Below are 72,089 nucleotides of genomic sequence, written 5' to 3'. Positions count from 1 at the left end.
CGGTCCATCCATTTTCCGTACCACTTGTCCTACACAGGTACGCGGGAAGCCTGTACCCTATCCAAGGGAACTCAGGGCACAAGATGCGGGACAGCCCGGACGAGGTGCCAACCCACTGCAGGGCACAATCGCATTTAATTTAATCACGGACAATTTAGACAGCCTACAAATGTATGTCTTTGGACTGGGGGAGGAAACTGGAGTACCTGAAAGAAACCCCTGAAGCACAGGGAAAACATACAAATTCTGCACACACAGAGGAGAGCTGGAATTCGAATCCCCAACCCCGGAGGTGCAAGGTAAAAGTGATAACCACTAAACCACCACCACAGCGCTGTTGAATTCTCAAATCTTATTAGCCAGAAAATGATTAATTTTCCGTAACAGCAGCTCTGACAATGGCTGGCTATCAGTCAACTCCCATGTTTATATTATTGCACTCATTCTAAATATATATATATATATATATATATATATATATATATATATATATATATATATATATATATATATATATATATATATATATATATATATATATATACACACACACATATATACATATATATATATACACACATATAATATATATATACACACACATATATAATATATATATATACACATACATATATATATATATATATATATACACATATATATACACATATATACATATATATACACACATATATACATATATATACACATATATACACATATATACATATATATACACATATATACACATATATACATATATATACACATATATACACATATACATATATATACACACATACATATATATACACACACATACATACATATACACACATACATACATATATACATATACATATATATATATATATATATATATATATATATATATATATATATATATATATATATATATATATATATATTCAGGGACTTACTTCGATGGACTTGGACAGATAAAAAAATTTGTTGACAAAAAAGTTATTGTTGTCATGGTGAGGTTTTCTGTAAGATGTTTACTTAGGATTTTTGGAAGGATTCTGATGTGTCAGTGTTTTGTAAAGGTCAGTAAGTTTGTGGCAACCAGAAAGTCTTCAGCACAGAGGACTCATTAAATTCCACAGAGAGCGAGAGGAAAAAAAGAGAGCGGCTGGCGAGCGAGTGGATGGTTGCTGAAGATGAATAAATGAATTGATTTTACTGTGTAGCATATTAATGTACTACAGTATATATTTAAATGTGCTGTACAAATACAGGCTATAATAATCTGGCTATAACAAGTAAAAAAGTGGTAAGGGGTTTGCATATTTAAATACAGATGGCGGGTTCAGAAGCTGTTCCGGTGCCCGATGAAACAAGCATGAGTGAGTAAAACTGCATCGGCTTCATGCGTGTTTAATGAATGGCATTCACCTTCCAGGTGGTGATTCTGTGAAGATTTTGTGAATGAACAAGCATACTGTTAGAGGCTCTAATGGTATCTTCAGAAAAGTATTTGTCAGAGTAAATTCAAAACGAATAAAATTACAGGTATGATTTTGATCTGAAATATTATATACAGTGGAGGAAAGTATCGAACGCGTCAACATTTTTTCAGTAAATATATTTCCAAGGCTATTCACATGAAATTTTCACCAGACGTCAGGATTAACTCAAGAAATCCGGAAATATAAAGAATTCACAACATTAAAGCCGGTAAATAAAGTTATGTGTAATAAAGTGGAATGGCACGGGGAAAAAGTATCGAACACGTTAAGAAAAAGCAGTTCTCCGAGGCAAGGTAAGGCAGGGACCGGCTGAAATCCGTAAGTAATTATACCCCCTATCTGCAAATTAATATCAGCTGGGTTAGTAAATCGATGGTCTATAAAAAAGGCTTTTCGTTACAAAGGTGTCACACATGAAAGATATCATGATGGATCAAAGCAAAGAGCTCTCCCAAGACCTTCGCAACCTTATTGTTGCAAAACATATCGATGGAATCGGATACAGACGTATTTCAAAACTTCGGAATCCTCCAGTAAGCAACATTGGGGCCATTCCACTTTATTACACATGACTTTAATGTTTGGATTTGTTTATATGTGTGGATTTCTTGAGTAAATACCAAAGTCTGGTAAAAAAAAAAAAAATAAAATAAAATAAAATAAATTCATGGTTATAGCCTCATTGGAAATATATTTCCTAAATTTTTTTTTGACGTGTTCAATACTTATTTCCCCCACTGTAACTATTAAATGGATAGTATAAACAACTAAATTTAAGCATACATTTAGCATACTACTATGACTATACTGTTTTTATTGTCAGCCCACAAATCAGGTTTTAAGGAATTGAGTGATTTGAATGTCGAAGGTGTGGAGGGCACAGGGCTTGGCAGAGCAGAAGAGTGGGCTCAAGCCATATTGAGACAGACAGGGACAGATGAGGGTGGGGACAGAGAGCCTCACAGCTGGGAAACCAGTCAGGGCCAGGGTTTTCTGAGCAGAGTGACTCTGCATTGACTCTCAGCCTCCCCACTCAGAGCCCTCCTGACCTGAACCTAACCTCTGTGATGCTAATGCTTATTTATGGCCCATTATAGTGCAATGCTTCATCCTCTCTAGTACCAACTTGATTTATGCTAGATTCATCACACCTCATGGCCACTGTCACACCAGTCTGACAGGATGTTGCACCAGAGAGCGCTTTGAAAACAGTTTTAACTAAGACAGAACTGAGAACAAGACCATCATATCGGTAATGATGACTTAGATGGAATGTTTTTTTTTCTTTCTCAACAGTGGTTCTCTTGCTAAACATATATATAGCCAAGAAGCTCCATTGGGTGCAATGTGGTCTTTTTTAAAAAAGTGATGCTCTCACGCCTATCTAAAAACGTCTTTTAAAAAAGAGAAACCAAGGTAAATCAAACTGTGCTGTGATAAGAACAGGGTGTCGTTTAACGACGCAGGAGGCACGGAGTCATCCGAAATGGTACCTGTTAAGTACCGTCATTAAGTTGGAGTCAAAGAGTCTAGATGGCTGCATTGTATGCCGCTGGCCTTGTTTCCTGCTAGCTCTGTAGATGTGGATTGTCCTAGGGCCCTTCACGATGATAGGAGTGGGTGGCACTGACAGGACAGGCGACAATGGAGAGGTGACAGGGACATACCAATGCTGTGAGCCTGCTATTCCCTGCCATTAAGTCTAGTCATCCAGTCTGTCCAGCTACTGTGGCTGTCTCTCTTGCCTTGTTGACGGCTGGCGTGAGGTTTACTGTAGTGAAATGCGGAGATGCCAAACCCACCGTTCACACTTTCAATTAGTGATTATATTACGCAGGACGACACCTCACCTCTTTGCGAAAAGGAGAGACAGAGGCAGGATGGCACCGCAGGTCCTTTGAAGTGCCGCCCTCCCCTTCGTCTCAGTCACCAGCCTAGTTTGCATTTTACACCAGCGTGAGGGCAGCCTGACACACACTCGTGTTGTAATGAGGCTCTGTGTGGAGATGGCTGCCTCAGATCTTCAGCCCCTTCGGGAACTATAAAGGTTGTGCGATCAAAGACAGCCTCCTCTCCATAAACACACTTTGATACACTCACTTTATGAGCCATGATTTGCAGGATGAACCAGCCCTGCTTTAGCTATAATACATGTCATACCTGTTTAGGCCTCAGAGCTATTGATCAACACCAATGTAACAAAAGTCTTCTTTAGACAAAACATGTATATTACAATTGTTCAAACCCCCTTTATCGCAGAATAAGGTACAGCTAAAGACAAATGTTTTTCACTTTTAACAATATTGGGGGGGGGGGGGGGTCACAGTTTATCAGAATGTATATATTAAATGAATGATACCTGCACATTGTCTCCGAGTGAACACAAAGTGCATGTTGGAGGTATGATGGATCATCATTCCACACTTCCATACCCACTTTCCCTCCTGAGTTGCAGGACCAATTTGTGGCTTGCTTTTCTGAAATTGTGTTTCTTTTGAGACATCCATTAGCTTGTTCTTTCAGCTCGGAGACCTCCCAACCTCTGTATGCTTGGACATGCATTCATCATCCATTTTCACTTTTGTTAAGGCCATGCATCAAATGATCAATCATAGCCAAGTGTTTGCTTTAGCATTGGCCATCTTTCATTGTCACCATCAAAGGACTGTCTTGCCTTCTTTGTAGGGGTGAGAGAATGAGAGAGAGCGGTTAAACCAGAAGAGTGCAGAGACCCATCCTGGCCAAAATCGCGAGGTAGGTGGACCATTTGAGAAGCCGTTTTACCATCGGCGGTGTGACGTGTCTCTGGAGCTAAGGGTTTCTCACAGACCTGCCCTCTGGTTCACCTTAGTGGGCTGCTGAGACTGCCATCCTTCTCCATCTGTCACCGGCAGTGACGGTCTGTTTTACTGCTGCCCAAGTGGAACACTGCAGGTCCGAGTTCAGCCAGAATTCACAAGGAATGCACTTATACGGCACATACACGGCTGTTGACCTCTATTCTCACTCTCGGTGAGTATATAAAATTCAGAGAATAGGAAGTAATGTGAGCTTCTCAGCTCAACGGAGGAGACACAAGGTTCTCCTAAATTGGAAACTCTTTTTTTTTTGTATGAGGCTGATGTTTTGTAAAGCACAATAAGCACATCTGTGATACATTTCAATCCTTCAGTCTTTTAAAGCTGTAATTCAGAAGCGGTTTTAAGGAACCAGTCCATTAGCATACAATATCAACACGATTTAATGTTCTATAAGCAAGGGGTGAGATGGCCCATGAAGTGTAGAGTGATTGATCAGGAGACTCCGAGACAGTAAGCGGAGTCAAGTGGACTGACAGCTGATAGCAGGATTAGCAGGTGAAGGCTGAGAGGACCGAATGGAGCCGAGATGGCCAGTGACGTTGATAAAGAGACAAGTTCCAACCTGGAGCGACTGGGCTGCTTTGGCAAATATGTATGTTGGACATTCTGTAAAATGCTTTAAAAGTAAACAGGATTGGGGTTTGGTTTCCTTGCTCTGACGCCCTAAACCTAGTCATTAAAATGATGAATCATATGTTTGAACTCCGTAGGACCATCTGATCTTAGGTCATTGAGATGTTTACAAATAAGCATGATTGTCACTTAGTGTGATATAAATCTCTCAGATTGTGTGGCATGTCTTCCAGGCATGTTAGAATTGAGTTTTAAGAATCCTGGTTTGTGCCAGTTAGAGGTGATTGACTATTTACTTACATGAGGTTATATGGTACTTCATTATATCGTACTTTTCAAATAAAGACAAATCAAGTGACATTTGGCTATACCTCACTTCCAAAGCAGGGAAGTCTATTAAAAATAAAGTGTGAACCATGGATTAACTGAGTGCTGTTCAAAAACAACCGTCACAAACTAACCCCAAATTACAAGTGTAGATTTCCGCTCTGTTAAAAGTACTTGATGTTCCTGGAGTTCAGATTTACAGAGGAAGCTGGAACACAGCTAAGGTACCAATCTGGTGACCATGAAACACTCCCTTAAGCAGGTGATCGAGATGTGTCTTCTTAAACCTGAGTGGTGCGTGGTATAGGTGTTCATAAACTCTGTCTATGTGAGTCTTTTTTGAACTGTATAATCTTTGGCTCAAGACTGCCTCTGATATTATGTAAAGCTTGGTCAGCATATCTTCAAGTGATTTACCTGATCCTTCACACATCCCAACATGCATTCCCAAGAGACTTATGTGAGTTACCCCCAAAGGCAAAAACTAGATTTAAAACCAGGACCATATGGCTTCAGCTGAGAGCCCCTTGAAATTTTGTATTGAGTTCCATGAAAAGAAATAGCCACACCTATCTATTGCTTCAAAGAGGTATTTTTCTGCAGCATATAGCTTTTCAGGAACCCATGAACCTTTTTTATGCACAGTAATACTGGAGGAACTTTTACCTGTAAAGATTCCTGGGATGTCCAGTTGCAATCAAAATGATTCAACCCCAACTGCAAACCAGGTTTATTGTCAAAATGTACAGACTTTCAGCTGTTTGCGATGAACAAATCAAACAAAAGCGGTTGAAATAGCTCAACACAAAGAACGCTTCAAGCGGTTTCCCCAAATTCAACTGAAAATGCAACTTATAATGACTTCTCCAGTCTCAAATTTATTCAACCCCTTCATGGCAAGCATCTTTAGTACTTAGTAGAGCACCATTTTGCTGTTATGACCTGCTGCAAACGAGATGCAGAGCTTCTGGCAGCGTTCCTGAGGAATCTTATCCCATTCCTCATGAGCAATGGCCTCCAGTTCAGTAATATTCTTGGGTTTGCGTGCTGCAACCGCCTTCTTCAAATCCCACCAGAGATTTTCTACGGGGTTGAAGTCGGGTGACTGTGATGGCCCTGTAGAATCTTCCAGGACTTCCTCTGCAACCAAGCCTTGGTGGAATTTGAGGAATGCTTGGGATCATCGGGCTGTTGGAAGGTCCAATGACACCCAAGCTTCAGCTTCCTCACAGACGGCATGAAGTTTTCACCTAGGATTTCCTGATACTTCAACGAATCCATCTCGCCTTCCACATGCTGCAGGTTTCCAGTGCCAGAGGATACAAACTGACTAAATAAGATGTTCAAATATTGACTGATCCTGTTAACAAGCCATTACTTAGAAAGGCTTTATATTAGAGGTGAAGGGTTCTGTGTTGCTTTTGTTTTTACACTAGTTGTGGGAGTATACATGCTATGTGGCAGCAGCAAAAAAAAGTCTCAAACCATGAAACTGACTTTTGTTTAAAAACCAACATTAATTTGATCATAATTGTACAATAAAAATTAAAACATTGGAAAAAGGAAAGATATTTTTCTTAGCCTTTTTATAGAGAAAAAAAGACATGCATTTCTGATGTATAGACATTATCCATAATAAGTAATAAATTGTGAGACTTTAAAAAAAAAAATTTGAAAAAAATTGCACAATCTGTCCTGTATACCAGGATCCCATGTTGGGTCTGTTGTCAAAGCCTTGGACAGGAGAGTACAAGTTCCAGAATCATGAAACCAAATGGACCTTGGAACTTTTAGGTAACCACAGTCTGTTCCCATATTCCAGAGGCAGGGAGAATCATGCGCTTGGGCCCCTAACAAGCATCCAAGTGCCTCCTTCTAATCTTGTCGAGCAGGCTCTAAACAATGCCTCTCACCATGGAGCAGGCTTGTGAATGGCAGAAGCTGATGACAGGACACTCTGTAGTGGAAAACACCACTCACTGGGCTGCAACTACATCAGATCAGCTGGAACTGATGACAGTGTCACAGGGATGCAAAGTTTCCCAAATCCCGCCACCAGCACCCAACCATTTTTTTGGCCCAGGGTCTTGTCAAAAGGAAGGCTTCTTAAAAACCCACATATTTTATACTACGGTTGTCAGATGTAGTTCTGTGTAGCCTCAGGTCTAGTTCATGTCGGTGAACCGGTGTAATGCTTATTTTCAAGACCCCATCTCCCAGGAACACAGCTGTTTTCTAAAGTTTGCCATCCAAGGGCAGACATGCCTAGTCCTACCCGTTGTTTCACTCTAGCACCATGGGAGTTTTCGAGATGTATGTAAATGGCCTTGTGTGCCCTGATTGCCAGTGGGATCAGGATACTGCCATACTTGGATTACTAGCACCTATGCGTCTCCAAAATGGAGGAAATCTTTATCAGTGTCCTTGAACCACTATCTTCTAATGTCTTCCTACAGCCTGAGATACAAGTCGTCTGTAACACTCTTGTGATCTTTTACAGAACCATCTTGTTGCACCTGCAGCATTGGGCAAGTGAAAAAGTGAACAGCAGGCCCAGTGGAGGCCATTTTCCGCCCAGAGGCTTTTGACGTGACTGCCATTGCGGCCTCAGCAAGGCCGTGTGTTTGGGGGGTGATGGGCTGTTTGAGCGGTGAGATAAGGGGGCTTGCATTGTGGAGGTCCATTGACAGGATGCTCCATTACATGGTGTAATTACAACCAGAAGCTGCGTTGAGTGTGAAAGCGACTGATAAGATCAGGTCAATCTGGCGGGCAGAAGTTCAGCAGGAGCGCAGGCCAGGGTGAACAAAACACCTCTGACATGTTTACGTTGCCCCGGCCATTACATGGCTGCCCACACACAAAAACACACGTACCTACCCCCTTCCAGCCTCTCCACAGAGTCACCCTCTTCTGCTGCTAGCATGTAGTGTTCTCAAGCATATGTATGTGAGAGAACAGAACAAGTGGAATAGTGCAGTCCAACAGTGCACTCCACACCCACAACACACACACCTCTCTTTCGGAGTTGATAAGGTCGGCAAAGGGACAACCACAGGAAACCTCTCAAAGACACACACGAGCAATCTCTCTCCCTCTTTTCTCTCCCTCTCTTTCTCTCTTCTGCCCTCCATTTACCCTTACCCCCCTCCAGCCCTGGCCCAGCGGCACGCGCTGATTCCACAATCAGATTTGTCCATCTTATTTTGAGGTCCCGACCTCGCTGCCTTTGGGAATGTGAACTTTTCTTGTTTATTGGTGGCCATCAGGCAGAGGCTTGCGAAGAACAGCTGTGTGTACACGTGTGTGCGAGTAAAATGCCTCCATTTGGCTGGATGTGGATTGCTCCTGTTGAGCAACAAAAGCACAAGGTGCTTGCCATTTCACAAACAGGACGAGTAACCCATCCAAATTTTCGCACTTTGCCTAGTACACTTCTCAGACACACAGAACCAAGGCAACACCAAGACACAGTACGAGATGGGTAAGAAACATCACCGTCTGGACGTCTAGGGGAAAAAACCCAAGTGAGAGAGGAGACGAAACAGGGGAGGCCGTGCTCGTCTCCTACACCTGTGCCAGGGCCTGCTGAGTTATTTGTTTGCAGCTCGTCCTGGGAGAAGACTGGGAGGAGCAGTGTTTTACAGAAGCTGAGGAGGTGCTCTGTCTGCTGTCGCCGGCCTTGATTTATGACGCATCCTCTTGCTTTGAAGGCCAGCTCTGTTTGCTTAGCCCTCGCTAACTGCTTCATGTGGCCTGTCTCGGCACATGTTCAATTACAGCCTTTAGTTCACTTCCTCAGAAGGGCATCCTGGGCCACGTAATACGACTCTGGATCATTTCTGTTTAATTCCGCATTTTAAATACATTTAACAGTGTGTTCACTTCCGCCAGATTCAATTACACTGATGTGGGGCGTAATAAAGAGGTTTATGGGAATTACTGTGATCGCTGCAGACTGACCTCTACTTGTGCTCAAGTGGCTTGATAACAGGACGATACAGATAGTGTGTTGTGGACTAATGAGAGAAAGAAAGGGGGGATGTCACCATCTGCACCTTTCTACAGCAACACACATACACAGGCACCAACACTCTCACATCCACACACACACAATCTAATGCAGCAACAGGAAGTCTCTACAAAAGTTCAGCCATGGGTCAGCATAGACATCGCTCCTCCCCTTTTAGCCCCCTTCCCCCAGCACACCACACACACACACATCCACACACACTCCCACCCACCTGAGCGTTCTTTGAGGGGTCAGGGGGACTACCAAGGGGGTGTAGGGCAGAAAAAGGGGGACAACTACCATATAATTCAGACAATTAAGGAAACATTTCGTGAGCAGCAGTTGACGGTGCTGTGTGTGTTAAGTGTGAGACTGACCTTTTCCTGAACCCATTTATGAAGTGTTGTTTTGGTTCCTGGGGTTTGTATGCATGGCACATGTGTTGCTGTGTGCCCAATAATCACCCTTTTTTCTGAATCAGAATGCAGTCGGTTTTATTGGCCAGGTGGGATTGCCTCAAGCGGAATTTGGTTCGCCAGTTAATGACAATATACATTAAAATAAGCTGGTTTACTTTAGGAATGGGGGTACAAATTTATGGCTGCTATAAACTTTTGCCAAATATCTCTAGGTGTGCTATCCATTTCTCAAGCAATATGCTGTAAATGATAGTGGGTGAACAACTCAACCAGATGAAAGTAACTCCTCAGCTATAGTGTTATACACACACTAGGCCTTTTAGGAGTGGGGTTAGCGTGGCCGAGATGTCCTCGGTATGTGTTTTTCTCCTCAAACTGACCCTGCTCTAGAAAAAAAAATCTCTACTGTATGATTCCATAGGGGCCCAATGACCTCTCGCTCATAACAGAGTCAAAGCTCTGGCACAGTCCTAACAGATAGAGCGCTTAAACGTATGTGTGTATGTTCAGAGCCTTCATTAACTATTTCAAGAATGTGCTATGAAAACATGCACTTCTGAAAAAGCCAAGCTGGAATTTGAGTACTTAGTTTTATTGTGAAGGGTTGTTTTTTTTTTAGAAGCGCATCATTGTTGTAAGTCTGGACTGTCGATCCCATGAGTTTTACACAAAGTTTATTATTCTTGCTAAATAAATGAATATGTTTAATATACTATAATGCACACACCACTTGGGAATAGAGATTTGTTTATGAGTGTCTTTGTACCAAGGGGATAATAAGTGCTGTTGTAGCACCACCTAGTGGACACATATTTGGCTGCTATTCTTCTCCACACTCACACTATATGGCCAGAAATTGTGGACATCATAAACTGTTGCCACAAAGTTGGAAGCACACAGTTGTCGAGAATATATTTGTATGCTGTAGCATTACAATTTGCCTTCACTGGAACGAAGGAGTCCAAACCTGTTCCAGCACGAAGACATGGTTTTTGAAGGTTGGACCGGAAGAACTCGAGTGTCCTGTATAGAGCCCTGACCTCAACAGCATTGAACACCTTTGGGATGAACTGTAACACCAACCACACAACAGGCTTCTTCACCTAACATCAGTCCCTTACATCACTAACGTTCTTGTGGCTGAGTGAACACAAATTCCCACAGCCAGGCTCCAAAATCTAGAGAAACGTCTTCCCAAAAGAGTGGAGGCTATTATAACAGTAAAAGGGGGAATAAATCTGGAATGAGATGTTCAAGTGTCCACAAACCCTAACCCTTTTTGGTCATACTCTCATTTGGCTACTCTCAACTGCTCCATGGTGTAAGTGTGATGACCAGTGATGAACTGGTGTCCAGTGATCTCCAGATATTAACAGACACGTTAAAGCAGGGAAAACACTAATGTGAGGGCTGGGTTACTCCAGGAACACTAACCTATAAATCTCCTAACAAACAGGAGTCCAATGATTTGCGTCAGGTCTTTTTGGTCGTTATGAGCATTGATGTACCATATCCCCCACACGAGATATGAACAGATTTAACTAACCAAAATGAAATGACGGATCTGAAAAAGGTAGAGTCTGCTCTCTAGTGGTCAGAGGAATGAAATAGGAAGGCCTTTACAAGGTTATGGGGTAGTACTTGTAAATTTGAGCAACTCGACATAAAACTAGGCTATACTGTTAAATCAACTAAGCTGATTTGTACAAACAAGGCATAAAGGTGAGGTTTGTAAATAAAAACAAACAACGTGCAAGGAGGCCGATTGTAGACGGTTATTTTTAAACCACAGTGAGTAGAGAATGCAGCTTACGGTATTCACTCACTCTTTTTTTGACATCAATATACTGTGTGTTTATACATTCACTGGCCACTGTATGAACACTTGCATCTGCTCATTGGTGAATTTAATCCAATCATGTGGCAGCATTTCAATGCAGAAGATCATGTAGATACCGGGCAAGAGCTTCGGGTTCACTTCAAACGCCGGAATGGGAAAAAAACGTGATCGATGACTGACAGTGGATGGTCTATGGGCTGGTTTGAGTATTTTAAGAATCTCCTGGCGTTTTCACACGAACAGTCTCTGGAGTTTATACAGAATGGTGTGAGCAGCGATTCTGTGCATAGACATGCCTTACTGATGAGAGTTCAGAGGAGAATGGCTAGCCTGGTTTGAGCAGACAGGAAATGTACTGTACGTTAACTGAAATAATCACTCTACAGTCATGGTGAGTGGAGAAGCATCTCATAAGGCACCGTAAAGCTTCCTTTAAAGCAGCTGATTTTGGTTTGGTCTTCAGGAGCATCTACATTTAAGAATCTGCAATAAGACTAAGATATTCTAATTATGAGAAGAATAAGAAAAAAAATAAAAAGTTAGTTGTCCCTTAGTAGTTCCGGCCAATCTCTAGCTTTCACTAGATAGTCGAATCTGGAACATTCTCAAACATGACCAAGAACTGCCTGCTTTCCCAGAACAGGGCAGTTTGACTGACTGTGGAAACAGCCAGCTACGTGTTCTAACCACAAACCATTACGAACAAAACTCCCAAAAGAATTTTTAAAGACCTGATATCATGGAACTTTTTGACTTCAGTGAGCATGTTTTGGGAAAATCTTCTTATTTCATGGTGTTAAAGATATTTTCCCCTCAACAGAAAGCACTCACAAAACAGTGTGGAGAGCAAAAGAGATAGTAACTTTAAAGATTCTGAAGCCCTTTGCCAGAAAAGTGTACAAAACTGAGACTAGGCAGAGGCTGTGATGTTTAGTCCACTAGTCATTTTGTTTAATGTTAACATTTTAAAGTACATTATCTTAAAAAAATAATAATAATAATAATTTCACAGCTATTTGTGTTGCTTCCAACTTCTGAAGACCCAGAGTAACAGTGATCCTACATTACTTACCTCTTGCTCAGACACAGGGAACGCTTCAATGAGCTGCGCTGGTCAGGAGAATACAGAGGTGCGGTTATTAATCCTCATCAGGCAGCAGAAGCCACGTGCAGGCCGGGGGGAACCACAGAGGCCCTGCAGACAGATCTTCCTCTCAGTCTGCCTCTGAAGCTCAGAGCTAGTGCGGATCTGACGCCTGGATTCTGCTAAATCCCCCCATTAATACTAATCATATAAATGATCCTCTACACTGCACACAGAGCAGCATGACATCTGCTCCACCACTGCGGAAAGATTACACACTCTTGGCCTTTTCAGAATCAGGGCAATGAAGTGTTTTGGAGTCAGTGTTCAACTGCAAACTCACAAAGTTTATTCAGACACACCGGGACATAATTTAGGAGTGGAGCATTCAGTAACCACAGGCACACCTTAAACTAAACCTAACCCCCAACAGATGTAGTGGATTACATGACTTTGGTATGAAGTTACAGCATGTGGTTCTTTTCCCAGTCAAGAATACATTCTGCTTTGAGATGACATACAAAACTTTTTTTAAAAAATGTGCAAAACTGGTTTTATACAAGCTTGGTAAAAATCAGCAATATTCATAATTCATAATTAAGTTGCATTTTTTCCCCCACGGTCATTAAAATTCTTTTTTTCTTTAATGATAAAGGACACTTTTGGTTTGATCGCATTCAAGTGTACTGGTATCACAATGATTTACCTAATCAGCAATAGGAAAACGACAAGGATATAAGGCAGCATAAACATACAGATGACGTAAATATCAAAACCCACCTCCAAAGGAATACACTTTTAGCTAGGAACACTTTAGAAAACGTAGTAAATACAATTTAAAATTCTAAAACCCAAACTGAATATCAAATTCAGAATAGGCCACACCATACATCAACATCTACATTAAGCACAAACCCACACACACACACTACATTTTCTCACACAATATTCTTGCAAATGTACAAGCTCGTGTCGTCGGTTTAACTCTGGAGTTGAAAAATAAATAGGTGTTGGTGCTGCGTTAAAAACCTACTCGATTTTCGGCATGAACGATAAAAGAACCCACAGCCACTAAGAGGAGAGGAGAATATTAACACTCGCTAGGCTTCTGTAGGTAAAAGTTCTCCAGGGTCAGTAGTTACTGGTCAGTGCTGGTATACGTCATGGCGTTTAGTGCAGGCCTCCGTCGCCCTTTAATCTTCAGGGATCCATAACGAAACTGCGACACAAACACGACCATGAGTTACAAACAAACAGTGGTCTTTACTTTACTAAAGAAATAAGTATCGTCCCATTTTACCTCTGCTTATAATCTCCACGCCCAGACGTAACTGACTCCACCCAAAACTTGTTTTTTAAGACCATCAAATATTTTCTACATTGAACAATAAATTTCCTAAAATTCCTGCTTTTATAAATCCAAATGAGAAACACCCCCGTCTCCTTCCTTCGCCAATGAAACAATGGCTTCTTAAACAACAACAGCAGCAACAACTATTACTACTAGTATTACTACTACCACCACTAGTTCTATTACTACTACTACTACTACTACTACAACTACCACCACCACCACTAGTTCTATTACTACTACTACTACTACTACTACTACCACCACCACCACCACTAGTTCTATTTCTACTACTACTACTACTATTATTATTATTATTATTATTATTATTATTATTACTATTATTATTACTATTATTATTATTATTATTATTATTATTATAGTCTGGAGCCTATCCCAGGGAACTTGGGGCACAAGGCAGGTGACCTCCTAGATGAGGTTCCAACTCATTGCAGGGAGCAATCGAGCACAAACACAGTACAGACAATTTGGAAATGCCAATTAGCCTACAACGCATGTCGTTGGACAGGGGGAGGAAACCAGAGTCCCCAGAGGAAGCCCTCGAAGCACAGGTACAACATGCAAGCTCTGTGCACAAAGGGCAAAGGCGGGATTTGAATCTCCAACCCCGGCAGTGTGAGGCAAACATGCTAACCACTGCCGTCCGCCCCACACAAATAAATTTATAAATATTAAATAATCAAAAATATACAAAAGTCAGCCAAATGAACTACAAAACAGGCATGGTGGTTCATTTCCAATCCAGATTGAAGAAAAAAAAAAAAAAAAAAAAAAGTGTGAAAATCATGCTTTATGAAATTTAAGGTGACTTCATTGAAAAAGAAAACCTACAACCTGTTTTACTTCTGATGCTAAACTAGCTCACCTGATCCACCTGGATAACATAAAAACAGAGTTGCATATATTTTATTTGTTCTACTAGGGCTCTAATTTCATCTCTTTTTGCTACACAAATCTAATCCAACTGGTATTTTTAGCATACGTACATCTTTACGGTGTTTGGAGCGTGTGCTTTTGGTGCTTTGAGAGCGCCTGAGGCCGCGCTGAGTTACGGCTTCGTCTTCGGAGAACACGGTATCGCTGTCGTTGCCACCTCGCTCCTCCTCGGCGTCCTCGTAATAACCTGAGGGGGAGAAATACATATGCAGTAGAAACTTTTAGTACACAGTACAGAAATATAGAGAATAAAGTCAACAGCAGTCGTACCTAGGAGCACAGTGTGAGTGAGAGTGAGAGTGAAAGAGAGAGCCCTTTGTTCTAGTCTCAGACTGTTCCTGGTACAGCTTTCTCCCTGAGTGCAACCAAGACTCTGGAGCACCAGCCTGTGCCAGTGTCCCACATGTCACTCCAGCGAATTCACTTCGGTGCAGCCCGGGACACGCCGCTCATCTCTCACCATACTGCAAATCCAACAACAAAGCCAGCAAGCAGGCAGTGCGCATATGGATGTGTTTGTGTGCCCCCATGTTTGACCACATGGGGGCAGAAGCGATACAGCGACTGCCCCAGTCTCGCTTTTGTGCTTCCTTTGTTCGACTGCAGACCCCAACAAATGTTTTCCATTAGGGAACCAGGACAACTTCCTCTGACTAGGGTAGACACACTATTCACTCCGCATAGCTATTTTTTGCTTTTTTGGAGTCGAGCAACACACAACCTAGTCATGAGGTCTGTAATTACGGTGTCTATAAGAATACTTCAGAGGCAGCCAAGTGATTATGAGAAACCATCTGCTGACGACGCACGGTGAGAGATACTGTGTCAGGATGGAAGTAAATACTTCCCTCACTCTTCCAACTGCATTATGTCCTGCTCAGTAGCGCTCCATTTTCAGGGCTTTAATCCGATAAGAGGTGGCAGTGTTCAGCCCTGAATGGTCACAACACCTCAGGCCTCATATGACTGAGGAATGTGACTGACTGCAGGAAAGGGAGGAGGGAAGAGGACGAGCGCCTGAAGCAAAGAACAAAGAGAGCCACTTGCCACTTTGACGGTGTTCCCTCAGCTGACCCCATTCCTTTACAAAAACAGGGCTCTTAATGAGTGCTGACTGAATGACACAGCCGCTTTTGTCTTCTCAGTCATCTTTCTGAATGAAGAGAAGGAAAAAAAAAAAAAAAAAATCCTACAATTAGCGGCTCGCTTCATCAGCGGACAACCTTGGCCGTCTCTTTCTGGCGGTGGCATTTTGAAGTGACTCCCTTTATTGTGGCTCCATCGCAGATGAGATGAAAATGACCTGGATGCTGGTGGAATTTCAAATGTGACTAGCTCATTAGCATACTGAGATAGAGTGCATTAGGCATTCTGCTCAGACGACGGCTCACGGCGTCGTCCAGACCCCCCACCCCCACTCCCCCGACTGCCACAAATTCACACAAAATGACAAGCTTTCTTGCTCTGACTGGGTCGCCTTTGCTTTATTATCCACTACTGCTCGAGACAAAGACAAAAATCCATTCTATTTCCTGCAAAGAGCTGGGAGCGGATAACAATGAGCTCGGTGGATGTGGTCAAAATAGCCTCTGCGAGAGCGCCGTGGGCTTTTACCTTCTGCGGCGAGTGCTCTCAGTCACGCTAGACAAGGCTAGGAATTAGTTAAGCAACACAGAGTTCATACTTACCACCTACAGAGGTGGCACTAATTAATCCTCAAGGCAGCAGAGAGTGGACCACCAGGCGTGGGGGGGGAAACAATACCCGGCGCATTTTGAACCACAAGACTAACACAGGGCTGTGTTTGGAGAGAGGCGGGCAGGTTAATCATTAAGCCGGCATTTACAGTAAGCTGAGATAACCGTACCGGCTCCGTCGTGCTGGCTGGAGGCTAGTGCTCTCCTGGCGGGATTGGAGCTGGAGTATGACGAGTACTGCTCGCCGACCGCATCATCATGCGGGATCTGGGTGAGGTCGACCATGCTGAAACTTCTCAGCTTGTCTGTGATGGCACCCTGGCCCTGAGGATAGCAAACAGAAAATGTTAAACGCCAGCCGCTGACCTTTGCGGAGCATGACGTGATTGCGTTATGATCACCAAATAAACATGCATGCGGGTGGATGGACATTTCAGACGTTATGACTCGAAGTCTAAATGCGCTACAGAGAGAGATGGAGGCCCTAGTGTAACGCCAGTGCGATTATGCGAGACCACGTGAAAGATAGGCTTTACTGAGCGGATGTATTGCACGCTATGATGGAGAGATCGTTAGTTGTTAACACTGCATGTGTGAATCAGTATGAAAATTTGAAAGAAAAAGAAATGAAACAAAGGATTTGTTTAAATGACACATCCTTTCCCATGCTGTAGACTAGATGCCATTACCTCCACTGGAGAGAGCAGGAAGGCAGAGTTCCTATAGGACAGTATGTCAGTAAAAGGTGAAGAGAGAGAGAGAGAGAGAGAGAGAAATCGAAACCAGGGTTAGGATCGACAAACAAGGTGAGGAATAAGAATGAAGAAGACAAAGACAAAAACATCACAAGATGATATGGGAATTATCCCTTATGGAAACACATCCTGCACATCCTACCGGCGCTTCCTCCTCTGCAAACAGGTAAACCAGATGTGTGCTCATTTTAATCAAGACTCAAGCTGACTATAGACGGACATGTTCTGAAAAGGATAATAATACCGGAGATGTTCTCTCCTGAGGAATGGACGACAGTGCGCTTTATTTGGGGCTGATGTTAATATGTAGCTTTTTGATTTATATCGCGATCAGGAAGCCGAAATATTAAGGATATAAACATCGTAATTCACTGTCGCAAAATTCCATACTAACGGGCAACCCTACAGTACATGCATAACTAATACAAAACCAAAAAGGCAGAACAGTGGCCTATAAATATGTACGCCCATAGAAACAGCAGATACATTTACACACACACACACACACACACACACACCCAGTGACAGGAGCTGTAGCGCACGAGCGCTCACACACCCACACGGTCATGCAGTTCGTCACTTGCCTTGACAGCTGCAGAGACAGCTGCGGTGGCTGCTATACTTAGGCCCTGCTTGCCGAAGTGAAGCATTGTTTCATAGCTGCGCTCTTTAGCTTGAACAATGTAGTCATCGATTTCCTTGAAGCAAAAACAAAGTGAAGGTTAGAGGTTCATACAGGCAGATTCACAACAAGATAGCAGATAAAAATCGGGACATCAATCTTAGGCGTGCTGAAGTGGAACCTTCAAAACCTGTGACTGTCCTCAAATCTGATTGCAAAATACCGCTGCAACTTTTACTGTTTAGCTGACAATTCAGCGTACCGCTACACCTCACATCAGAAAATATTCTAAATACAGAAACTTGAACATTCTGACTAATATGATTTGTTAAAAACATTTAACGAATAAAAATAACCCACCAAGGCCTTATACTAAACACTAAGAACATACACTCACAGGACACATTAATTCATTGATTCTCCAATCAGCCAATCACATTGCAGCAACACAATGCATACGATTCATGCAGACTCAGGACGAGAGTTCCATCGGAGTTAATGTTCACATCAAACGCCAGAAAAATGTGACCTGACTGACTTTCTTGCTTGGCCGTGGCATGGTTTTGTTGATGAGCTGGTTTGAGTATTTCAGAAACTACCGAATTTTAACCTACACCAGCCTCTAGAGTTTATGGTAAATGGTCTGCACTTATATAGTGCTTTTACACCGTGTCTCATTCACCCATTCTCACACACACTCGCACACCAATGGTAGCAGAGTTGTCATGCAAGGCGCTAGCTTGCCATCGGGAGCAACCTGGGGTTCGGTGTCTTGCCCAAGGACACTTCGGCATGTGGAGACACGTGGGCCGGGAATCGAACCGCCAACCCTATGATCAGTGGACAACCCGCTCTACTACCAGCGAAGGGAACGCCTTGTTGATGAAAGACATATGAGGAGAATGGCCAGACTGGTTTCGAGCTCACGGGAAGGTTATGTTAACTCAAGTAACCACTCGTTACAGCTGCGGTGAGCAGAAAAGCATCTCAGAATGAACGTCGAACATTGAAGTAGATGGGATACAATAATGAGAGACCACAAAAGGTTCCACTTCAGTCAAGAACAGGAATCTGAAGGTATAGATCACCAAAACTGGGCAGTTGTGGCTGGTGAGAGTAGTTATATTGAAGGTACTTCAATTATATATATATAAAACTCACATTTTGTGTAATTAGGCAAGTATGAGGCAAAACTACATTAGTAAATACTGTCATCAAATTACAGTCATCGCATTCACACCAACAGGAAGCAAACTATGAAACATAATTATATTCCTGCTGTGGAGAGTGCAGTGTGTGAAACATCAGTCCTCGCAACTGAGGAAAAGATCAAAATATAAAGCAGGAGGCACAATTATACCAAGTTCCAATACTGTTATATAAATCTAATTCAATATCTAACGATAACTCTAATATAATGGATATAAAGCCATCAGTGGAAGCAATTAAGATTTAAGAATTAAAAGGCATAATTACCCGTTCTTTTGACGTCAGTAGAGGATGTAGGATCTTTCTATAGATTACACTGGCTCCTCTAGTGTACGGAGACACGAGCCAGATCACACAGGCAATCTTTATTTCATAATAGAGGGGAAACCTTCATACACAGGAGATACAGAGACACAAATTGCATCCTATTAATCAGACGAAATAATTACACACATTAAAGCGTGTATTCCAACAGACTGATTTCAGTAGTCCCAAATTAAAAAGCCAACTTAATTTCATTAAAGCCAGATTGTCTTCCTGCATGCCTTGAGCTGGGACGACACCGGCAAGTCGCGAAATCAAAAGACTTGTTTGTTTGGTTTGACACCAATCACGTGCAATCAGGCAAATGAAGCGTTTGAGTTGTGCGAGGTGAACAGGTGTGATTAGTGTGCCGTCAGTCTTACCAGGCTACGCTGAGGTCTGCGATGGTTTCCGCAACTGTGTAAAGTGCAAACACGATCCAGTACATCATCCAGCGGACCTGCGTTGAAGAGGAACACACAGAAAAAGGACTTGGGTCTATGAAGAAATTCAGAATGTACATATCCATGTGCAAAAATACATACACATAAGCACAAGACCAGTCGTAAACGTGGTTTTTCAGGCATTGTGTTGCAACTCGCTGCGTTCAAGTTGCATTACGTAAGGCCCTGTTTACACTAGTGCGCTTTCATTTTAAAAGCGTAACCGTTACGGTTACGCCTGTCGTCGACACTACTCCGGCATTTTCGACCCTCGAAAAACTGAGACGTTTAGAAACGGAGGCGTGGCTTCGCCAACAATCGCCCCCTGATTGGGTCTTCTGGAGCATTGCGTATCTTTCCCCGATTCGTCAAACCCCTACCATATGACCATTACGCTACCTTGATCGTTCACACAACACGGAGACTGAACCGCAAGCTTCGCTGGCTTTGTCTTCGTTCTCAGCAGCCATTGTGCAGTTCGATTCTGTATTTTATAATGCAGCAGCGTACGTGCGCAAGAGGCGAGCTACGATTAGAGCGAGCGCCAACAAATCTCATTTCGAGCGGCGTAAGACCTACATGGAACGCCGGTTTGTTGTGCCTGACTAGCAACCGACTTCCTGTTTACACTTGTATGCGCATGCCCAGTGTGTATGAACGGTCATGCGACATGCGTATTCAGTCTTGTAGGGTGGACGGAGATCGTTTCTGAGACACAGCGGAAACGCCAGTGTGGACGAGGATCGTTTGTGTTTTAAAATGCCGTTCATAACGAAAACGCACTAGCGTAAACATGGCCTAAGATTGGTCTTCTTTCCCCACAACGGCTGAATGTTTCCCGCCCATGTTCACGAAGCTCCACCCCCAGGATCTATGGTGGCCGGTCGAACGTCTATCAATTGACTGGCAGTAGGCACGTCCAAACCGGTAATCAGTTTTCCAAACGGGTTTTCTCAACGACTTAATACACTTTAGCTACGACTTAATCCATTGTTTGTTTGTCTGAGATCATGTTCTACATATCTTCCAGGTTATTTGTATAAGTAAGGAATAAAAAAAAATTAAAAAGATTAAATAATTGCACCTTAAAATGTTAATGCAATGGGACTTGTCCATTCACTGTCCAGATGATTGATTTATTTAGAGTTCTTTTAATGCCACGTCAGTAATTGGTGGCTATTTTCATGGCAAGATCATGGTAGGTAAAGCAGGGCGTTCTGGTAATTCGTACAACATTTCAGCAGTGTCCACATCAGCATCGATAACGAGGTCCTTCACGTTAATATTCAAGAAAAACCGTTTTGGAACACTTTTAATACGTATTTTCTGAGGAAAAACATTGTCCGGTATTGTTAAGAGCAGGACAGTCCGTTAGTACATGTTTAACGGGAATCACACGTCGGAGGTTCTTCACCGTTCAGCAGGAAACAATGTGCACGTCTTGAGCGTCCGATACGGCATCTTGTGTACGGGGTCTGATCGTGTCTGGATTCAAAGGGAGGATTAAGGAAGTCGCTGTACAGATGAACACCATCGTGTACAATTGTGTACGTGAAGTCACTAAAGATATGAACTCTGCCTCGACACAGAATTCATTCACAACTTGTCACGTCTCCGAATTGCAGCCATCATAGTAGAAGAGTGCAACTTTCTGAATATTAAGAGCCTGGCGTGCTTACAAGCTCCTTTACATTCAGTGTGGGCAAACGCCTAATCACACAGAGTGGCTACCTAACGCAAATCCAATCACACGTCTCTTCCTGGCACGAGATGGAACACAGTCAAGTGTAACAGAAAAATCATTACGGCTGTGACTTTCATTTCCATCCCCGTTCTTCGTTTTCTCTCCGTCCTTGTCTATCCCCCCCTCGGTGTGACAGGGGCCTGTTTTGTATGCTCTGCCTCGCGTACCTCGTCTCGGCTCGGAGCGGCGGCAGGCTTTCACAGAGCTCCTTAGCATTTCAATTTCAAAAGGTAGCGCAGACGATCATGTGATCCCCCAGCCTTGGGCTGAGCCTCTCCGAAGTATTAGGTGATATTTTCAGCTTGGCTGAACAAAGTAAAACGAACCTATGTGCAGGCCGCCTCACTAGCCTGACAGGCAGCATCACGTTTAATTGCTGACCTCCTCGTGAACCTGCTCGGGGTTTGAGAACGATTGATGTATTGCGTCAGCCTGGGGGAAAATAAATAAATAAATAAACAAACAAACAAACAAACAAATAAATAAATCGCTGCTGTGTGGTGGTGACGAACTATCAATTGAAATCCGCTCGGCATTATGCAGGCACATAAAAATGCCTGTTCTCCTTTTCACTGCTAACAGCAACAATAAAAATATGACCTCAATTAGGTCAGGTGGCCTCCCCCCCCCTCGCCGTAATCCTCCGGACGTTCACCAGTCACCAATTACCCGGCGTTCATTACAGAGGTATGCGGGATGTAAGCAGAAGCAGAGTCTTCTACCTTACAGGAGGGGGGAACGTGAGAGAACAGAGCTTGAGAGCAGCAGCTGTGGGCCGCCGTCCAAGACAAGCATTCCTTTCCTGTCCTGTCCAACCCCGCCTGAGGACTCGCACTTACGGCTCCTCTTAAAAAAAAAAAAAAAAAAACCAACAGGCTTAGATACAACCTGGTTCTGCAGCAAGCCTGTGCGTTCAATCACTACGCTCTGTTCAACCCGAATATGAATCACTAAGCATGCTTCATTATTGACACAAACAAATTAAAATACACACGCATAAGGAAAACCATAGGTTAAACAGTTAAAAAGGCTTGCGCTTCTGTTAAACCGCCTTTAAACTTTGGTGAAAAGCAGTAATCTGGCAACTACCCTATTATTTAAAAAAAAAAAAAAAAAAAAAAGGCCAGAGCACAAAGCATAATTTGTCTGGCTATTTTGGAAATGATTTGAAGAGAGTCCTTGAATTACTGGTCTGCCATTCAGTCTGCTCTCAAAGACAAGTACGACCGCAGTCAGGATGTGTTTGGGGAGTTTAAAAAAACTGCTTTTGTGGTAGAATGCTCTTTCTTCTGTTTTCCAGTGCCAGTTAAATCTGGCCTATGAAAAGTTCTTTCCATTTGAACACGTAACATTTAAGGGAATAGCATAAACATCTGTAACCTTAAGCTGTGCTACATTGCTACATGCGACCAGAGAAGTCACACGTGTCACAAATGTGTCACGTTTGGGCTGGGGGTCAAATATCTGAGTGGGAGATTTTATGCAGTGTGAACAGCAACACCGCGAATCCACATCAATGTGGTTTTGAGTCACGTTCATCAGATTTGGGGTCATCCGAGCCAAATTAGATTTCATGTGTTTTCTCACCATGCGGTGGGTGTCAGATATTTGCAACAAGAACACAGCCGAAAAGGAGGACCGTAGATTGTACACACTTACAGTGCTGTGAAAAAGGGTCTCTCTCATACTACACTGTTTCAGAAATTAAAACAGAATCCAGGATGAAACAAAGGCAACCTGAGTAAACAACATACCGTTTTAAATGATAGTTATTTACTGAAGCAAAAAAAAAAAAAAAACGTTATCCAATACCAACTGAGTCTGTGTGAAAATGTATTTGCTCCCATAGTTAACTCCCCAAATCTATGAAACTGCATTCATAATGGGGTTCAGCTGGATTAGACACAATCAGGCCTGATTACTGCAAACGCTGTTCGATCACATCAACACTTACATAGAACTTTTTCAACAGCAGGAAGTAGGTTAAAAGGTCTTACCCAGGAACACACTATGCCAAAGTTGAAAGAAATTCCAGAAATGATGAGGAAGAAGGTGACTGAAATACATCAGTCTGGGACGCGTTACAAAGCTATTTCAAAGGCTCTGGGACTCTAAAGGACCACAGTGAGAGCCTTTATCTCCAAATGGGGGGGAAAAAAAACAAACAAAAAAAAACAACCCTCATGCAGCCTCAGGACGAGAGTTCCAGTTAAATGTTCACATCAGACGTCAGAAAAATGTGATCTCACGAACTTTCTTGCTTGGTTTCGTTGATGCCAGACGAGCCAGTTTGAGTATTTCAGAAACGACTGATCTCCCAGAATTTTAACCTACACCAGCCTCTAGAGTTTGTGGTAAATGGTCTGCACTTACATAGTGCTTTTACAGTTTCGCATTCACCCATTCTCACACACCAATGGCAGCAGTGCTGAAATGCAAGGTGCTAGCCTGCAATTGGGAGCAACTTGGGGTTCAGAGCCATTATCTCCAAATGGAAAAACTCTGCACAGTAGTGAACCTTCCCAGAAATGGCTGAACTTCCAAAATTCCTCCAAGAGCACAAAGACACGGGGCAAAAATGGCATCCATGGAAGAGTGGCGAGGTGAAAACCACTGCTAACCTAAAAGAACATTAAGTCTCGATTGAATTTTGTCAAAACACACCTTGATGATCCTCAAACCGTTTGGGAGAATATCCTGTGGACTGATGAGTTGAATGTGGAACTGTTTGGAAGACAGCGGATTCGCTACATCCGGCGTAAACCAAACACAGAATTCCACAAAAAGAACGTCAAAGCTACGGTCAAGCATGGTGGTGGTGGAGGTGTGATGGTGTGGGGATGCTCTGCTGCTTCAGGGCCTTCAGGGTAATTGAGTGAAACGTGAATTCTGCTCTCTACCAGAAAATCCTAAAGGAGGATGTCCGGTCTTCAGTCCGTAATTTAAAACTCAAGCGCAACTGCATTATGCAGCAAGACAACGATCCAAAGCATAGGAGTAAATCCTAGAAACTCTGATCCCCCATTATGGGAAGGATTTAGTTGCAGTTATTGCTGCAAAAGTTGGCACAACCGGATTTTAAAGTTTAAGGGGACAATTAGTTTTTCACATGGGTGATAGGTGTTGGATAACTTTTTTTTTTTTTTTTTGCTTCAAGAAAAAAAATTAACAACTGTATTGCGTCTACTCGGGTTGCCTTTGTTTTAGGTTGTATCTCGTTTCCCTAAAACGAAAAACTATCTAGTAAATCACTGGGGAGAATCTCATAGCTGTGAAATAATCGGCACACATCACTCGACTCCGTTTTACTCGGTGCGATCTGAGCTGAACACGGGGAAAACCTTGACGCGATACACGTCAGTTAGGATGAATTTCAGCAACTGTATTTCATATTTATGCCGTTTACTATGGCAACCAATCCACAAGCGACAATGTGAGAACAGTCCACTGTCAGTCTGTTTTGGTTACTTGTAATCTGCAATGCTCAGTCAAAAATAAAATAAAAATAAATCAATCAAGATTCGTCCTGCTATCTGAACACAGCTCTAACTTTTTCCTACTAGCTCCGGTTTCCTTCGCAGTTAAGCAATATGCTTGAACCGTCTGTGTATTGTTTACAGTGGTAACCACAACAGAAATACACAAACTGAAGAGTGAATCAGGGCATCACTATGAACATTCATATCCAATTTTAAAGCTCACTCAGCAAGACTGAGCAATGCCCCTCGCTGACAACAATCTTACACAATATTTTTATGGTGTCCCAGAAAAACCTTGTGGGTGGAAAGAGACTTTTTTTTTTTTTTTTTTTTTTTTTATTTATTTTTTTAAAAAAACATGGACTTTCAGTTTGGCTGTAATTAAGCTCACATGCAGCAGGATCACTGCGAAGCACAGTTTAGCTCAGAAATCCAGCTTAGCTCAGCACTAAAGTAGGCCCAGGCTTCTCTCTCGTTCATGCGCGCTAGCCTATAGAAATAGCTTCAGTCATTTTTTAAAAAGAAATCTTTGTGCGCTTGTGCGCGCACACATTTAATAGAGAAAGTGCAGAGTAATGTAGAGTAACAGTGTTTCTCAAACAGGGTACCACTAGGGGTAATTACAGGTGCTACAAAGTGTATTTAGCAGAAGTGGAAAAGATTTCAGGGAAATATATATATTTTTTTCCATAAATTAAATGCAATGCACTTAAAAGTATTAATATGATCAAATGGATTTAACAGCTTTATAATTAAATGCATCTTATTTCCATAGAGGAGAATGAGATGTAGGCTTGTGCAATATAATTTAATAGCCTCAACATGGTATTACAGTGCTGTAACGTCCAGGGACGTTTAATTTGATTCTAATTACATTACTAGCATTGCCAACTTTTATGCATTTTATACAGGAGCTCGGAAAAAAAAGAAAGAAAAAGAAAAAAAAATAAAAGAAAAAGTTTTGTTCTCCCAGTAGAAAAGGAGACGAGCAAATAGACGCATGTATAAAATCTGTAATGAGGTGTTGAATGAATATTAAGTGTCTGGAAGCCCCGCCCACAGTGCGCTGGGCTTTGCATGGTTTATGATTCCGAAATAAAAACGGTCATCATCGAAGTTAATCGTGACCGGAGTGTATCGTTACACCTCTAGTAAATTGCGAGTAAGGGGAGGGGGGGGGTGGGGGGAGGGGGACCTAGCAAAACTGCAGAAGAATACCGAGACGTGTCGTAAAGAAAGCATAAGGAACAAATGGTTTGACACGAATGACGATTCAAGAAGAGCTAAAAGGCAAACCAAACACGTTTCGAGTCGAATACATAGGAAACTAATGAATCGGACAGTCTCACTCAAAATATGTGGATAATAATCGAATATTCCTTTATGCTTTACGTTCTCTCTCTGACGGTCTGTTAAAGGAGTAGTTGGCTTAAAAAGATCAGTGAAACGGTGTACGCAGCCAGAAAAGAGTTTCAGAAACTCTGGTCTAATTCACTGGAGGACATCTCCCAGATTCCTGCCATAACGCATAATAGTAACACAGAAAAACCAAGGACAACAGAGACCTCGGCAACGAGCGAAAAACAATCTAAAGAGGTAATTGCTGTGATACCAGGAATATTCCCATAGTGACCGCAACAGCCTGTATATGGCTGTAAAGTAGAAAGAGATAACACTGGTGCAAAACAAAAACAAACAAAACCGTGAAACTGAAACCCTCTGGCAACCATTTTCCACAAGAGATTATTTGCGTTTTTCAAAATCAAACCAGAGGGGCTCAGAAGTAAATAGAGCTGCAACAACTAATCGATAAAAATCGATAATAATCCATTATGAAAATCGTTGCCAATGAATCTCATTATGGATTAGTTCGTCGGCGTGCGGCACGGGGGAGATTTACTCATTATGTTACTTCTATTCCAAAAACACGCTTCGGAGAGTAAATACTAAAGTTGTGTCCCAAATGACATACTATACACTTACACTATGCACTATGTACCCTACCGTCTAGTGTATGAATTTCAGGAAGGTAATATCGTCCCAAATAGAACACTAATGATATATATATATATATATATATATATATATATATATATATATATATATTTATATTTTTTTTTTTACTAACGAAGTATAAACTGCTTCCTAGGCGATGGCGTATGTCGTCGTACGCACGTCATGTGACACCGCTAGATTTAGCAGATACCCAGAGTCACCGACAACAACTTTCTTCAGTTTACGCTTTATGTCAGCGTTTATACCAAGCAAGACCTCGGTCACCATCAGACGGCGGTGTAAGGCAGGGGGGCATTTTTTATTAAACGCCGGAGAGAAGACTGTAACCTGTAAACTTTATAAAGTGGAGTTTGTGTAGCACGGAAGCATGACAGTGACACACGAGCATGTTTATATCCAAAACGCTCCACTGTTCAGTCGGCAGATTAATCAATTATGAAAATAATCGTTAGTTGCAGCCCTAGAAGTAACATTAACCTCTAGATAGCAACGAGCTGTTTCTAAATGATGGCAGTTCACAAACAGCACGTGTTTTGCTTTAATCCTCCAAGGTGTTTTCATTGTTCCATCCGTAATCAAGTTCATGTGTTGTAAAAATGATTCACATTGATGGGAAGTGCTCTTGATTGTCGCTTGTGGAGGCGAGTCATACGATCATTAGCACTTTTATACCACAGTGTGGTTGAATTCGCTTTCACAATAGTTCCGATGGCAACACAAAACACAGGCTTACGTCAGTGTGCTAGTAATAATCCACTTCAGCGTGGATTATTTTTGGATTTTCACCTATTGTATGTGTTGTACATTACTTAACAATACTCGGCATGTTATTACAGCGTACTGATGTCTAGGGCTGCGACAACGAATCGATCATTTAAATAAATCGACGAGGAATTTCATTATGGATTATTTGCCTCTGTGACGTCACTGCGGATGATTTAATACCTTTTTCATAGCCTTCGATTTGCACAATGGACAACATCGGGCAGAACGTGAAACATATTTTCTCGAAATACAGAGAATAAAAAAATCGGCCTTTAAAGCCGACCGATCGACGAATCGAAGAAATAATCGACGGATTAATCGACTATCAAAATAATCGACAGTTGCAGCCCTACTCATGTCTATATTCAAAACACAACATGTATGGATCTGTGCTTTTATAAATATCAGTACAACAATCACAGCTAATAGTGTGTGGGGTAAATAGTATATACAGTATTAAGAAAATAATCAGAATAAACAAATTAGTAAAGATGCTCGTTCCCCATTCATAAATAGGAAAAAAATGCTCATTATTACAGCAGCCACCGTGTTATCGGCTTACGCGCTGATCAGTTTATTGCTAATAACGATAGAAAAGCGTTCGCCCTATTGTGCAGAGATCACGAGCTCGAATCCCGACGATGCCACAGCCATCCACGGCCAGGAGTCCAAGAGAGCAAACTAGCCGTGCTCTCTGGGTGGGAGGGATAGCAAGCCTAAACATTGGGTAATTTTACAACTATTAATATGAGCGTCATATCGTGCATATCAGGATTTGACCCATATTAACTATCGGTTCAACGAGGTGTTCACTGTATGTAAAACACAGCGGTTTTGTTTTGGGCAAACGAAACGGGGTGTTATGTATGATCAGCCACAACACTCCAGCTCAGGCGACCATGCCGAGTTATTTCCCTGTAGATGGAAATAGTGATTCTCTCCGTATATCCGTGTTACTGTATCACTACGGCGCTGGGGCATGAATGTACAACTGACCGTTATTTTCATTCATACCCATTTGTATATATATTCAGTGGAGTAGCGTATCCGTGACCACATACAAACGCAAGCCAGAAAATGCAAACACGTGCATTATTTCGGATTTTAATGCATGCGCACTAAAACATCAAAGCATATTAAGAGTAGTCATTTACAGAAAAATGTGCAAAATATGAGAACTTGAAATACAACAGCTTCAGCAAAATTCAGCGTGTTGTCAGTGTGTGTGCGTGCGTGCGTGCGAGTCGAGGCATTGTTTTCTAAAAACGATGCTGTGTCGACGTGGTTTGCTTTAGCGTTCCTGCTCAGCACCTGTTCGGCTCGCTGGCGGTAAACACACTGAAGACTCCTGACGCAAATCATCAGCATAGCGCGTCAATGTCAGTCTGATACGGGCCTGCAGGCTGCCGCCCTCACACACCCTCAAACATGCGTAGGCTTGCATAAGAACACTGCCAGCTAGAACAACATGCTTCTCACATAAACACTGGTACAAAACAAGCTTCCACTACAAGCCAGAAGTCACCATAGGGTGCTTTCACACTCACACACACTATACAGCCAAAAGTTTGTGGACACCTGACCATCAAACCCATACTTGTTTGTCGAATATCTTATTCCAGATTTAGTCCCCCTTTACTGTTATAATAACCTCCACTCTTCTGGGAAGGCTTTCCACTAGATTTTGGAGCGTGGCTGTTTGGATTTGTGCTCATTCAGCCACATTAGTGACGTCAGGCACTGATGTTAAGTGAGGAGGCCTGGGGCTCAGTCTGTTCTCCAGTTCCTCCCAAAGATGCTGAGGTCAGGGCTCTGTGCAGGACACTCGAGTTCTTCGACTCCAACACGTCTTCATGGAGCTCGTTTTGTGCACAGGGGCACTGTCATGCTGGAACAGGTTTTTTCTCCTCAGATCCGGTGAAGGGAAATTGGAACGCTATAGCATATAAAGACATCCAGTACAGCATACGACGACATTCTAGACCAGGGGTGGGCAATTTTATCCGGAAAGGGCTGGTGTGGGTACAGGTTTTCTTTCCAACCAAGCAGGAGGCCCACCTGATTCCACCTGTTTAATCAGTTGATCTTGGCTTTCAATAGATTCAGGTGTGTGTGGCTTCTGATTGGTTGGAAGGAAAACCTGCACCCACACCGGCCCTTTCCGGATAAGATCGCCCACCCCTGACCTAGACCGTTGTGTGCTTCCGACTTTGTAGTAACAGTTCTGCGAAGGCCCGTATATGGGTGTGATGGTCAAGAGTCTACAAACTTTCGGCCATATGGCATATGGTTCGACTGCAAAGTGATTCGACACTCATTCAGACTCGGATAAAAAAAAAAAATTTTGGGCTAATAGTACACTTTCACACCCCTCCAGACAATGTTTTATTTGTATTTTTTTGCTTTTTGGTTCATTTAAGTATGTATAGTGTGAAAACAAACCCAAACAAATAGCAAACAAAGCAAAAGCGTCCATTTCGCTCTGACTCGGACTCAATAGGACAGTCCAATATGCGCTAAAGCGAGTCACCGTAACTGACTCGATGAGGCATTTACTTACATATTCTTTTACGTTTTTGGTTTTCACTGCTTTGTAAGAGTAGTACGCCGGGTACAGGGTTCCAAACAGCAGCCTGTGAAGCAAAAAAGAAAGAAATATTAGTTTCTTCGCATGACCAATTGACTGTCAGAAGTACAAGTGATGGCTATGTTTACAATAAATGATCCTTCCAGCCAGCCGCTCGGTGTCCCTTGTGCTCGAGAGCCACCCACTGAATTTCCTCCCACTGACTGCATTCAAAGATAAACAAAGAGTTCCTTTTCACCTCTCTGCTGAAAGCAGCTAAAAAAATAAACTATAAAAAAAAAAAAAAAAAAAAAACATAACACAACATCGCACACATTGGGGGAGTGAGCGGGAGAGAAAAGAAAAAGAAAGAATCTGGAAGAATACCCAACATGAAGCATAAGATCCAGCTCATATGGCTCAGCCTGGTGCGGTATGGGTTCAGCTGATCGGAGATCAGCTCCACAGAGAGCAGATGGGCCTGGAGCCAGACTTTCATCTGGAGGCTGCAGCTCTCGAGTCTCATTTACTGCGTTCCACTCGGCCAAGTTTGCGGCCGAGCCTGCGGAACAATGCATGGTGGAACGTGCCAGAGAAAGCAGCCCCCTCTGCCCCACCCTCCCCCTTAAAGCTCCTCGGCACCATTTAGCAATTATCACACGGTGTGCAGTTTCCCTGCTGCACCCACAAACCATCTCCTTTTTCTACGGGGATATAATGACAGCTGGATGGGAAATGTTCATTATTACTGTTGGGCTGATGCAGAAATTTCTGTCGATAATTACAACAGAAACCGATTATTCATGCTTTCATGCTGAGCAAACATTAGTGTTGTCCGGTTAAACACCGTAAAACATATGGATGACAGAATCGCAGTGATGCCACAAAATGTTACAAGCTACAGCGAAAGAGAAACAGCAGTGTGTTAGAAGATACATCATCCCGGTTGCGAGTGTGTCTGATAAGGCACATTTTGTTGTGCTATTTGAATTGCTTTTTTAAAATTCATTTTGGACGTATCTATTTTTATTTGGAGCCTACGCCAGACTCAGGTAGAGTCTTCGGAGACAGAGCCATAAAGCTTCAAACAAAACTCCCGGACTACAAAGCCTTTGTCTTCTCAACCCTGTTGTCTGGACCCGGGTCACAGACCACCTACAGCAGGCACCGGAGAGCCCTGGAACACCAAAGACCCTTACGAAAGATTCTGAGGATCAGCTTGGAGGACAGATGCACCAACATCAGTGTTTTGGAGGAAGCTTACATGACCAGCATCACCACAATAATGCAGTACCAACTCTGATGGACGGGCCATGCCATCCGCATGTCCGACACACATCTCCCCAAAACAGATCCAGCTGAAGAAAAGACAGCGAGCCACTGAAACATTAGAAGGACAACATCAAGACAATTCTGAAGAAATTCCATATGACATCTAGCAACTGGGAACACACTGTGCTGGAGAGGCGCTGCTGGAAGAAATTTGTGCTGGAAGGAGGAGCTGCACGTCATGAAATAGAACTCCACTGTGCTGCAGAGACAAAGTGACCGCTTCGCAAGGAGAAAAAAAAAAAAAAAAGGGCTCGACCACCACAACTCTCCCCTGCCCACACTGCACCAAAGTACGTGGATTTGGAGCTCTTTTTCAATGCCTTGCCAGACTCCTAGACATCCACAATCTTTTTTTTTTTTTTCCCCTGAAGGCCTTTCAGAACTCTTTAGATCTTGGCATGAGGACACACCTCAGTAATAAAGGGAACACCAGACACTAGATATGAGAGGTGTATAAATAAGACCGCTTCCACCTGCACTCCCTAAGCAGGTTCTCCTCACTGGCACCCAATCTTCAACCCCTGATTCTAATTATATGGATTTGAAGGGGTGATAAATGTAGGGGTGTACTTACTCCCCCCCATGAGACCGATCTGTTTTTTGTCCATTTAAATTGAAAATTACTACAAAACATCAATTTTATGTCATTGATAGAGGGCATCAACTTTATTAATAGGCACTGTTTCAAAAAGGATCAGAAGTTTGCTTGCCCAAATATGTCAAATTTTTTTTTTAAATAAATAAATAAATAAATAAATAAATAAATAAATAAATAAAAGGCAACCATTTCCATACGGTGTTCTTAACGGTGTACTGTAAAAGTTAATTCTTTACAGTTTGGCAGTGATGATTTTCCCTAAGTAGATTAGGATATAAATGTAGTGGTAAGGCTCTACAAGTCTTTCAAATGGAAATGAATTTATAAATGTGATTTTCTTCCTTTTATTTTAGCCTTCACTACTAGGGCTGGGCGATAAAACGGTATCAGTATTAATCGACGGTACATTTCTATCGGTAATGATAACGTTCAGTATAATGCTCGATAAAATGTAAACAGACATGAAGCTTGGTTGCATGAACAACCCTCAAGAGTGCGCTGGTCCTGGATCATAAACAGCCTATCATATGCCTTGATAAAGGTGTGCGCTACGAGGGACAAGCAAACGGCAGGTAAGTTGCGTATCTGTGGGGGTCGGTTACGTCATCGCCATGTGACGTCACAACACGTGAAAATGAGCTCAGAGCCTGCTGAGGAGACTGAATAAATAAAAACAAAAAAAGGACGTGTCAGCTCACCAGTGTGGCAGGTTTTTTTTTTAGGTTTCTTTTCGTCTGATCAACATCAGAACACCATTGTGTGTAAGCTTTGCACAAACAAACAAACAAACCATGATTCCCAGTCATGTACAGACAAACAAGCTGCGAGAGACTTGTAGTGCGCGTGCGCAGTGCTCCACATGAACTGCAGGGAAGAAATGTGACATTTTGCCGCTTTTTGTGATTTCTGTTAAAACGTCGCCTCTTGGCAGGACAGCGGGAGTCCTCAGAGCAGGAGCTCGACTCAGCACGGTGTTATCCGGAAGTAAGTGTTAAAGTGGACGTTTTATACGAAGCTAGGCTAACTATGCTAACAGGCTGAGCACAAACCAGAGTACCGGGACTCCCATTCTGCGCTATAACGTGATGTTGATCTCCCTTAAAGTTTGCCTTGATTTGTTCGACGTTTTTATTAACTTAGAGCTTCTTTAACACTTATTTAACCTTCATACAAGATATAAGAGAAGATATTTGTTCACATTCTATTTATAAACTAATATCTGAGGTTTGCCTTAATAAAAGTGGATGAGTTCAAAATACAGTGGTTAAATTCAAACCTATCAATAATTATCGATACAGAATAATATGAAACACTATATCGTGATCATTTTTTGAGCTGTACCACCCAGCCCTATTCACTACAACTTTATGTGTAGCTGAGATACACACACGCATTATAGTAGAAAACTTGTTGAGAACACATACACAAAAAAAAAGCATATTGGCAGCATTATCCCAGAATGCATCCTGGTGCGTCCTCACTTTTTCCTCGGCATGGGCATAAACATCGGGCAGAAATGAAACGAGGGGAGTAAACAAGGGGTGAGCAGGTAATAACAAATCAAGGTGCGGAACATGATGAAAGATGAGGCGTTCGGGGCCGGGAGCGCTAATCAATGTAGCACTGACGGATGAAGAAAGCCTGGAACACAAAGAAAACACAAAGTCGTCGCGCTGCGCTCGCTTTAGCTAGGGATCAAACCTAAGCGTCTCCCGCCTAATGATGGTGCCCTTAGAAACCTCTGCAGCGCTCCAGGTGTAACGTGACTGAAACGGATTTTGAGTCGTCTCACTCAAGTTGAACTTTCGGGACGTGGTTGTTGTGCCCTGCCTGCTCCGAGGCAACCTAGATACAGTGGTCTAATGTGAGGACATTGGTACTCAGCAGCATCGCTACCAGAAATATACCTGGCAGCTCAGCATGGTCTAAAAACACCGGCCCGTCAGTTATTCATAAAGTGACTCGGTGTAATTAGATACAAAAGGACCTCATGAACCTCACCGGTACCAGGCCTATGTGCATTCATTCTGGTGTGTAAGAAAATCCATGTACTCTAATCCCAATTAAAGACTGCAAGCTACAAATATATAAATATATACGAAGGGGAAACGATGAATATATTAGAACATGCTTGTTAACAGCAGCGGTATCTAGGACATGAAAACATGCTTGTGTTTCTGATGAAACGGCTTCACGTCGTCGGCTGCTGTGGGCGAAGTTAGCCTTAAGCTTATGATGAAATAGCAGGACAGGATACAAGCAGCCATGATAACACGTTATGAAATATACGCTTTCCAAACAGCCTGTAAGACCTCTTGGCACTTGCTTGAGCGAATGTACCAAGCTCAGATGCGTATTAGGGGGAAGAAAGAAAAGGGGGGGGGGGACACTTCCCCCGGTCGTCGGTTTCATGGCGCACATCCACAGATCCACCTTGGCAGCGGTTTATTTTGCTGTTGCTATAGAAACAACAGAGCCGCGGGGTTCCGACAATGGTGTTTGGTTTCCAGTGCGCGCGCGCGCACACACACACACACACACACTTCCAACCAGCAACGCAATTTTAAGGTTCTTGAATCTACAACATGCTTTAATATGGTTCCTGGGGTTAATAACGGGGTATTTTCCTCACTCGCTTGAGAGGAAGGAAAAAAAAAGAAAAAAAAACGACAATCAGCTTCCAGTGAGAATTTATTCCACCTGAATGGCATCTGAACAAAGGGACGTTTTTTAACAACACTTTGCCACTCAAGACTTTTCTGCAATCTCGCAGTTATGTAATGACATGATTAGACTTTTTAAATTTCATTCTCGTACACGGTCCACGATCGAATCCGAGCAGAGGGCGGAACGCTCTTAAAAGGCGCAAAAGATTTTCACCCATCTGACAGGGAGTCGTTCCAGCTGCGGATGCTGTTCTTTCTTTACGTGCAGGTAACATGATTCAGACCAAGCATGCATGCACGCAAGGAGCGTTTAGAGTCAGTGTTACCATAGCAACAAGTATCTTTCACAGTGTAGTAATTACCCACTGCTAGTCAGCTGGATTTCCGACCCCACCTCCCCCCCCCCCCCGGCCCCCGCAGACAGCACTGCAATGTTTTACCCAAGGTTCAAAGCTAGCATGTGTTTCCTTTGAGATCTGTGAACCCAGCCACCACATCTTTCCAAAACTGCTGCGCATGCTGTGTCACAGGGCAACTCAACACACTTACGCTATCATAGATCGGATTAGAGCTGCAACAACTAACCAATAAAATCGATTAGGAAAATCGTTGCCAACGAATCTCATTGTGGATTAGTCGGTCTACGCGCGGTACGAGGGAGATTTACTCACTACGTTACTTCTGTTCCGAAAACACGCCTCGGAGAGTAAATACTAAAATTGTGTCCCGAATGACTTACTATACACTTACACTATGCACTGTATACTCTACCGTCTAGTGCATGAATTTTAGAAAGGTGTCAAATATAACGCTAGCGGGTTTTCTACTAACAGGAAGTAGAAGCCGTTTCCTTGTCGACGTCGCTTGACGTAATGTCACGCCGCTAGCTTTAGCGGATACCCAGAGTATCTTGATGACTTTCTTAAATTTACTGTTTATGTCAACGTTACCTTTTATTAAAAAAAGTAATGCATAAACACTATTATATAATATAAACTAATATATAAGTTTATAAGTATTTATGCATTATTTTTTATGGATGCACAATAAGCACAGAATTAAAATACAGTCCTAAATGAATAATATATATTCTGGTGTGTGTGTGTTGGGTTCTTTTTCAGTCTTATATAACTGGACAAGCAGTTGTGTAAAGTTTTAGTCTGTGTAAAGTTTATATCTGTAACACTCAGTTTGTGGACTTTATTTTACATAAATTTGGGGAGGGGGGGGGGGGGGTCGCTTTAGCATGTGCTGTTTAATGTGTTCCAGACATGCCCCCCCCCACAGAAATTCACGGCAGTATTTCCATTTTACATAAAGCCTCATCCTGACAGCAGGTGAGTCTCCGATAAACTTCACTGAAAGAGCACGAATCCACATATATGCGTCAATCAGCGCACAATAGAAAGGAAGCGCGATAACTCGGACTAAAATGTTCATTTGGATCGAATATGTTGTTTGATGCGATATTTAGAAACAAAATCCATTGTGTTTTTTTTATGAGCGCTGTAACTAATGGGGTTAGAAATGTAATTGTATATGAATGTAAGAAGTGTCGTACATTTACAGAATAAAGAAACATGCTACTGTGTTCAGACGAGTGGACGTGTGTGTTACTGCAGGACATTCGACCTCGTACCAGTTAACACTTAGTTTGTGCTTTTGTTTGTGAAATAAAGTTAGTTTTTTTTTTTCAAAATACAGAGAATAAAAACCGGGCTTTTAAACCGACTAATCGATCAAACGAAGGAATAATCGGCAGATTAATCGATTACTAAAAGAATCGCTTTGGGGTGTAATGAAACATAGCTTGTGTTACAAAAACAATAGCTTGGTTTTACGTGAGCGTGGAAATTGGCCTGTTTAATCACCACAACATTAATTACCGACATTCGTCATATCATACCCATTCTATGCCATAGCAGTCAACAAGGGTGGAGCAAAAAAAAACAACAAAACACATTACAATCACAACTTCGATGCAATGCATAGCCTGCAACCCTCATTCACATCATCGTTCAGCTCGGTGTTTTCGCTGACTCGCTCGCCATTGCTGTGTTTACAGTTAAAGCAGTGGGAGAGAACAGGACATGGCAAGAAATGTCTTTTCCAATAATGACATGTCTAGGGATAAAGCAACAAAAAGGCCTCTCACTATCTAAACGGAGAAAAACCTGTTTGTTGGACGTTTACATTAGCAAACCGGAAAAGAACGCTGCGTTAGTCATCCCTTCTCGAGTCACAGTTACATTGTGGACAAAAGATGAATGACTTTGCTACACCGAGTCAAGTGGGAGCGACCGCGTCGTCATCAACGGTTAGAAATTCCTGACAAATTAGTTACTATTTGGCAAAACATCATCAAATGAATCCGATTAAAAGTACATATGGCCAATGCCTTTGCCCTATTCTACCCCCTAACTATCTCCGATTCACGCCAGCGGGGGCAAAAGAAGGGAGCGTGGTCAAAGATTCTCAACGCGCGTCACGTACACATGACGTCATTATGGAGGAAAGATCCCGGAGGCTGGTTGTGAATCGGCTGCAATCTCTAGCATTAACAATTAGTTGTTGTTTTAAAAAAAAAAAAAAAAATAACACCACATTAACGAGGTCAGGAATGCTTGCCTGGAGTCAAGACTGTAAATAAACTAATCACGAGCGACACGAAACTATATAAATTCCACGTGCTCCTCAATTTCCTAACGTAAATCTCTGTTCATGGTTTGATAGCGAAGACATTCATGACTTTATCCGTTTGGTGAGCTCAGATAAGTAAAACTAGGAGATATCGGAGAAAGCTGTTGTTGCTCTGCAAGTCAGACAGCAGGTTATTAAAGTTCATATAGGATACAAAACAAAACGCACAACACGCTTCTTTGGATCAATCTTAGAGCTGCAGACGGCATGCTTTTCGACAGAGATTTAAATGGTCAGGTTTGATAGTCAGAATCTATCATGGTGTCCACCTGAGATTCCAGGTACTATCGTCAACTCTCCCGAGCCTATTATGGCCTGACATTGTGGACACGCTAAGTAATTTGTTAGAATACAAAGTTCCTACAGGTTGTGCCAGTACACAAGTGTGGTCAGTCAGATCGCAGGCTTCAATATTTTGTAGCTTGTGGCTGGAAAGGTATACAAAAAGATATCGTTGTGGGTAAGCATATGAAGCTAATAATAATAATAATAATAATAATAATAATAATGTCAGTACATTTGCACTTGCTACTTACTTATTCAGTGCAAGAAAGCAAAAGTGAGCAATAAGGCAAAACCTTCATGATGCATATTAGGGCTGCAACAACTAATCGCTAAAATCGATAATTAAAATAATTGTTAGTTAGCCCTAATGCACACGTATCAGATTATTATGTGTAATTGCCTGAGGTTTTGCTAGCAACATTTTTCTATATCTACATTATAAATAAAAAAAACCTTAATTCTTACTGTATCATTTAGAAAGAATGAAGGAAAATATATATTTTTTTAAAAATAGATTGAAATGAGTAACTGAGTGGATGCTACAGTGACCAGGGATGGTTTTATAAAACAGACACCTGCCCATACTTGCAGGCAAGTTCCTGAAAAGTGTTAGATGAGGTCACGACATCACAATAATCAATCGCATATCCTCCAGCCCTACAAGAAAGCGAAGAAGGTTCCGTTCTTTGCCTAGAGCAGAGTCGCTTCAGGTGAGAATTGAAAAGCGGTGTGGAAATGTTACGGCATGCCCCTTCGCGTCTGGTGTGAAAGGGATTTAAGAACGGAGCAACTGATTAAGGACAACGTACGAGAGCCTATACTTCAGAAAGAGTGGCTGAAGAAGGAGAAAAGAGAAACTGAGAACCAAGAAAACGACTGTAGTCCAAATAGAGAGCAGCGGATTGTAATGTGAGGAAGAGTCAAGACAAGCTGTAGACCAAACAGGAAGAGGTGTGTGTGTTTTGCTGGGGTTGATGGTCTGTCGTGTCCATTCCTAGAGGAGCCTCTTGAGGCAAAATTAAAACTATCACGGACAAATTTTGTTGTGTTATTTGAAGTGTTTTTTTTTTTTTTTTTTAAATTCATTTTGAACGTCTCTATTTTTATGTCATTTGGAATGTTACCTTTTGGTTCAATCTGAATGTACATCTTTTATTTACTTTAAAGCTCTGCAATAATTTACTTTGAGTGTTATGTTTTCATTCAGCATTAATTAAAAAAAAAAAAAAAAAAACACAACAACTATCAGCCGATTAACTGGGTATCGACAGGTACTGCCAAACTTAGCGATCTGTATCAGTAAAATCCACTACCGGTCGACCTCGAATACAAAAAGTTATCACCACGTTTATCCCATCATGAAACATTTCTTTCCTGATGTGGGAGTGGTCTCTTCGAGGATGACCCCGCCCCCATCGACAGGGCACGAGTGCTCGCTGAACGATTTCATCTGGATGAAAGTGATGAAAATCATATGTTACAGCCTTCACGGTCGTCAGATCTCGATCCGATTCGACACCTGTGGGAGATTTTGGAGCGACGTGCTCTGAAACACAATCATCGAAACACCAACTGAGGAAACATCTTCTGGAAGAACGCTGTTCGGTGCTTCAGCGCCGTTCCAGAGACGTGTAGAATCTGTGCCACGGTGTTCGGGCAGATCATAGCGGCCCGACTTACCGTCTTACTTACTAAGGCACTTGGAGTTTGCCTATAATTTGTCACGACTCTATAGCTGGGACAACGTGTCTAGTTGCTTTATAAGGCGAGAGCAGACACAAGCAGCACTGTAAGAGGATGGATGAAGAGAAGTACAAACGCAGGAGAAACGTCGTGACTTGTTTTTGCTTCGAGAGATTTCCAGCCTGATTTTAGCAAACTTTACAGCCAGGAAACAAGTCTAGACATCTCCCAGCTAATGAGAGACTTTAGCGGTGCCTTAAGTTTAACATGGCCTTAACTTGATTTGCGAGACTCTGCAAGCTGCATTTTTAGAAGAGGATCCCACTGAGGTGGTTGACATTTTCTTACGATACACGGTATTAAACTGTACTCATATGTACAAAAAAAAAAAAAAAAAAAATCAGTTTGAAATGTTGTACATATTACGCGTTGTACGGAATATTATTTCCCAAAATAACAGGTGGTTTTGTGTAAATACCGGTAAGAAACTCTAGCAAGAGATAGAGACACATGCAGCCATTTCCTATGGACATGTGTGCCACAGAGCCAGTTTTCTGAGTGAGTGAGTTTTCTCAGTGGAAATCAAAAATAAAGACACGAACCGTGTACACCCACGAGCGACAACAGTGACGAGAGACAAACTACAAGCGAGTGAGTTGCTAGTGTGGATGTAGGTTGATGAAGTCCGGGCCAGAAAGTAAAGAGTTACACCCCACACGAGACGGTTTTCTGGATCAGAATGATACAGTAATGGAATATAATCGCTGCTTAGGCACACATCATATGCTATTAAGCTATAAAAGGGCAGCCAGACGCACTCTGAGGACTTAAGACTACGAGCAGTCCGACTGCCTCGACGACCTCTCAGATATTACGGCTTTGACGTACATAATCACCAGATATGAAATGGTGCTCTATGAGAGATAAGGAAACATTCATGTGTGCTCTCGGCTCTGAAGTCACTGCCCATTAGACGACTTTATATCAAAGCTCTATGCGAGTTCTTCTCTCTTATTACTCAAAGCTTTGCTCAAACATGTGTCCGGTGACGGCCGGCGAAACGTTACGCCGGTGCCAAAATACTACGACTCGCACGGCTCCTGCTCCAGATAAATAAATGTGCCGCACACCACCGGTCGTTCCCACCGAGCTTTTCTCCCCGGAGGAAACGGACCCCGCCGAGCGAGTTCTTGAAACAATTTCTGCAAAAAAGCAGAACCTCGCAGTACGCAGCTGCAAAAACACGACTGGCAGACGGACCTCCGCTTTCTGCTTTAGGTCAACTCAGAGTTTCCTGCTAAGAAACACTGACGCGCTCCACCCACTCGGCCTAAGCCAGATGGAGGTATGTAATGAACTAAAGCTACAGAGCCAAAGTGCCTCTGCTCCGACATCTGGTTCGACTCACAATCCTGGACCTGGGTTTTCCCCTAAAAAGGCAAAAGAGGAACAAAGAGAACGTAGACCTGTTTGGCTTTACGGTCCGATCACATGGTTGCAACGTAATAAAAAAAAAAAAAAAAATCCTAGCCTACGCCTTAATTATCAAAGCATTAAGCTCACGCGAATGCCGTGTGCTAAGGATTTTCACCAAGTAGCTGTCTTTAATAAAGCTCTTATTATGCAGAGGCTGTGCGTGACGAGAGGCTGCAGCTTTCATTACCACAGAGAACAGCACAGACTAAAATCAAACCTCCTGTCACATTAGCCAGATTTTCTCATCGTAACCCGATTGCGTTGCTGAAATCTGAAAATCAACCAGCAAATGAACTGGTAGTTTGCTGCACTCCTAGCAGTCAGTTACATACAGAATTAAATACAAACAAAACAAATCCCTCAATAGCTTCTATAGTTTTAGAAATAACATTGAAGCGGACATACGAATGGCGTGAAGTGACTGGTGAGCTGGCACTTCCCCCAAATGAATCCCAAGAAACAGGTTGGACTAAACCTGTAACCCTGCAGCGAAAGGAAGACAAAAGGTAATACAGGTTCGAGATGATGAGCAGTGCCGTCAGATTTACAGAGTCGCTCGAGGCTCTCTGAGGCACCTGCAATGATTCAGAATGGAAACAATGCGATCGGTCCTGTACTCGTTTCACACTACCGTTTCACCGTCGATCAGGAAAAGCAGCATATATTAATCACAACGTAAACAGAAAGGACTTGACGCCCAGGCTTAATGCACAATCAGTCTATCGAACGTGACGTACAAATACTGTGGTGAGGAAAAAAAGGTAGCAACGTGAGCTCGGCGATGAGACTAGAGACCTTTGAAGTACGCTGTATCAAAACTTGAAATAGAAACATCTTTAAAATGTTTCATTTTCATAGAGTTCTTAATACCGAAGGACTGAAACCGCACCAGTACTACAAAGAGCCGTAAGCACTTAGTGCCTGGACCCCTAAAACACTCCAAACGAAAACGAGAACAAAGACTGTGTGCTCGACCCTCTAATAGTAGAAGAGGAAAAATGAGAAGGAGGAAGAAAAAGAGAAGGGGGGAGGAGGAGAAGAAAAACGAGGAACAAGAAGAGGAATACAAGAGAGAACTGGAAGAAGGAGAAGAAAAAGAGCGGCAAAGATCCACAAGCCCCCCCAAAAAATCCTACAGCAAACATGAGGGTTCCAACACTATAAGCTCATAATAATAATAATAATAATAATAATAATAATAATAATAATAATAATAATGTCAGTCCCTCCAGGATTTCGTGACCATCGAAATGAACGCAAAAGCAAGCAAATTCCACAATATTCAGAGGAGCTTGTAATTTTTCTAAATTACCACAGATTTGGGCCAAGGCGTGTCATGTAACGTCATCACAGCACACATTCGGCCAAAGCCCTCTTCGATTTACGTGTCGAACGTGAGTACAGCTAAAACAAACAATCACAGCAAAAGGCCGTGCAAAACTATTTTGTGCAACTGCGATTTCACAAACTCAAGTAGTTCTCCACAATTTTTTCTTTTAAAAGCTGCAGCGAAATCGAGCATTTTTGGTCGCAACAATCACAAAATCAATCCTGTATGGGCTGAACAACTACAACAACAATAATAAACAATAATAATAAGAGACGCACCGATACTAAATTTCTCAGCCGATACCGATTATTCAGAGTGCTATCAGCCGATACAGATAGTTCTGCCTTTTATACCTCCTTATAAATGAATAATAATTAATTCCACAATTCTGAAAGAAATGCAAATAAAAACTTTATTCTCTCCATTTCAACAAGTTGTTTCACAGTGACTGGTCTCATAAACACAAAACACATCACTCTAATTAACATTAACACATGAACTCAATTCTGAAGATTAAAGTAAGATTTCTTCACTTATTGAATGTTATTCATTCATATTAACATTGACTGAATTGTAAAAAACCTCCTGTTAGTCTCACATTCACTCGCCACAAACACAAGCATTTCTACTTCATCACTGACATCAAACTAGTAATATATAATACCAACTTTTATATATTAACATTAACTGGATATGAAATATACTACTCTACAAATATATTTTTATTGTATATACACCTTTCCTTCAATTCATCTTCATTTAAATCTGTCAGCGGTGTACTGGCGCTTTAATTCAGGGCGACCAGCATGGCAAAAAGAATACAATTTTGACTCGCGCCGAAACTCCCGCTTCACTGCTGCAGCGTCCGGTGTAAAATTTTAGCAGTGCAGAGTTTACAGAGATTACAAACTGCAGTTTTGTCATCATTCCATACAGACATCTTTACACACAGCACAAAATCGATGTGTTTCCCCGCCCTCTTTTGATTGACAGGATCTAATCGGCCCTGATTATCGGATGTTTTTAAATTATCGGCCGATAGCGTGGAAAATTGGCCTTTATTGGTCTATACCGATCATCGTCCGATACATCGGTGCATCTCTAATAATAATAATAATAATAATAATAATAATAATAATAATAACAACAACAACAAGACAACCAATAGCCTGTTTGTCAAGAAAAGACTTAACTGAAAAAGTTTATGATTAACACCCATCAACACCCTTGTGTTCACGTCAGATCAATATGACCCATTTTAAAGCTTTACTAGAAATGAAAAAAATGTTTCAACATGAACCATTATGTGCTTGAGTCAATTTCTCCCCTGAACGTGTGAAAGAACAGGCCTTTGTTCGGTTCATCTGCTGCGCCTCACTTTCATATTTCCCGATGTCACTCGATGTTATCTCGATTTATTAGCACTCGCACATTTACAGCATTTGGCAGACTGCTTTATCCAGAATGACATGAAAGACAACTGAAGTGAATGAGCACAGAATTCTTAACTTGTGAAAAGAAGAAAAAAAAGAAGAAGGAAAAAAGAAAAAAAAAAACATGCCTTCACAACATCTAGCCAAGTCCAGAACACTCTCGCGTTCTGTGTATCTTTGTCAAAGGCTGCATCCGAAACCGCATACTTACCTACTACAAAGCAGGCGAAAAGCAACATGACAGATCGGTAGTATGTCCGAATTCTAACTATGTGAGAAATACCGGGTGGCCCACTGTTTCCAGCGCGATTTTGTAGTGTGCACCCGATGGACACCAAGCGAGTCAAACAATCCCACAATGCAACGGGACTGGTGCGGATGAGCTCTGGGGGAAAATGCGGAAGACAGTGTCGGCTCTTTTTAAGTATTAAACCTTGATTAAACGGGACTGGTTTAACAATACCCATATAAATTGTTCACTTGTTTAAGATGTTTGTGTTTATGATGACGACGTAGGTCACATGACCATGTACATGGCGGATGTAGTATGTCCGGGATTGTAGTCATCAATGTGTGTGTATTATTAGTGTCAGAAACGACTCGTTCAATGATCCGTTCTAAAGGATTCATTCTAAACTCCTTTCAGAGAGCATACTCTGCTCTGATTGGTCAGATGTCCCAGTCTGTTGTGATTGATCTACCGCTGTCAGCAAACAGCCAATGAAGACCAGAGGCGGGGTTTTTGTTACAAACCTGCGTAGGTTAGTACAGGAAGTAAGTCTGGAATTACTAATGACTCGTTTCAGCTGTTCACAATCGGTTCCTTCTTTTGGGAGTCAATAACTCCATTTGTCGTGTGCTTTGATTTTTTTAAAACTCTGCAGCCATTTTTACATTCACAAACAGCTCTATAACGCACTACATGAAAGGTAATATCTGAAAAACCATAATAGGTGCACTTTAAGAGTTAATGGCGTTGCTCAAGGGAAGGTTGGTAGTGCTGGGATTTGAACTTTTCTACTATAATTTTCTCTCTCGGCTGCTCAAAGTCGATATGAGCCACAAAGAGTACATCTGCAGCCAAGCAACACAACACGGGTTAAAACTCAAAACAGAGGACACGATGTAACCTTATTACATGTGAACAGTAAAATATTCTTCAGATGAGTCACAGTCTTATGATGAACAAGCTGAAGCACTATGTCTCTACATGTCTCTGTATGATCAGTGTTCACACACACACACACACACACACACACACACACAAGAAGGGTGTTCAGGGTTAAAATTGAACACATAACCTCTCTCATGTCTCTTCACTGAGCTCACAGTATTTGTTAGGTAAAACAGAGCTTATGCAACACACCCAGAGTTGGTTATTTACTTGATGCGTGATGAGACACAGCCTTAAAGGAGCACTCAGCTAGCCAGCTAAGCGAACACAAACACACGCACAAAGACTAGCTTTTCTTCCCTTGAATGGCTTCTGAAGATATCTGTATTCGGTTATCAGACAAAAACACGCTCAAGGTGTTTCGATTTTAAACGAATGAACTGGCTTTCTGACAGAGGAAGCGGGCGGACCACTGGCTTTGTAACGGAACTGTGAGAAGTTCATAAACGGTTTAGCGAAGTTAGCTAGCTAGCTAGCACAAGGGCGCAGATACACCTGCGTTTTATTTATTTCAAAATGATGATGATGATGATGTTAATAATAATAATGATGATGATGATGATGATGATGATGATAATGATAATAATAAGTCAGGACTTACACCACGGCCCTCGATATGATCCACGACACCATGTTCCGTCAGGTCCCAGCAGGGCATGAGAAGGCAGATCCGGCCCGGACACACCACAGCAAGCTAGGCGGTTAGCTCTTAGCTTTATCCTAACACCTAGCGCGGGTTAAACGTCTCTTACAAGTTGGAAAGCTAATGTTCAGCTCATGTGATACATTATCTTAAACTCGACATTTCATCACGGAAGAGAAGAGTACAGCGTCGATAAATAACTCAATTTGTTTACGGCTCCTCGCGCTCTTTCTCCGAAGACGCGACCTAACCGACTCTGGGCGGAACAGCTCGCGCAGCAAGGTGCACACCGACCCTTCAGAAACGGTTTGATTTACTAGACCCCACCCCCGGCGCAAGGCGATTGGTCTATATACTATGTTTACATGATTATCGTGCAGCGATTCGTTGAAAGACATGTTCATCAAAAAGCGTCATCGTCTTAGATCAGCGCCGTGCCAATGACTTCAATTACACGATTCAAATTAAAACATTCGTTTAACACGTATGGTGTATAGAAGGAATATTTTATATCCTTTTAATATAAACACGTAGCTTATAGAAACTAAATAAACATCATAAACAAATAACAAACAGAGCGTATAGGAACGAAATAAACACATAGAGCCAGGTCCATAAGTATTTGGACAGTGACACAATGTTTGTAATTTTGCCTCTGTACAACACCATCACAATATATCTGAAACGACCTACCTATCCATCTATCTATCGTTCTATCTACTGTTCTATCTATCTGTCTATGCAGTTTTGTCTATGAATTCAGACTGATACTCAGATTTATATTAAAAGGAAACTACCAGAATACTTGTTTCCACAGACTAGTTTCATTTCAGCTCAGAATAATACTACACCTTTTCCTTTATTGTACTGAATCTGCTAATGTTTCTTTTATACACATCAACCTGTTTAAGCATATATACACAAAATGATAGATATATGACTGGAGATGTAATCACATGGTACTTGTGTATATTTTCATACCAATTCTGGACTGTCTGATGTTGTATACCAAAATAAGAGCCCTCCATAACTGATGTGTTGGTTTGTCTATACATTTAGACAACCCTAAAAGAAAAATCCATGATTCCACAGACCAAGTTCACCTCAGGATGATAGTATACCTTCTCACAATGCCACTTACAGAATGACAAGACATTCTGATGTTGAATTTCCCATTTAAAAATGTTTAATGGCATTTGCATTTTCTTTTCATATCTAGCCCCATTTGTTTGTTATACTGAAAGATCAAAAACAGGGACACAGATTGGAAGTATTATCCATCTTCTATACCACTTATCCTTCTCAGGGTCATGGGGAACCTGGAGCCCATCCCAGGGAGCATGGGGCAGGGTTCACCCTGGACAGGGTGCCAGTCCATCACACACAATCACATACACACTCGCACTACAGACACTTTGGACATGCCAATCAGTCTACCATGCATGTCTTTGGACTGGGGGAGGAAACCCCCACAACACGGGGAGAACATGCAAACTCCGCACACACCATGGCGGGAATCGAACCCCAACCCTGGAGGTGTGAGGCGAACGTGCTAAGCACTAAGCCACCATGCACCCTCAGAAATATCAGCAATAATAAAATAAAAAAACAAACAAAAAAGTTACTAAAAAGAAACAGCTGGAGGTTAATTGGCAGCAGGTCAGTAACATGATTTGGTATAATAATAATAAAAAAAGACTATCTTAGAGAGACAGAGTCTTTCAGAAGTAGAGATAGGCAGAGGTTCGCCAATCTGTGAAAAACTACATCTACAATTTGTGGAACAATTTCAGAATAATGTTCCTCAATGTAAAATTGTGAAGACTATGAATATCTCATCATCTACAGTACATAATATCATCAAAAGTTTCAGACAATCTGGAGAACTCTGTGTGCAAGGGACAAGGGTGAAAATCAATATTGCTTGTCCGTGATATTCAGGCCCTCAGACGGCACTGCATTAAAAACAGGCATGATTCTGTAATGGAAATCACTGTATGGGCTCAGAAACACCTCCAGAACTCAGTGTCTGTGAACACAGTTCGCGTTGTCATCCACAAATGCTGGGTAAAGCTCTATCATGCAAATAAGAAGCCATATGTGAACATGATCCAGAAACGCAGCCGTCTTCTCTGGGCCAAAGCTCATTTAAAATGGACTGAGGCAAAGTGGAAAACTGTTCTGTGGTCAGACGAATAGAAATTTGAAATTCTTTTTGGAAACCATGGACGCAGCGTCCTCTAAACTAAAGAGCAATAAAGAGGAGAGGGACCATCCGGCTTTTTATCAGCACTCAGTTCAAAAGCCTGCATGTCTGATAGTGTGGGGGTGCATTAGGGCCTATGAAATGGGCAGCTTGCACATCTGGAAAGGCATCATCAATGCTGAAAGGTATTTATATAGGTAACTGAGCAAACCACTGAGTGGCGACGGTCACTGCTGAAGAATGAAGAATTTTCGTTGAGTTTAGTAATTGAGTTTAATAGTTAGTTCAAATAGATAACAGAGAAACAAAAACACAAAAAGGAACAAAATGAACGCATAAAACACAAAGAAAAAAAATCATAGAATATAGTAAAAATAAATGTATAGCATATTGAAAGAAATACATAACATATAGAACCAATTATCAAATAACAAATAGGTAAAAAAAATAAACATAAATAAAAATTACATAACATATACAGTGAGGGAAAGAAGTATTTGATCCCCTGCTGATTTTGTACGTTTGCCCACTGACAAAGAAATGATCAGTCTATAATTTTAATGGTAGATTTATTTGAACAGTGAGAGACAGAATAACAACAAGAAAATCCAGAAAAACGCATGACAAAAATGTTATAAATTGATTTGCATTTTAATGAGGGAAATAAGTATCTGACCCCCTCTCAATCAGAAAGATTTCTGGCTCCCAGGTGTCTTTTATTCAGGTAACGAGCTGAGATTAGGAGCACACTCTTAAAGGGAGTTCTCCTAATCTCAGCTTGTTACCTGTATAAAAGACACCTGTCCACAAAAGCAATAAATCAATCAGATTCCAAACTCTCCACCATGGCCAAGACCAAAGAGCTCTCCAAGGATGTCAGGGACAAGATTGTAGACCTACACAAGTCTGGAATGGGCTACAAGACCATTGCCAAGCAGCTTGGTGAGAAGGTGACAACAGTTGGTGCGATTATTCGCAAATGGAAGAAACACAAAAGAACTGTCACTCTCCCTCGGCATGGGGCTCCATACAAGATCTCACCTCGTGGAGTTGCAATGATCATGAGAACAGTGAGGAATCAGCCCAGAACTACACGGGAGGATCTTGTCAATGATCTCAAGGCAGCTGGGACCATAGTCACCAAGAAAACAATTGGTAACACACTACGCCGTGAAGGACTGAAATCCTGCAGCGCCTGCAAGGTCCCCCTGCTCAAGAAAGCACATATACATGCCCGTCTGAAGTTTGCCAATAAACATCTGAATGATTCAGAGGACAACTGGGTGAAAGTGTTGAGGTCAGATGAGACCAAAATGGAGCTCTTTGGCATCAACTCAACTCGCCGTGTTTGGAGGAGGAGGAATGCTGCCTATGCCCCCAATAACACCATCCCCACCGTCAAACATGGAGGTGGAAGCATTGAAAATGGGTCGTGGATGGGTATTCCTGCATGACAATGACCCAAAACACACGGCCAAGGCAACAAAGGAGTGGCTCAAGAAGAAGCACATTAAGGTCCTGGAGTGGCCTAGGCAGTCTCCAGACCTTAATCCCATAGAAAATCTGTGGAGGGAGCTGAAGGTTCGAGTTGCCAAACGTCAGCCTCGAAACCTTAATGACTTGGAGAAGATCTGCAAAGAGGAGTGGGACAAAATCCCTCCTGAGATGTGTGCAAACCTGGTGGCCAACTACAAGAAACGTCTGACCTCTGTGATTGCCAACAAGGGTTTTGCCTCCAAGGACTAAGTCATGTTTTGCAGCGGGGTCAAATACTTTTTTCCCTCATTAAAATGCAAATCAATTTATAACATTTTTGACATGCGTTTTTCTGGATTTTTTTGTTGTTATTGTCTCTCACTGTTCAAATAAATCTACCATTAAAATTAAAGAATGATCATTTCTTTGTCAGTGGGCAAACGTACAAAATCAGCAGGGGATCAAATACTTTTTTCCCCTCACTGTAGAAACAGAACAAACTCAGAGCATATAGAAACAAAATAAACCCGTAAGAAATACAAACAAATTAAACCCATAGCATATAGAAACACAATAAAATTAAAACATAGCACATAGAAACAAAATAAAGACAGAACATTTAGAAACAAAATAAAGACAAAGCATTTAGAAACAAAATAAAGACACAGTGTTATGATACCTTGTTGGAGGCAAGCATGGACGAACAGGACTAGGACCCCCATCACTGGGGGTGATGGCCTGGGGGTGATAGCCGGAGGTGAGATTAACAGTGACACCCATCTTCTCCATGAAGCTGGCCCAGACTCGAGACGTGAATTAGCAGGAGGGGGGCAGGATATAATCTCCGTGGTCCGCTCGGCTCCAGGGCAGTGGATTCGTGACAGAGCATCGGCCTTAGTGTTCTTTGCTCCTGGCCTATATGATAAAGTAAACTGGAACCTGGAGAAGAACAGGGACCAGCGGGCCTGGCGGGGCATGAGACGCTTGGCCGTCCTCAGGTACTCCAGGTTCTTATGGTTTGTATTGATAATGAACAGGTGGGTGCACCCTCCAACCAGTGTCTCCACTCCTCCAGGGCAAGTTTAACTGCCAGAAGTTCTCAGTTCCCCACGTCATAATTGCGTTCCGCTGGCGACAACTTGCGGGAGAAGAATGCTATGGGGTGCAGCTTGGATATATCTCCGAGCCTCTGAGAGAGAATGGCCCCTACCCCTGCCTCAGAGGCATCAACCTCCACGACGAAAGGTCCAGAGGAATCAGGGTGTCTAAGGATGGGGGTCGTGGTGAAGGCCCGCTTGAGCTTGTCCAGAGCCTCCTGGGCGGTTGGGGTCCAAAGGAGCTGCCTGGGCTTGCCATACAGGAGGGACGTCAGGGGTTGTGCTATCTTACTGAAGTCTCGAATGAACCATCAGTAAAAGTTCACAAAGCCAAGGAACCGTTGCAACTCCCTGCCGGTTCGAGTCGTGGGCCATTCCACCACCGCTTGAATCTTGCGCTGGTCCATGGTGACCCCCTTCTGGCTAATGATGTATCCTAGGAAGGAGATCATGTGTTGGTGGAACTCACACTTCTCTGCCTTTACATAAAGTTAATGTTGCAGTAGGCAGCGCAACACCTGCCGGACATGGTCGATATGCTCTTCCAGGGACGCCGAATACACCAGGATGTCGTCAATGTATGCGCTGACGCTCCTCCCCAGCATATCCCTCAGGACGTCATTGATTAGACTCTGGAATACCGAGGGGGTGTTAGCGAGCCCATACGGCATGACCGAGTATTCGTAGTGCCCGGAGGTGGTGCTAAAAGCCGTCTTCCACTCATCCCCCTTCCGGATGCAGACCAGGTTGTACACGCTACGCAGGTCCAGCTTCGTGAAAATGGTCGCGGATCTTAACTGTTCAAAGGCTGCCGGAACTAGTGGCAGGGGATACCGGTACTTGACTGTCACTTGGTTCAGGCCCCGGTAGTTGATACACGGTCGTAGGCCCCCTCCTTTCTTTTCCACAAAGAAGAACACGGCGGACAAGGGGGACGTGGAGGGTCGAATGTACCCTTGTTGGAGGGCCTCCTGAATGTATTCCTCCATGACTCGGTGTTCAGCTTGGGAGAGAGGGTTCACACGACCCCGAGGTGGACTGGCTCCGGGAAGGAGACATGGGGCTCTCCACTGTCGTTGCTGCCAAAGGGACCGCAGGGCCATTTAGGCAGTTGCTCAGGCAGTACAGGGACCATTGGGTAACCTGCTTGTCCATCCAAGAGACCTGGTGGTTGTGAAGCTCCAGCCAAGGTAGGCCGAGAATGACGGGGTGCCGGGCAGAGACCGTGATGTACAGGACGATGGTTTCGTTGTGGAGGGTACTAACTTGCAGTCTTAATGGCAGTGTGCAGTGGGATATGACATCCCCCCCATGGGGGACCCGTCGATGGACTGGATTTGACGTGGCTGGAGCAGGGGGCGTACGGGGAGGCTGAGGTTCTGCGCCGTCTTCTGATCTATGAAGTTCCCGGCTGCTCCTGAGTCGATTAGCGCTGAAAGCACAAAAGACTGGCCTGAATGCTCTATTTTAATGGGTAACACAACATATGTGGAGTGTGTAAATGGATTGAACTCACCATTTGGCGACGAGGTTGGCGGTCTGCGCTCCCCTCGGCTGGTCATGGTGTCTTGTGGGGGCACCGACAGACGAGGTGGGTGCCCTCGCCACAATAGAAGCATCGAGACTCACGATGTCGCCTCACCCTCTCTTCCTTGCGGATCCGGGTCTGGCCGAGCTGCATGGGCTCGGTTGGGGGTGCTGGCTCTGGTGGCAGGGGACCCCACAGCGCGGGGCGGTTGGTTCAGCAGAGAGGGTCCAGCCATATTGCAAGGTGTATGAGGGCTTCGAGGGTGAGCTGTTCGCCCCGACATGCTAACTCTCTCACCAACTCGGGATTCAGCCCCTGATGGAACGCGATCTTGAGAGCCGGCTCATTCCACCTGCTCCGTGCAGCGATGGTGGCCGGCTCCTGGCCGGTCTCCCAGCTGTCAGGGGAATGATCAAAGCACGTTGGAAGCGGGAGAGGAAGTCCACTAGCGAGGGTCTGGTACTGCCCCCTCGCTCCCACTCCGCCGCAGCCAATGCCAGGGCGCGTCCGGTGAGGAGCTCCATGAAGTGCGTGACTTTATGGACTTCTGGCATCTCAGGGTAGCTCTCAAAAAACAACAAGCACTGTAGCAGGAAACCCTTACATCGTTCTGGCTCTCCAGCATATCTCACTGGTGTAGGTAGAGGTGGATAGTGCGCAGGTGGCATGGCTGGAATGTGCGCAGCCGGCGCTGGTTGATCATACGCTGACGCTAGAGGTGGAATGTACATGGACGGAGCAAGCAGGGTCACGGTCGGAAGCATGGAAGGGCACGGGCGCGACACTTGTTCAGTTAAAAGCGATATCTGGTCCCGCTGTACAGCTATCGCTCGATTCTGCTCCAGGATGTGGCGTTGCCACTCTGGGGCATTCGCTGCCTCCATAGTAGGTGATGTAATCTGTTACGATACCTTGTTGGAGGGAAACGTGGACGAACAGGACTAGAGTGCGGGGATCAGGCAGAAGACGAAACACAGAAGACAGCAGTAGGTGAGGCGAACGGGCGAACAATCCAGACTGGGCTAGGCAGGGAAACATAATCCAAGTACAGGGGAAAACTCCAAACACCGTAGAAATCCAAATAAAATAAATCAAAATAAAGACATAGCGCGTAGAAACAAAATAAAGACATAGCGCGTAGAAACAAAATAAAGACATAGCGCGTAGAAACAAAATAAAGACATAGCGCGTAGAAACAAAATAAAGACATAGCGCGTAGAAACAAAATAAAGACATAGCGCGTAGAAACAAAATAAAGACATAGCGCGTAGAAACAAAATAAAGACATAGCGCGTAGAAACGAAATAAAGACATAGCGCGTAGAAACGAAATGAAGACATAGCGCGTAGAAACGAAATGAAGACATAGCGCGTAGAAACGAAATGAAGACATAGCGCGTAGAAACGAAATAAAGACATAGCGCGTAGAAACAAAATAAAGACAGCGCGTAGAAACAAAATAAAGACATAGCGCGTAGAAACAAAATAAAGACATAGCGCGTAGAAACGAAATGAAGACATAGCGCGTAGAAACGAAATGAAGACATAGCGCGTAGAAACGAAATGAAGACATAGCGCGTAGAAACGAAATGAAGACATAGCGCGTAGAAACAAAATAAAGACATAGCGCGTAGAAACAAAATAAAGACATAGCGCGTAGAAACAAAATAAAGACATAGCGCGTAGAAACAAAATAAAGACATAGCGCGTAGAAACAAAATAAAGACATAGCGCGTAGAAACAAAATAAAGACAACATTTAGAAACAAAATAAAGACATAGCGCGTAGAAACAAAATAAAGACAACATTTAGAAACAAAATAAAGACATAGCGCGTAGAAACAAAATAAAGACATAGCGCGTAGAAACAAAATAAAGACATAGCGCGTAGAAACAAAATAAAGACATAGCGCGTAGAAACAAAATAAAGACATAGCGCGTAGAAACAAAATAAAGACAACATTTAGAAACAAAATAAAGACATAGCGCGTAGAAACAAAATAAAGACAACATTTAGAAACAAAATAAAGACATAGCGCGTAGAAACAAAATAAAGACATAGCGCGTAGAAACAAAATAAAGACATAGCGCGTAGAAACAAAATAAAGACATAGCGCGTAGAAACAAAATAAAGACAACATTTAGAAACAAAATAAAGACAGAACATTTAGAAAAATATAATAAAGACGTAGCACGGAGAAAAAATTAAGACAGCACATAGAAACAAAATAAAAACAAAGCATATAGAAACAAAATAAAGACAGAACACTTTGGAAAAAAAATAAAGAGATTATTTAGAAACAAAATAAAGGCATAGCATGAAGAAACTAAATAAAAACAGAACATTTAGAAAAAAATATATATATATAGCACATAGAACCAAAATAAAGACAGAACATTTAGAAACAAAATACAAGAAATAGCATGTAGAAAAAAATTAAGACATAGCACGGAGAAACAAAATAAAGACAACATTTAGAAACAAAATAAAGACAGAACATTTAGAAAAAAAATTAAAGACAACATTTAGGGAAAAAAATAAAGACATAGCACGTAGAAACAAAATAAAGACAGAAAATTTTGAAACAAAATAAAGACAGAAAATTTAGAAACAAAATAAAGACAGAACATGTAGAAACAAAATAAAGACAGAAAATTTAAAAACAAAATAAAGACAGCATGTAAAAACAAAATAAAGACATAGCACGTAGAAAAAATTAAGACAGCACATAGAAACATAATAAAAACAAAGCATATAGAAACAAAATAAAGACAGAACACTTAGAAAAAAAAATAAAACCAGATTATTTAGAAACAAAATAAAGACAACATTTTAAAAAAAAAAGACATAACACGTAGAAACAAAATAAAGACAGAACATTTAGAAACAAAATAAAGACAGAACACTTAGAAAAAAAATTAAGACAGATTATTTAGAAACAAAATAAAGACAAAGCATGAAGAAACAAAACAAAGACAGAACATTTAGAAAAAAAAATTAAGACAGCACATAGAAACAAAATAAAAACAAAGCATATAGAAACAAAATAAAGACAGAACACTTAGAAAAAAAAATAAAGACAGATTATTTAGAAACAAAATAAAGGCATAGCATGAAGAAACTAAATAAACACCAAAAAAAATAAAGACATAGCACATAGAAACAAAATAAAAGACATAGTACGTAGAAAAAATTAAGACAGCACATAGAAACAAAATAAAGACAGAACATTTAGAAAAAAATAAAGACATAGCACATAGAAACAAAATAAAAGACATAGTACGTAGAAAAAATTAAGACAGCACATAGAAACAAAATACAAGAAATAGCATGTAGAAAAAATTAAGACATAGCATATAGAAACAAAATAAAGACATAGCATGAAGAAACAAAATAAAGACAGAACATTTAGAAACAAAATAAAGACATAGAACATAGAAACAAAATAAAGACATAGCACGTAAAAACAAAATAAAGACATAGCATGAAGAAACGAAATAAAGACATAGCATGTAGAAACAAAATAAAGACAAAGCATATAGAAACAAAATAGAAACAAAATAAAGACAGAACACTTAGGGAAAAAATAAAGACAGATTATTTAGAAACAAAATAAAGACATATAGCACAGAGAAACAAAATAAAGACATATAGCACAGAGAAACAAAATAAAGACATATAGCACAGAGAAACAAAATAAAGACATATAGCACAGAGAAACTAAATAAAGACTTATAGCACAGAGAAACAAAATAAAGACAGAACATTTAGAAAAAAAATTAAGACATAGCACGGAGAAACAAAATAAAAGCCATTGCACGGAGAAAAAATTAAGACAGCACATAGAAACAAAATGAAGACAGAAAATTTAGAAACAAAATAAAGACAGCATGTAGAAACAAAATAAAGACATAGAACATAGAAACAAAAAGACATAGCACGTAGAAACAAAATAAAGACAGAACATTTAGAAACAAAATAAAGACATAGCATATAGAAACATTTAGAAGCAAAAAAGACAGAACATACAGAAACAAAATGAAGACATATCACAGAGAAAGAAAATGAAGCCATAGCACATAGAAACTAAATAAAGACAGAACATTTGGAAACAAAATAAAGACATAGCAACAGAGAAACAAAATAAACACATGTACAGTATGTTCACATGGACAACAATAACCCGATATTAACCTGATTTAGACGATACTCTGATTAAGAAACTAGCATGTAAACAGCGATTTCTGATGACCTTAATCCGACTAAAGTCATACTCGAAGTAAACACAAATCATATTTGTACATATATATGTACAAATTATATCGTACATTATAGACTATGCTTACCTGGACAGCAGTACTTAATTATTGACCCTATTCTGAATAAGACAATATCCTCATTAAGGTCTTTACAACAGTTGTGTTTAGATTATTCCTTTCATGTTCCTATTTTACATGTTAAATAACAGAGATAAATAGAACACGTCATTAAGTCCCCATGCCAACGCCATTCGACGTTCCCATGCCAACGCCATTCGAAATTCCCTCCAGAATTTCAAATAAACATACAGTTTTGAGTCTTTAGTTTTACATTTTACGAAAGCTTCAAGTGCAAATATTTATTTGTCATTCTATATGTGAAAATAAACGACTGCTTGAAGCCATAGGCTGCGTCCGATGCATGAACATTTCTCCTACTAAATAGTAGGTAAGCACATTTCAGACGCAGCACTGCCGCACTGCCGCGCGTGTGTGTGACCTGTCGCAAAATGCCGTGAAAACTCGCACACAACGTAAATCGTAAATGGCGCACTTATATAGCGCTTTTATCCGAAACGCTTTACACTGTGTCGCATTCACTCATTCACACACACTCACTCACACACACACACACACACACACTCACACACACACCAATGGCAGAGCTGCCATGCAAGGCGCTAACTTGCCATCGGGAGCAACTTGGGGTTCAGTGTCTTGCCCAAGGACACTACATGAAAGAAAATAAAGCCATAGCATAGGCTATAGAAACAAACTGAATACATAGCGTATAGAAACAAAATAAATAAATATTTATTTCATTAGGCTATTTTTCCCCCAATATGTTACGTTTATATATATATATATATATATATATATATATATATATATATATATATATATATATATATATATATATATGCTATGTATACAGAGCATATAGAAAAATAAACACAACATATTGAAAAAAATAAACAGCATATAGAAACAAAATTAACAGTATGAAATAACAAAATAAATGCATAACAATATACAAATGAAATAATACATAGAATATGGAAAAAATAAACATTGCATATAGAAACAAAAAATCATAACCTACAGAAACAAATATCACATAACATACAGATAAAATAAACATAAATTATAGGAGCAACATAGCACATAGCATCAAAATAAATACACAGCACATTGAAAAAAAATCACATAGCATATAGAAACAAAATAACAAAAACATAACATTTACAACAAAATCCCTTAGCGTATAGAAACAAAGTGAACACATCACATATAGAAGAAAAATAAATACTTAACATTGAAATAAAATAAATACATAGCATATAACATATATGTGTATATATATATATATATATATATATATATATATATATATATATATATATATATATATCACAAAGAAACAAGATAAACCCAACATATAGAAACAAAATAAACACAACAAATAGAAGCAAAATAAACACAACATATAGAAACAAAATAAAGCCATAACATATAGAAACAAAAAGAAATAGCATAAAAAAAAATAAGCAACATACTGAAACAAAATGAGCATGTAGCACATAGCAACAAAATAAATACATAGCATATAGAGACAAAGGAAAGAAATGACATATAGAAAAAAAAATAAACATAGCATATAGAAACAAAGTGAACACGTAACATATAGAACCAAAAGAAACACATAGCAGATAAAAACTAAAACATAGCATATAGAAACAAAAATCACATAACATAGAATACAATAAATACATAAATACATACAAAAATAAAGACAGAATAAGTACATAGAATCAAAATAAACATCTAACATATAGAGACAAAATAAAGACATAGCATATAGAAAAAAATAAACACAAAATATAGAACAAAAACTCACAACATATATATAGAAGAAGAAAAAAAGAAATAACATAATGTAGAAAAAAATAAACAGGTAAGAAAAAGAAATTCAATAAACATATAGCATCAAGGGGAAGTCAAGGCTGGAAGGGGCAACATAGAGAGCTTGTAAATCTCCTACTCGCTTGAGAGATGTCAGGGCCAGCAGAAGAGCTACCTTTAGAGTTAGATGCTTCTCTGAGGCAGACTCTAAGGGCTCAAATGGGGTGCCTGACAGACCTTCCAGGACCATAGACAGGTCCCATTAAGGCATGCGTGGTTTGCCTCAGCCGCCTGACACGACGCACAAACCTCGATGTTAGAGGACGTTGACCATCCATCAATAGAGCCATGGCAGGCTGAAATGGTGGCCATGAAGACCCTGATTGTAGAAGGAGCCAACCCTGCTGAGAAACCTTCCTGTAAGAACTCCAGGACAGTAGCGATTGTGCAGTTTACTGGGTCCGACTGATGTTCCTCACACCACGACACAAAAAGTTGCCACTTGAGCGCATATAAGTTTCTCGTGGTTGTTGCTTTAGCATTCAGCATGGTCTCTACAATTTATGAGTTTGTGCCCCTCAGGGGCCAGACCCACAGTTTCCTTAGTTCCGGCCGAGGGTGATAAGTCAACCATCTGGCTTGAGACAGTAGATCCCTGCGAACAAGAATGTCCCAGGGAGTGCAGTCTAACAGCTATATTATCTCTGAGAACCATATTTGAGCTAGCCAGTGAGGTGCTACTAGCAGCAGAGGTAGACAGTCTTGTCAAACTCTCGTTAGAACTTTTAGGAGCTGAGCAATCAGGGGAAAAGCATACAGACATGACCTCTGCCATGTGTGCATCATGGCGTCCAGCCCTAATGGTGCGGGAGGAGTGAGGGCAAACCACAGCAGGCAGTGTGTTTTCTCCTCGGAGGCGAACACATCCACTTCTGCTTGGCCGAACCTCCGCCATACAGACTCCACCACTTATGGATGGAGCCTCCAATCTCCGGACCCCAGCCCCTGCCTCAACAGGATGTCTGCCCCCACATTCCGGTTGCCAGGAAGGTTACGTTATTGCACTAACGTAACCCTCCCTGGTGGTTGATATATGAGACCACCGCTGTGTTGTCTGTCACAACTAACACATGGTGACCTCTCAACTGAGGAAGAAAGAATGTCGGTGCTAGAAATATGGCCCACATTTCTAGGCAACTTATATGCCACTCCAGATGATGGCTGCTCCAGGGACCATGAGCTAGACAGCCATCTAAGAAGACGCCCCAGCCCATGAGGGAGGCATCTGTCATTACCGTCTTGTGATAATGAGATGCCTCGAGAGTGTGACCTGAGGCTAGAAACCCGGGGACACCTCCAAATTTTCAGAGCACGAAGCCATCGCCGCATGACACTGAGTACTCTCAGGGGATTCATCTGAGGATTTTTGAGTCACTACTGAAACGGTCTTATGTGCAATAGGCCCAACAGTATAACGTTGGCTGCCATAAGCCCCAACAGTCTCTCAGAGAGACTGGAGCAGATGCCCAGACCCAGCTTTATCTTGCTCAATGTTGATAGGATTGACCCTATGCGTGTTGGGGATAGAATCCCATATAACATCCCATATAACATACGCCCCTAGAGACAAATCCATGGCTCGGCGAAGCTCAATAACTGCCTTGGGCCCAATTCCCTCCCCACTGTTGAGCTCACTAGCGGGTCTGCTTGGAAGGCCTGCAACACTGCCATCATATGCAGTGGCCCACAAGCAAGATGCACTTCTGCATAGGCTTCGCCAACCATTGCCAAGGAGTCCTTACATGGCTTGGATGGCAAAGCTGGCCTCCCTAAATTTCCTGCCATTGATGAAGAGAGGTAGCTTGCAAGTGGCTCCTCCACCTTTGGCATAGCCAAATACCCATGCTGTTTATTCCCCAAGCAGTTCTTTATATGCTTGAGAGACGCTCTCCATTTTTGGTGCAATGACTCCCCCCTCTGGCTCCTCAGAGTCAGAGAGGGTGTTTTGGCTTTCCATACCGGAATGAGGAGTCGTGACGTGAGCTCCAAAATCCAGTGGAGAGCTAGACTCGGAAGACAGAGCAAGAGATAGAGCCATGCTTGTCTCCAGCTCCTCTTTCAGATCCATACGGGATCCCCAGGGCCTGAGCTGGCTTTCAGAATCGGCAGTGGTCGGCCCAGATCCGCGAGGCTCTGAAACCCAAGTACCTTTGGCCAAGACGAGAGCAAGGCCCGAGTGGAGCTGCCTGATTGTAAAGCATTCACAATGTGTGCAGTCAGCCCTCTCAAGGGCCGCTGTGGCATGCTCCACCCCCTCATTGTACTTGTAGTCTTTCGCTGAAGATAAGATAATAAGGCTGGTTCACAGGTGCAGTTTTACAGTCACGCGATGCGTGAAATTGCCATGTCACCTAGCCCAAGAGCCAAGGACCACTCGGAAAGAGCTCCAGAAACAATTGGAGGCAGCAGGTGCCATCGTCACAGAGAAAACAATAGGCAATGCACTCCACTGCTCACGCTCACTCCGCAAGACTCCATTACTAAAGAAAAGGCATGTCGAAGTTCATTTAAAGTTTGCTGCAACTCATTTGGACAAGACTATGAAATACTGGGAGAGTGTAGTCTTGTCAGATGAGGGCAAAATTGAACATTTTGAGCATGTTTGGAGAAGAAATGGCACTGCACATCACCCTAAAAACACTACACCAACAGTGACGTTTGGAGGTGGAAGCATCATGGTGTGGGGCTGTTTTACATCGCGTCATGCTGGCAGTCTTCATATAATTGAAGGAACGATGAATGGAACCCTTTACCGGGAGATTCTTGAGAAGAATCTGCTGCCATCCACCAGGATGATGAAGATGAGACGTGGGTGGAGCTTCCAGCAGGACAACCATCCAAAGCATCCAGTAAAGGAAACTCTCAACTGGTTTCAGAGGAAAAAATCAAGCTGTTAGATTGGCCCAATCAATCACCTGACTTGAATCCAATCGAACAAGATTTAAAGACAATATGTTTAGAAGAATGGGCCAAAATCACACCTGAATACGGCGGCTGATTAATTTCTTCATACAGGAAGCGTCTTGAAGCTATCATTACAAACAAGGGCTTCTCCACTAAGTATTAAATACATTTCAGTTAGTGTCTTCAATACTGTGTCATTCCGCTTTATTACACATGACTTCATTTATGGAGTTTAATGTTGTGAATTCTTTATATTTGTGGATTTCTTGAGTTAATACTGATGTCTGGTGACAATTTCATGTGAAAAGCCTCACTGGAAATATATTTACTGAAAAACATGTTGACCCATTCAATACTTATTTCCCTCACTGTATAAAATAGATAAAGAGTCATTTATCTGATTTATCATTATTTATCATAAAGGTGATTTATCATTAGGTGCAACACCAATTCAGCTTTACTGCTTGTGGAAGTCAAAAAAAGCAGTTTTTCTCAGGGGTGAAACAAAGACAGTCTTGTTTATCTGAACTTGCATCCATCCCTGCTGCCTGACAGGATACTTCGCCTGCAAAATGGATGCAGGAGGTAATCTGGAGTAGTGTCAGAGTGCAGCAGCAGTAGATACCCCTGCTCAGCCCGCAGCTCAAACAGCTCTATCCACACCACCCTGACCACTGCGCTAACTCTCTCTCTACAGCACTCTCTTATCAGCTTCTCCACTCATTGCATGCCCAAGCTATGGAAATTATCCCTTAGTATCATGAAATCAAGGAGGTTTTCAACAAAACCAAAGTCAGTGGGCAAGCAGGATACCCAAGCTATGGATGAATATTTCACCGAGGCCCTGAAACAGATCTGTACTTTGGCCCTCAACCTCACCAGCATCCACGGGCATTTTTTTGATGAGAAGAAAGTGTTTGCCCTGTCGCCCTGCGTAGATTAAAGCGGACTGGAATCAAGTCACAATCAAGTATCGTTATCCTCTGCTCTGGGACGACTATGAGAGGCCAAAATCTTTAACTTAGACCTGCATAGTGCCTACAACTTGGTGCGTACCCACATCACAGTTGTGATGAATGGAAGATGGACTTTAGCGCCACCTCTGGTCACTTTGAGTACTGCGTAATGCCATATGAGCTTTCTTCAGCACCAGTCTGTCTCATCAGTAGTTATGTTTCCGTACAATTTTGGGAGAACACATAAAAATTTTTTTTTTTAAATAACACTGGATGGAACACCACTTGTGAATAAAATCTCCAAAATTAACCGAGGTAAATAATTGTTTTATTCAATAAGAAGACCTAAACTACAATGGGAACACATTTACTGAATAAATTCCTCGATGTACATCGTGTGACTTTGCCTCAGCGAATCATGTGATTGGATAATTGTCTCAGAAAAGTAAAAACGGCAGAGAGTGAGAGGAAGTGTTTCCACGGAAGTGAATATTTTGTTCTCTTGACCACATGGGATAGAAATGGTGCTTTATTCGCAAATGTTTTACGCTATATTCCAAATTTTCGCATACATTAAATTCTCAACTTGGATGGAAACATAGCTAGTGACATTCTCTGTGATGGGCTGGGCGAATTCATGATAGCAGACATTTACGATATCTTGATCTACTCACCAAGTAAAAAGAAACACACCCTCCATGTCAGAAAGGTTCCTTGCTCGGCTCTTGGAGAACCAGCTCTATGTTAAATGGGAAAAATGTGAATTTCATGTTTCAAAGATCTCGTTCTCTGCCCAGAAAGGGTACTTATGGACCAGGACAAGTTCGCGGCCATTACTAACCGACCTTTTCCAACCACTGTTAAGGAAAGACAAAGATTCTTAGGGAGTGAAATTTTCTAGGAGGTTCATCGGGAGGTTTCAGCACCATCGGCTCACCCCTAACCTCCATGCTTAAGAACAGACCCAAGACACTTCATTGTAACCCGTCAACAAACCAAGCATTCGAGCGCCTCATAGAAGCTTTCACCTCAGCCCCCATTCTTAAACACCACGATCCCTCCAAGCCTTTCATATTGTAGGTGGATGCCGATTCCCTGAGTATTGCCTGGTTTTGGTTGCTGAGCTTGACTTACGATTTAGATTTGTGTAAATAAAGCTTTGTTTTGCCTGCACTGCATCCGTCCCTGCCACCTGACAGACATATAGAAACAAAACAAAGACACACTATATAAAAATAAAACGCATATTATATGCAATCAAAACAACATATAGCATATAGAAACAAAATAAATCGTATGTCGAATAGGAACGAAGTAACACATCATATCATGACCTGTTCATTTTCACTTAATATCCTTGTGGCCATAAGTGTATTAATTTATTTGCACATACTGAATACATTTTATTATATTTTCATTTTCTTGTTTAGATAATTAGAAACATACGTATGTTTTTCTGTTTGATTGGAATACACGCATTTAAGATGCACGTTATGAACATTCTTCCTAATCAGATATTTGTCAGTTGTGGTTTTGCTGGCTAATTCATGGGTATTTCCTTCCCTGCTTCTAATTTTCATTCTAACGTTACACACGAGCGCCGGATACCTGCAGACAGCCTTGCACTGGAGCGTTGTGAATACCCTGGCATGCCTTCCATGTTGTAAAAGACCTGTTATTGTGTGTCAACTGTTTAATTTCAATTGAAAAGGTTAATTACACAAAGTGGAAATTCAATGCCTTTTTTTGTTCGAGGTAAAAGGCAATTACTTCTTTTCGCACACACAGAGTGGTTAATATTTAAATAATACCTCATTAAATGGAGGTGCTACTGACAAGGATGTTACAACAGCCCCACCTCCAAAGACCTAGATGCATTGTAATACAAGTTGTGAAAATGGAACACTGTTATTTTGCTGCATAGCGTTACTCTGGTGGGTGGTGTAGAAAAAAAAAAAAAAAGAAGAAGCCTGGAATATAAAGCGACGTGTTAAATTGCACTGGCCACTTTGTTCTCATGTTGATTTGCTATTCTGCTTGCAGCGGAGCGTCTTCATGACCAGACAGGTGCAGTTTAACAGCCGTCTCAGGAGCACTATGATTTGTGATTCTATCAGCAGCAGCCTATCTTTCTCAATCTATTGCTCTGACCTGAAGGAGACACAAGGCTGATTGCCAGTGGACATGCTTTACATACAACAGCACCCCCACCCCTATTTTATTCCAACTGCTGCACGGTTAGGAGCAATAAACCTACAAAGAGAGAATGCGAATGTGCAAATGACAAGTGAAGGATGTTTTAGAAAAAGAAAATGCATTGAATTGTTTTACCTTATATGAATATTTTGAATACATTGCACGTGGTCAGATACAGGATTATTGTCTCAATTGGTAAGAGGTAAAATGTCTTTTATTTGAAGATTATTACTATTATTTGAACAACAACAACAACATAATACCCATAACAACGCTGAATCTTCCCCTATAAAGCTTGATGCGATTTGAGAAAACACAGCCGTAAATCTGAGGACATTTCTCAATACACAATCTCTCGACATCCTCCGTGGTACTTTCCCCTTTCAGCTCATCCCACAGGTCTTCAATGGGGTTTAAATCAGCAGACTGGGATGGCCATATCAAAAGCATTATTCTGAGGTCACTGAACCATTTTAGTGTAGATTTGGACATGTGTTTTGGATCATCATCCTGCTGGAAGTTCCAAAGTTCCAGTTGTAGGTTCTTGGCAGAGGCAGCTAGATTTTCATTTCAAATCTGCTTGTGCTTCATGGAGTCCAGGATGTCAAGTATCCTAAAAAGGTTCCCAGGGCCTTTGGAGTACAAAATGCCCCTAAAACATCGCAAATCCTCCAGCATACTTAACAATAAGGATTACGGTATTTTCTATGTAACCATCCCTTTATAAGCCAAACCCACTCAGAGTGTCTCTGGCCAAAAATCTGTATTTTTGTCTCATCTGAGCACAGAACAAGAAACAGAAGCTCCAGTGGGGTTTAGTGCCTCCATTTTTTTCATAAATTTGTTACCATCACATGTTAGATTTCTCACATGTTAGATTAAGCTAATTAATCACAAAGATATTTTTCATAACAGTTACTGTATCCTGCATTTGCATTATATAGAATATTATTTAATATTATGTCATGGACCTTCTTGTACAACGTGTAAGAATGTGCATAAAACTAATGTAGAATAGCAGACTGAGAGGTTTTACTTAGGACAAATGAAATGACATCTGAATAATAAAATAAGTGGCACAGTCCCTTGTTTATGTATTTGTCGCTGCTTAATCTGGATTGTAGCAGTAATAGTATATATTCTGTTTGATCCAATGCTGCTATATATCTGACAATTCTGTGATTTTAAGATACCGAGACATAAAGTTTGAAAAGTTTGCAATACTTAGAAACCCAGTGATTAGTATGTGGTATGTAAATAACACATTTATTACATGCATTATTATTTTGGATATGTACAACAGCTAGTTCTGGTCCACTAATGTGATTGGTGAGTGGTATTCCAAGAGTGCTTATATTTAGTATAATCGTACTGGGATGTTTTACTGTGTGTATCGCTCTGCTCGTCTGTGTTTGCCACGTACAATCCCACTTCCTAGTTCAAAACCGTTACTACAGTAGAGTTAGGAACATCATTAGTGGACATCCATCCATACGTCCATCCTCTATACTGCTTTATCCTTTTCAGGGTCACGGGGAACCTGGAGCCTATCCCAGGGAGCATCGGGCACAAGGCGGGGTACACCCTGGACGGGGTGCTAGTCCATCGCAGGGCACACTCACATACACACTCACACACCCGTTCATACACTACGGACACTTTAGACACACCAATCAGCCTACCATGCATGTCTTTGGACTGGGGGAGGAAACCGGAGCACCCGGAGGAAACCCCCGCAGCACGGGGAGAACATGCAAACTCCGCGCACACAGGGCCACGGTGAGAATCGAACCCCCGAACCTGGAGGTGTGAGGCGAACGTGCCAACCACATTAGTGGACATGGCAAAAGCTAAATTTTTCAGGAATATAACATTTCACTTACAATATGAAAGCTCGTCAGATGAAGATGAAAAGGAAGAGGGGACATCGATTTTATCAGAGGCACCTATCGGAGGAACGTATAAATCAATGTGAGCTAGCTTCTTTGGGATCTATTTCCACTATTGAAGCAAAAATAAACAAAACATTTGGCCGTATTGTTTCCAAAATGTCAGTTACTTGATTTAATGTCTTGTTTATAGAATTGTTATATAAAAGCAATATGACCCCTGCAATTGTGTAGTTATACTGAATATCAGCATATTTGTGATTACCTACGGCACTCGGCCGAATCACAGCCATGCTGATATTCAGTATAACTGCACGGTTGCGACTTATTGAGTCAGTACAAAAACATCTGAGATTTCCAAACCTTAGTTTTCCAGCACAAAATTAAATGCGACAGAAAACGGTTTGTATGTCAGTAAATAAAGCAACATATTATGTAAGAGACCAATTTTCAGACAAAAAAACATAATAAAGGCAAATTTCTTTTAAAGTAAAGGGTCATCACACTAAATATTGACTTTGTTTAATGTATTACTGTTTGCTTCTCTTTGTAGTATTGTTTATATAGAAAATTTTAATTTCATTATTTTTAAAAGCATCTAAAAAGCATTTCTTTGAATGCCTAAGACTTTTGCACATTACTGTATGTATGTATGTATGTATGTAAACAGTATCTCCCAGTCCAAAGACATGAGTTTTATATATACAGTATCTCACAAAAGTGAGTACACCCCTCACATTTTTGTAAATACTTGATTATATCTTTTCATGTGACAACACTGAAGAAATGACACTTTGCTACAGTGTAAAGTAGTGAGTGTACAGCTTGTGTAACAGTGTAAATTTGCCGTCCCCTCAAAATAACTCAACACACAGCCATTAATGTCAAAACCACTGGCAACAAAAGTGAGTACACCCCTAAGTGAAAATGTCCAAATATCCAAAGCCTAGGCCATCTTTATGTAAAGCAACAATTTCTTTTTTTCAGATCCTCAGAGAGTTCTTTGCCATGAGGCGCCATGTTGAACTTCCAGTGACCAGTATGAGGGAGTGTGAGAGCGATGACACCAAATTTAACACACCTGCTCCCCATTCACACCTGAGACCTTGTAACACTAACAAGTCACATGACACCGGGGAGGGAAAATGACTAATTGGGCCTAATTTGGACATTTTCACTTAGGGGTGTACTCACTTTTGTTGCAGCGGGTTAGACATTAATGGCTGTGTGTTTACACTGTTACACAAGCTGTACACTCACTACTTTACATTGTAGCAAAGTGTCATTTCTTCAGAGTTGGCACATGAAAAGATATAATCAAGTATTTACAAAAATGTGAGGGGTGTACTCACTTTTCTGAGATACTGTATATATAAAACTCATGTCTTTGGACTGGGAGAGGAAAACAAGTGTACGCAGAGGAAATCCCTGAAACACGGGAGAAATGGAAACGGGGAGGGCTGGATTCGAACCCCCAACACGGAGGGGGCGAGGCAAACGTGCTACCAACTATTATATATATATTACTAATATATCATATTACTTCAATGTCAGATATGTAAATAAAGTCAAGAGAAAAGCAACGTGATCTAAAATACTTTTATTTAGAGCTTATTTTAGAGCTTACAAAAATGTTCAATGTTTGGATTCGTTTAAATAAAATATATACATTTGTAGCTGGTGTGAGTCACAACTGGCAAGAGAGAAGCAGAACTATAATCCTACAGCTGTCTATACTATGTTATGTCAAAAGATTAATTTAAATGAAAAAAAAAATGTAATCCTGATAGTATTCCCCTTTATTTATTTATCCATTTATTTATTTTGACAAATTGTACTTTTAATCTGATTACTTTTTTTCTTTGTTTTTCTGACGTCACTGTAACGGATTACAGTTATGTTTGTTTGTTGTATCTTGATTACGTAACGCAGTTACATGTATTCCGTTACTCCCCAAGCCTTTCATTACTATTATTATTATTATTATTATTATTATTATTATTATTATTATTATTATTAATAGTAATAGTACTCACTCATATGGTTAACAAAACCAATAACAATACTGAGCGAGTACTATTTTCAGTAGGCTATAAATAACAGGTGGTCAGTACTACCAGTAAAATAGAATAATAATACTTTTCCATGCTGTGGGGTTTACATCACGTGCTCCTGTACTAATTAGTACGCTTTAAACGGAGGACGCGTCATTAGTGTAGGTGTCCATACTGTATAGTACGGTAGTATGCGGTGTAGTGCGCAGCGGAGGGATACCACGCGGCGGTAATGCGTCTCCAGTGTTGAGTGTGGCGGAGTGAAAGAGCGGCTATTTGCGGGCGGAGGCTGAAAGAAATTTAAATCCCCCCTCCGGGTTGCGGTCGACACGCAAAACGACAAAAATTCTTGCCTTTCTCTCTTTTTTTTTCTTTCTTTCTTTTCTTTTTTTCTTTTGTTCTGTTCACCAGTTCTCCCGTAGTCAATGTCCGATCGGTAGGGCGTCGGCGCTGAAGTTTCCGAGGGGTTTAGGGCTCTCTCTGTGCGCCTGAAGGGGCCATGGCGGCGGCGGCGGCGGCGGTTGTGGAAGCGCGGCCGGAGCTGGTGGGGAAGCGGTTCCTGTGCGTGAGCGGAGAGGCGCCGCCGGAGCTCGCGGAGATCGCGCGCTGGCCGTGGCGTGCCGGGGTCATCCGCGCCGTGAGCCACCGCGACACCGACAACCCCGAACTCACGGTAAGACCCCGCTTGTTCTATTATAACGCGTTAGAACTCGACATCACACACACAGCAGCTCACAGCCGCACGGTTTGACATCTCGCGCATGGTTTCACCGACATTTATACTGGAAACCTTTAATATCAACCCACTGCTTTGGTCGCGGTTCCTCGTGTTTGTGTCGGCGTTTGAATTGTCGTTTGTTTAATTTTTTTTTCTTTTTCATTCACATGTCGTTGAAAAGTTGTCATTTTTCCACGACCCCCCCCCCCAAAACAAACAAAAACAATAAACAGCTTTGTATGTTTGTACAAACTGTATGCAGCCGTTAGCAAAGCAACAACTAGCCAGCTAGGTCGAGCTGTACCACACGGTTACACCGAGAAAAAAACCCCACATTAACCTCATGTCCAGTTGTTTTAACCGGAATGAAAGGTTTACGGCAACATTTTGCTGCTCATGAGATGTTTTCATTGTAGAAATTGCTCGGTAAGAGAAAAAAGAAGCCGCTCTGAGTGTGAGGACTGGCTTCAACGAGTCCAGAGAGGCGTGTTTACATTGTGTTTACATTGTGTTTACATTGTGTGAGTTTGTATTTATAAACAAGCTGCCAAAATACATCTGAGGGTTTTATAGTGCTAACAAAATCAGGACAGACCCTGGAGAGTTGTTGTTGATTTCCCTATCATGAATAAATGTCATTTCTGTTGATCTGATATGAAATATGTTAGATAGTATTTCCCCATTTCTTATTATTTAAGCTGACACACACACACACACACACACACACGAGTCCCTCCAAAACGTACACATGACCACCGACTGCGTCTTTTTTTTTTGTCGTCTCCGTATTTTCTCCCATCCCATGGCACTTCTGTAAATATTGACATTATTGCTCAATCACCACCAGGTACACAGCTTGTGCCACTACAGGTTTTGGTAGCACCGAGATAGATATGAGGTGTACGGATAAACACGTCTCGCTCCGCCGCGAGGTCGATCTGGTCGACCTTTCAGGTCGGTCCACACGCAGACTAGAAACGCGGACAGTCAGGAAGAAGTCCTGGGCCGGAGCGACCCATCCGGACGGAGACGAACGGAGCGGACCGTGCCATCGTGTACGCTGTCTGTGTGTACAGTGTGCCGCTGGTTTGTTTTCAGGGATGTGGCCTGAGGTCAACTGCGTTCATGGGTAATCAGCAGAAACCGGGCACTGGAACGAATTTTCCATGCTGGATGGGCAAATTGGAGAGGTGCAGTTGTGCATTTGGCAGTCGGTGCTCTTAAACCAGCGGTACGATTAGAGCAGGAGGGATTGGGGGGGGGTTATTTTCACATCGAGGTGTTTATAAATGTGCACGGAATTCTGGAAGCTTTTAAACAAAAATTGCACACACACACACACACAAAAAAGAGCGATGACTGTAGTACCACTAGAATATTATTTTCAAACCCTCAACCACTGTGGAGTTATTTTTTGTGTTTTTTATCATTTTTTTTTTTTACATTGCAGTATTTATCGAGAGCGTCCTCATGCGCGAGTAAACGTCTCTCAGGAACCGCTTTCACCCCGTAGCAGTGTGAATTCAAGGCGTTGCAGTATCTTCGATCATCCTCCAGCCACTCGTTTGCATTTCGTCAACTTCTTTCCAAATCCGAATCGTGTTTTCGATGTGGATCGGTGAACAGTTCCGACTGCACGCACTAATCCTTTATGCTAGTTTAGAAACATGGCTTATAACCACGTTGTAACGGATGTATAACTCCGTCGATGACTAGAGCCATCATTTCTAAGTGTCTAAACATTTTCTGCACCACTCTAAACAAATTTCCAAGCACAATAGAGCTAGTAAACTGTATTTGCAGGGGTTTTTATTGTTTTTTTTTTTTTTTTTGGATTAGTTGGTGGTCTGCCTCTGCGAATTTCCCATATGTGAGATCAGACGATCGAGAGCTCGCAGGAACTTACTCACTACGCTGATTAAAATCACAAGGTAAACGAAGAGCACGATCACAGTGCCTCAGATTGTAAAACATCCAGCTATCTGTGCTCGGTCCTCGGTCACAGAGGCAGCGACTGCCGGTTAAGTGCTGGAAGTGGGCATGTGATTTGTGGCTTAAGAAAACAGGCTGTAACACGAGCCCATGGCGGTCATTCCTGTCCCTCCCCCACTGCACCACAACATAAAGACTGCTATGTTCAGGACCTCTCCAACATGCATCTGAATCTGGCCTGCAAGTTAGCCTGCACAGAGTCCGCTCTTTGTTCATTCGGCTCGTGTACACAAGCTGCTCCTTTGATACGGAGCTTCGCTCTGACACTTACGTGCTCATAAGGCTTCCGAGTTAGAGTGTCTCGTAAATACACCCGAATCACGGCGAGCTCACGTAAGCCTTCGCTTATCATAAAATAGTACGTGGAGATACGAGCGTCATCAGCGGGAGAGATTTACAGCCGACATGCCCGAACGGTCAGACGTCCGGCGACGCACATAAGCCTCGATCCTTAATGCGAATTCTAATCAAGCGCTAGCTCGTGCGATCAAAGGACAGACGCGTAACGAGTCGAGCGATCAGGAAAGCGGCGGCAAAAAGACAATCCATCCGGTCGGTCGCCGTCTTTAAACAACTACAGAGCACATTAGTTTACGATGATGTCGAACACACCGTTTACATTTAGAGACGCTCTCGTCGCGCGTGTGAGAAACGGATCGGTAGAGCATTTCTAAAACCCTGTTTAGACGGGATGCGTTTATCAAGGGGACGTGCGATAATATATCATAATTCCTCAGGGATAAAACTCTCGCATCCAGACAGCTATAAAAATGACCACACGAGGAGTGAGTTATCAGGGGACTGTAATTTATACGAACCCCGGACGCTTGAGTCCCGTGGTCATAGGATCGTTCTTCCTTCACAACACAAGACGGCAAAGACGCACTGGAGAGGAGAGAAGAGACGCCGGTTCTTTTGGAAACAATCCGGAAACACAATTCATAACATGAAAGTAGCAAGACGCGTGCATTTTTCGTTCACCGATACGAGCGCTACGAGAGTAAATGCGGCAGTTACCAG

General features: G+C 41.9%; 2 protein-coding genes across 4 annotated transcripts in view; one reads left to right on the top strand and one right to left on the bottom strand.

Annotated features, from left to right (window-relative positions):
• Window positions 1–12,932: 12,932 nt before the first annotated feature.
• On the bottom strand, window positions 12,933–46,127 carry reep3b (receptor accessory protein 3b). Its single transcript, XM_017484223.3, has 8 exons — window positions 45,792–46,127; window positions 30,508–30,580; window positions 19,884–19,960; window positions 19,465–19,585; window positions 17,951–18,064; window positions 16,782–16,935; window positions 14,965–15,101; window positions 12,933–13,825 (listed from the first exon to the last, which is right to left on the bottom strand). Exons 1-8 carry the CDS (start codon window positions 45,821–45,823, stop codon window positions 13,745–13,747), a joined length of 789 nt encoding a protein of 262 aa, XP_017339712.2. The 5' UTR covers window positions 45,824–46,127; the 3' UTR covers window positions 12,933–13,744.
• A 22,462-nt stretch (window positions 46,128–68,589) lies between these two features.
• The window catches only part of jmjd1cb (jumonji domain containing 1Cb), a 138,566-nt gene continuing 135,066 nt past the window's right edge, over window positions 68,590–72,089 (top strand). For all 3 annotated transcript variants that reach the window (XM_017483330.3, XM_017483329.3, XM_017483328.3), the window contains exon 1: window positions 68,590–69,032. In XM_017483330.3, the coding sequence (XP_017338819.1) occupies window positions 68,859–69,032 (174 nt within the window). In that variant the 5' untranslated portion in view covers window positions 68,590–68,858. The remainder of the gene's footprint in view (window positions 69,033–72,089) is intronic.

The sequence above is a fragment of the Ictalurus punctatus genome, chromosome 13 (assembly GCF_001660625.3).
Source record: "Ictalurus punctatus breed USDA103 chromosome 13, Coco_2.0, whole genome shotgun sequence".
Lineage (NCBI taxonomy): Eukaryota > Metazoa > Chordata > Actinopteri > Siluriformes > Ictaluridae > Ictalurus > Ictalurus punctatus.
The sequence above is the reverse complement of the archived record's forward strand: the minus strand, read 5'-3'. Positions and strand labels throughout refer to the sequence as shown.

Coding starts and splice junctions, on each gene's coding strand:
- reep3b (XM_017484223.3), bottom strand. CDS start 45,823: ATGGTGTCGTGGATCATATCGAGGGCCGTGGT. Junction 16,936..17,950: donor CTGTCTCTGCAGCTGTCAAG/GCAAGTGACGAA, acceptor TGCTATCCTCAG/GGCCAGGGTGCCATCACAGA. Junction 15,102..16,781: donor CAGCCAGCACGACGGAGCCG/GTACGGTTATCT, acceptor TCTCCCCCTCAG/GTTATTACGAGGACGCCGAG.